This window comes from Nicotiana tomentosiformis, chromosome 5, assembly GCF_000390325.3.
Source record: "Nicotiana tomentosiformis chromosome 5, ASM39032v3, whole genome shotgun sequence".
NCBI classification, from domain to species: Eukaryota; Viridiplantae; Streptophyta; class Magnoliopsida; order Solanales; family Solanaceae; genus Nicotiana; species Nicotiana tomentosiformis.
Window position 1 is genome coordinate 92,193,037 of NC_090816.1, and position 72,089 is coordinate 92,265,125.

Sequence of the window (72,089 nt, forward strand, 5' to 3'; positions counted from 1 at the left end):
GAAAAATCGCCTCTCACCGTTTGGTTTTTGAGAAAAATGAGTTTTTGGCTAAAATCCCATTTTTGGATTCTGTTAAGTACTAGGCGACAGTGTTCATCGCGTTCGCGATGATTACTCCCCCCTGGCCTTCGCGTTCGTGAGACAAGGCTCGCGTGCGCGATGAAGCAACGACCCCTCCCCCCCCCCCCAGGTCCCCACATGCTTCACGTTCGCGTTGAGCCAGTCGCGTTCGCGAAGGGTAAGTCCCCCATCACTTCGCATTCGTGACCAGGCCTTCGCATTTGCGAAGGAGAAAACTTCAGCTGCCTAGTTTACTCTTCGCATTCATGAGAGTACCTTCGCGAATGCAAAGAAGGACATGCCAGAACACAGACTCTACAGAAAAACCAGATTTCCAAAGTCTAAAACATCTCGTGGCCTATACGAAACTCACCCGAGTCCTCGGGGCTCCAAACCAAACATGCACACAAGTCTAAAAACATCATACGAACTTGATCGCGCAATCAAATCGCCAAAATAACACCTAGAACTACAAATTTAGCACCAAATCGAATGAAATCCTCAAGAAAACTTTAAAATTACTATTTTCTCAACCGAAGGTCCGAATCACGTCAAATCAAATCCGTTTCTCACCAAATTTCTCACACATGTCTTAAATATCATAATGAACCTGTACCAGGCTCCGGAACCAAAATATGGACCCGGTACTAACAATGCCCAAGATCAATCAATTCTTAAAAATAATTAATTTTCAAACTTTTAATTTTTATCAAAAATTCATAATTTGAGCTAGGGACCTCCGAATTCGATTCCGAGCATACGCCCAGGTCCCATAATTCGATACGGACCCACCAGGATCGTCAAAATACAGATCCGGGCCTGTTTACCAAAAATGTTGACCAAAGTCAACTAAAATCAACTTTTAAGGTAAAAATTCTTATTTTCATTAGTTTTCAACATAAAAGCTTTCCGGAAACCTGCCGGACTACGCACGTAAATCGAGGAGGGTAAAAAAGAGATTTCTAAGGCTTAAGAGCATATATTCGAGTTCTAAAATATAAGATGACCTTTTGGGTCATCACATTCTCCACCTCTAAATCAACCGTTCGTCCTCGAACAGACATAGAAAAGTACATGGGCTGGTGAAAAGGTGGGGATATCTACTCCGCATATCGGACTCGGACTCCCAAGTAGCTGCCTCAATAGGCTGACCTCTCCACTGCACTCGAACTAAAGGGTAACTCTTTGATCTCAACTGGCGAACTTGCCGGGCTAGAATTGCCACCGGCTCCTCCTCGTAAGTCAAATCCTTGTCCAACTGGACAGAGCTAAAATCTAACACATGGAACGGATCGCCGTGATACTTTCGAAGCATGAACACATGGAATACCGGATGAACAGCTGTTAAACTAGGTGACAACGCAAGCCTGTAAGCCACCTCTCCCACTCTCTCTAGAATCTCAAAAGGTCTGATATATACCTAGGGCTCAACTTGCCCTTCTTTCTGAACCTCATTACACCCTTCATGGGTGATACCCGAAGTAACACTCTCTCTCCGACCATGAAAACAACATCACGAACTCTACGGTCGGTATAACTCTTCTGCCTGGACTGAGCTGTGAGAAGTCGATCCTGAATAATCTTGACCTTATCCAAGGCATCCTGTACTAAGTCTGTGCCCAACAACCGAGCCTTTCCCGGCTCGAACCACCCAACTGGCGACCGATACTGCCTACCATATAATGCCTCATAAGGAGCCAGCTGAATGCTCGACTGCTAGCTGTTGTTGTAGGAGAAGGGCAAGAACCGATCCCACGATCCTTTGAAGTCTATAACACAAGCACGGAGCATATCCTCCAAGATCTGAATAGTACGCTCGGATTGCCCGGCCGTCTGAGGATGGAATGTTATGCTCAACTCAACCCGCGTACCCAACCAATGCTGAACTGCCCTCCAAAAGTGCGAGGTAAACTGCGTACCTCAATCAGAAATGATAGACACGGGCACACCGTGAAGACGGACGATCTCACGAATGTAAATCTCTGCCAACCGCTCCGAGGAATAGGTAACTGCCACAGGAATGAAATGCGCTGACTTAGTCAGCCTGTCCACAATAACCCAAACTGCATCGAACTTCCTCTGAGTCCATGGGAGCCCAACAACAAAATCCATAGTGATACGCTCCCACTTCCACTCAGGAATATCTAACCTCTGAAGTAAACCACCAGGTCTCTGATGCTCACACTTTAACTGCTGGCAATTTAGGCACCGAGCTACATAGGCAACTATGTCCTTCTTCATTCGCCTCCACCAATAATACTGCCTCAAGTCCTGATACATCTTGGTGGCGCCCGGATGAATAGAATACCGGGAACTATAGGACTCCTCAAGGATCAACTCACGAAGTCCATCCACATTAGGCACACAAATACGACCATGCATCCTCAAAACTCCATCATCTCCAACAGTAACCTGCTTAGCATCACCATGCCACACTGTGTCTCTAAGGACAAGTAAATGAGGATCGTCATCATGCCGATCTCTAATGCGCTCAAACAAAGAAGATCGAGCAACTGTACAAGCTAGAACACGGCTGGGCTCAGAAATATCTAACCTCATGAACTGGTTGGCCAAGGCCTGAACATCCAATGTAAGCAGTCTCTCACCAACTGGAATGTATGCAAGGCTACCCATACTGACTGACTTTCTACTCAAAGCATCGACCACCACATTGGCCTTCCCGGGATGATATAATATGGTGATATCATAGTCTTTCAATAGCTCCAGCCACCTCTTCTTCCTTAAATTGAATTCCTTCTGCTTGAACAAATACTGCAAGATCCGATGATCAGTGAATACCTCACATGGCACGCCTAAAGGTAGTGCCTCCAAATCTTCAGTGCGTGAACAATGGCTGCCAGCTCTAAATCATGAACAGGGTAATTCTTCTCGTGAACCTTCAGCTGCCATGAAGAATATGCAATAACCTTGCCACCCTACATCAATACCGCACCTAGACCAATACGAAATGCGTCACAATATACTGTATAAGATCCTGAACCTGTGGGTAACACCAATACCGGTGCCGTAGTCAAAGCTGTCTTGAGCTTCTGAAAGCTCACTTTACACTCGTCTGATCACCTGAACGGGGCACCCTTCTGGGTCAATCTGGTCAACGGGGATTCTATGGATGAAAACCCCTCCATAAATCGACGGTAATAGCCCGCCAAACCCAGGAAACTACGGATCTCTGTAGCTGATGTGGGTCTAGGCTAGTTCTGGACTGCCTCAATCTTCTTAGGATCCACCTGAATACCCTCTGCTGATACAACGTGACCCAAGAAAGAAATTGAACTCAACCAAAACTCGCATTTTGAGAACTTAGCATATAACTGGCTGTCCTTCAGAGTCTGAAGAATGATCCGAATGTGCTGCTCATGCTCCTCTCGACTGTGGGAGTAGATCAAGATATCATCAATAAACACAACCACAAAGGAATCCAAGTAGGGTTTGAACACTCGATTCATCAAATCCATGAATGCTGCTGGGGCATTTGTCAGCTCAAATGACATCACTAGAAACTCATAATGCCCATACCGAGTCCGAAAAGCTGTCTTAGGAACATCGGATGCCCTAATCCTCAACTGATGGTAGCCAGATCTCAAATCAATCTTTGAACACACCTTGGCACCCTGAAGCTGATCAAATAAATCATCAATCCTCGGCAATGGATATTTGTTCTTGATGGTGACTTTGTTCAACTGCCGATAATCTATACACATCCTCATCGATCCATCTTTCTTCTTCAGAAACAACACAGGTGCACCCCAGGGCGAGACACTAGTTCTAATGAAGCCCTTATCAAGCAAATCTTACAACTGCTCCTTCAATTCTTTCAACTCTGGCGGGGCCATGCGATATGGCGGAATGGAAATAGGCTGAGTACCCGGAGCCAAATCAATATAGAAATCAATATCCCTGTCGGGTGGCATTCCTGGCAGGTCTGCAGGAAACACCTCTGGAAACTCACGAACAACAGGCACTGAATCTATAGAAGGAACCTCCGCACTAGAATCGCGGACATAAGCCAAATAAGCTAGACACCCCTTCTCGACCATATGTCGAGCCTTCACATAAGATATAACCCTGTTGGCAGAATGGCCAAGATTTCCTCTCCACTCTAATCGAGGAAACCCCTGCAAAGCTAAGGTCACTGTCTTGGCGTGACAATCTAATATAGCATGATAAGGTGATAGCCAATCCATACCCAGTATGACATCAAAATCAACCATGTCGAGAAGTAGAAGATCTACACGAGTCTCAAGACTCCCAATGGTAACCACACACAAACGATAAATATGATCTACAACAATAGCATCTCCCACTGGTGTGGACACATACACAGGAGCACTCAAAGAATCATGGGGCACAACTAAATAGGAAGAAAAATAGGATGACACATAGGAGTAAGTAGATCCTGGATCAAATGGAACTGAAGCATCTCTACTGCAAACTGAAACAGTACCTGTGATAACAGCGTTAGATGACTCAGCCTCATGCCTGGCTGGGAAAGCATAACACTGGGGCTGGGCCCCACCACCCTGAACTATGTCCCTGGAACGGCCTCTAGCTGGCTGTTCTCCACCTCTAACGGCCTGACCTCCACCTCTAACTGCCTGGCCCCTACCTCTGGCTACTGACCCCTGCCTCTGGCTGGCTGAGCAGGTGGTGCAGCAACTAGTGCTGGAACCATGGCACGAGAACTCTGATGTTGTGAGCTGCCCATTTCTCGAGGGCAAAATCTAGCAATGTGCCTTGGATCACCACAAGTATAACATAACCTCGGCTGTTGTGACTGCTAACCATGAAACTGACCCCGTCGACCTGAATAACCACCCTGATAACTCTGGAGTAGAGGTGTACTAATAGGAGCTGGTGGTGCACCATAGGCTAGCTGGTCGGAATAATGTATCTGAGGGCCACGACCACCTGAGGCACCGTGGGATGCCTAGAGCGCTGAATGAAATAGCCTGGGAGGATGGCCTCTACCAAAAGTACTCCTGCCTCTAGATAAGGCATCGCTGAACTCACCGGAATGACGAGGTCTCTTGTCAGACCACTGACCTCCCTGAGTAAGAACCATGTCGACTCGTCTGGCGACATTAGCAGCCGCCTGAAAAGAAATCTCACTCCCAGTCTCCTTAGCCATCTGCAATCTGATAGACTGAGCAAGTTCATCAATAAACCTCCTTACCCTCTCTCTCTCGGTGGGAAGAAGAAGACTAGTATAACGGGCCAAATCCACAAAACGGGTCTCATACTAAGTAACAGTCATACTGCCCTACTGAAGACGCTCAAACTGACGGCGACGCTCCTCTCTCAATGTGATAGGCAGAAACTTCTCTATGAAGAGCTGAGAGAACTGGTTCCAAGTAAGAGCAGGCGACCCAGCTGGTCTGGTCAACAAGTAATCTCTCCACCATTTCTTGGCGGAACCAGTCATCTGAAATGCAGCAAAATCGACCCTATTGGTCTCTACTATACCCATATTTCATAGAACCTCGTGGCAGCTGTCAAGATATTCCTCGGGATCCTCTGAAGGAGCACCACTGAAGTGAACAGGAAAGAGCTTGGTAAACCTTTCCAACCTCCATAAAGACTCAAAAGACAGAGCTGGCCCATCTCCGACCTGTGCCGCAATAACTGGCTGAACTAATTCGATTGGCTGAGCTGCTGGAGCCTGATACTGGGGAGCTATCTGCTCCAGAGCGGGAGTGGTGGGAGTCTGGGCTCTTTCTCTAGCCTGAGAGACTGCTGGTGCCATGGGAAATGCGCCAGTCTGGGCTACACTTTCCATAAGGCCCACCAAATGGACCAAAGTGTCTTGAAGTACTCGGGTGGCAATGAACCCCGCCGGAACCTGAGCTGGTCCGGCAGGAATAGTCTGGGCTGGAACCTCCTCATCAAGCTCTATTTGAGGCTCCACTACTGGGGGCTGCTGCTCGGGGCTTCTGCTCGGGCTCTAGGCTGCGCCTCGACCTCTGCCCTGCGTAGGAGCTGTCACTAGAGGCTCTGGCTGCTGCTCAGCTGAGGAAGCGGTACGTGTTCTCACCATCTGCGAGAGAATAAGAGTAGAAGAGTTCAATCAGTATTGAGAAAGCAAAATTGCACGACAGAGAAGAATAGAAGTGAAACTTGTTCCTAAACTTCATAGCCTCTAGAAGATAAGTACAGACGTCTCTGTACCGATCCTTCAGACTCTGCTAAGCTTGCTCGTGAATCGTGAGACCTAGGCAACCTAGGGCTTTGATACCAACTGTCACGACCCGGAATTTCCCACCGACGGGACCATGATGGAGCCTAACATTTCACTTGCTAGGCAAGCCAATGTTAGAGAATTATTAAACCAATTCCTTATTTCCATTCAGTAATTAACAATAATTAACTAAGATGAAATATAATAAGTGCAGAATATCATAAAAACTGTATTCATTACTACCACCCGGATCTGGAGTCACAAGTCACGAGCATTCTAGAATTTACTACAAGTAATAGTCTGAAAGAAATAAAACTATCTGGATGAAAGAAAACAGTAGGGCATAAAAGATAGACGGGGACTTCAAGGTCTGTGAATGCTGACAGATCTACCTTGAGTCTCTAGATAGCGGACCAATAGCAAAATCTCGATCAACCCGAGCCGGTATCAAAATATGCACAGAAAGTGCAGAGTGCAGCATCAATACAATCGACCCCGTGTACTGGTAAGTGTCGAGCCTAACCTCGACGAAGTAGTGACGAGGCTAAGGCAAGGCACCTACAAATCAACCTGTACAATTTAACAGTATATATGCAAATAACAGAAATGAAGAACTAAACAGGAAATGTCGGAAGGGGAATACAAGATAAAGAACTATAACAGAATGATCACCGGAGCAGTCAATATACCTTGAATCAACAGGAATAGTGAATATAGTAAGGAAAAATGCACGGCATCACCCTTCGTGCGTTAACTCTCATATCATGGCATGACATCACCCTTCGTGCATTAACACTCACAATATGGCACGGTATCACCCTTCGTGCATTAACACTCACAATATGGCATGGCATCACCCTTCGTGCATTAACACTCTCCCTTACCATAATGCAATGCATAAATAACAACAGGGAGATAGAATAACAAGTACAAATCTTACTTCAATATTTGGTTCCATAATATCAATCTCAACTTTGGAATAAAAACTCAATTATCACCAGAAAGTTCGTAAACATGATAAGAATGATAATTTGAACAACACTAGTATAACACGTAGCAATTTGACATAGGAATGAGACAATATAAGAAAAATAGAGAAATATGGAAAACAGGTAAATTGGCGGCACATAAGTACTCGTCACCTCACATATACTCCGCTCACATGAATTTCACTTAGCAAATAATCTAAGGTTCCTAATTCCCTCAAGTTAGGGTTAGACACAACACTTACCTAGCTCCGAAGGCCACTTAATTCTCAATAACAACTTTTCCTTTGGAATTCACTTCCAAACCACTCGTATCTATTCAAAAATAACTCAATAATATCAAATATTGCTAAAGGAATCAATTATATTGCATAAATTAAATTTCCAAATTTTCCTCCAAAAAGTCGAAAAATCGACCCCGGGCCCGCTTGGTCAAAACCCGAGGTTCGGACCAAAATCCATTTACCCATTCATCCCCGAGCCCGAATATATAATTGATTTTGGAATCCGACCTCAAATTGAGGTCTAAATCCCTAAATTCTCGAAATCTCTAGTTTCTATCCTAACCCCTAATTCTACCATGAAAACTCTAGATTTTAGGTTGAAATTTCAAGAAATATAATGGGTAATTGAAAGAAAATGGTTTAGAATCACTTACCAATAATTTTAGGAAGAAATGACTCTGGAAAAATTGCCTCTCACCGTTTGGTTTTTGAGAAAAATGAGTTTTTGGCTAAAATCCCGTTTTTGGATTCCGTTAAGTGCTGGGCGACAGTGTTCATCGCGTTCGCGAGAGCACTGTCGGGTTCGCGAAGGGTACTGGCTGCCAAGCCTTCGCGTTTTCGAGTCCCAGCTCACATTCGCGATGATTACTCCCCCCTGGCCTTCGCGTTCGCGAGACATGGCTCGCGTTCGCGATTCGTGTAGAAGAACATGACCAACCATCCCCCAGGTCCCCACATGCTTCGCGTTCGCGTTGAGCCAGTCGCGTTCGTGAAGGGTAAGTCCCCCATCACTTCGCGTTCGCGACCAGGCCTTCACGTTCTCGAAGAAGAAAACTTCAGCTGCCCAGTTTACTCTTCGCGTTCGCGAGAGTACCTTCGAGAACGCGAAGAAGGACATGCCAGAACATAGACTCTACAGAAAAACCATATTTTCAAAGTCCAAAACATCCCGTGGCTTATCTGAAACTCACCCGAGCCCTCGGGGCTCCAAATCAAACATGCACACAAGTCTAAAAATATCATACGAACTTTCTTGCACGATCAAATCACCAAAATAACACTTAGAACTACGAATTTAGCACCAAATCGTATGAAATCCTCAAGAACACTTTAAAATTACTATTTTCTCAACCTAAGGTCCGAATCACATCAAATCAACTCTGTTTCTCACCAAATTTCTCAGACAGGTCTTAAATATCATAATGAACCTGTACCGGACTCCGAAACCAAAATACAGACCCGGTACTAACAATGCCCAACATCAATCAATTCTTAAAAATAATTAATTTTCAAACTTTTAATTTTCATCAAAAATTCATAATTTGAGCTAGGAACCTCCAAATTCGATTCTCGGCATACGCCCAGGTCCCATAATTCGATACAGACCCACCGGAACTGTCAAAACACGAATCTGAGCCCGTTTACCAAAAATATTGATCGAAATTAACTAAAATCAACTTTTAAGGCAAAAATTCTTATTTTCATTAGTTTTCAACATAAAAGCTTTCCGGAAACCTGCCCGGACTACGCACGCAAATCAAAGAGGGTAAAAATGAGATTTTTAAGGCTTAAGAGCGCAGATTTGAGTTCTAAAACATAAGATGACCTTTTGGGTCATCACACATGGTCTCGATACTCGGCCCCGATCGTGGCTTCGATCATGGCCCTCAAGCCTTTGTCTTCGATCATGACTCTCGAGCATGGGCCTTCGATCATGACCCTCGAGCTATGCCTTCGATCATGACCCTCGATCATGGCCTCGATCTTGGGTCTCAATCCTGGGCCTGGATCTTGGGCCTCGATCTTGGGCTCGATCATAGCCCAGAATTTCCAGCAGAAAGGAAAAATTGCAGCAGCTGTTTTAAGTCCAACTTTTAATCCGTTAACCATCTGAAACTCACCCGAGGCCCTCGGGACCTCAACCACATATACCAATAAGTCCTAAAATATCATACGAACATATTTGAAACCTCAAATCACATAAAACAATGCTAAAACCACGAATTATGCTCCAATTCAAGCTAAATGAAACTTAAAATTTCCAACGTCTACATTCGATGTTGAAACCTACCAAATCAAGTCCGATTGACTTCAAATTTTGCACACAAGTCATAAATGACATAACGGAGCTATAAAAAATTTAAGAATTAGATTCTGACCCCAATATCAAAAAGTCAACTCCCCGGTCAAACTTCCAAACTTAAATTTCTATTTTAGCCATTTCAAGTCTAATTTAACTACGGACTTCCAAATAAAATTTCGAATACGCTCCTAAGTCCAAAATCACTATACGGAGCTGTTGGAATCATCAAAATTCTATTCTGTGGTCGTTTTCTCAAAATATTGACCGAAGTCAAACTTGGTCTTTTAAAACCAACTTAAGGAACCAAGTGTTCTGATTTAAAGCCAAACACTTCCAAATCCCGAACCAACCATCCCTGCAAGTCATAAATAATTAAAAGCATATACGAAAAGTTTTATTTTAGGGAACGGGGTTCTAAAAGTCAAAATGACCGGTTGTGTCATTGCATTCTCCACCTCTTAAACAAACGTTTGTCCTCGAACGGGTTTAGAATTGTACCTGGAGTGCTAAATAAGTGTGGATATCTGCTCTGCATGTTTTCCTCGGCCTCCCAAGTCGCTTCTTCGACTGGTTGGCCCTCCACTGGACTTTTACTGCACAAATCCTCTTGGACCTCAAATGGCGAACCTGTTTATCAACAATGGAAACTAGCTCCTCTTCATAACCCAAGCTATTATCTAGTTGAACTGTGCTGAAGTCTAATACATGTGATAGGTCGGCATGATACTTCCAGAGTATAGATACATGGAAAACTGGATGAACTCCCGATAGGTTGGGTGGCAATGCAAGCTCATAAGTAACCTCCGCAACTCGTCTCAATACCTCAAATGGGCCTATAAACCTTGGGCTCAATTTTTCCTTTTTCCCAAATCTCATGATTCCCTTCATCGGTGAAACTTTCAAGAGAACTTTTTCACCTACCATAAATGATAAATCACGCGCTTTCTGATCCGCGTAACCCTTCTGTCTGGATTGTATTGCACGAAGTCGCTCCTGAATCAACTTTACCTTTTTCAAGGCATCCTTCACCAAATCAGTACCATATAACTTAGCCACAATGGGCTCAAACCATCCAATGGGCGAGTGCATGATAAGAAGCAAAATAAACAAAGAATAATAAAAAAAATACTATTACATGCCAAAATAATATAAAAAGGTAAAAAATAAATTATTACATCTCAATTAACAATGAATAAAATAAATTGATAGATAAATAAGCAAGAAAAAAACTTCGAATTAGGTGTTTGTTCAAGCAAACAAATTAACAGGACATGTTAGATGTAATAGTCTCAAGAAAAGAATTGAAAACAAAATAAAAATCAAGTTAAGAATAAACTTGGCATGGTCAGTAAAGAAAGCTTCTTTCTCACATAATTACTGGGGGATCAAAGATGATGGTGGAATGCTTTCATTCCTTTACTTCCACTTCGCCTCATTCAGGCTTTTATTTACCCTACTCACAGACTCAAAACTTGAAGTTAGTTTTTCTTGGATGTTATTCTTATATTTACCTCGCAACAATAAAACTGATGCGGTTATATTATTTTTTTTATTAATTGCAATGGTTCAAGTGGCTGGATTGCAACTGTTGAATTGAACGGATTGCAACAGGTAAACTGAATTGAATAAAAAATTGTGACTTTTGGATTTCTAAACATTGAATTGAATTTTGAATAGAATGGGAAAAATGAGAGAAAAAGATTTAAAAAAATGAGGAAAAAAAAAGAAAAGATAAAGGCAATCCTTGGTCTATAAAGCTTGCCACATCACCAGGCCAAGGTCCCTCGATTATATATATATATATATATATATATATATATATATATATATATATTATTAGCGAGAGAGATACAAATCTATCGTAACAATCAAAACCATCACATTGGACTTCAAAGATACTTTCTCCATTTCTAAAAATGCTTATGTTACCCTATTGTAAATTTGAAAAATTTACAATAGCCTCATTTATGAGAAATTACTGATATTTTGAGATAATTGCTCCTTCATGCACCTTTTAGTGTTCCAAATTAATGAGTCTTTAGAAAATAATATTTTATTAATATTTATTTTTCTTCTTTAACTTAGCAATGTATGTAAAATTTAATTAATAGGGAATATAATTAATTCTCTAGTTAGTAAATAGGGCAAAAGTAAAAGAATGAGAGAAGAATTAAATACATTTCTTGGCATATGGAATGTGTCTTCTTCTCTTTCAGCACGTCATTTCGTATTATTATAGAAATCTCATATCACCGGGATGACTGCAATGTATGTAAAATTCAATTAATAGGGAATGTGTTTAATTCTCTAATTAGGACAAAAGGGAAAAGGGAAAAGAATGAGAGAGAAATAAATATGTTTCTTGGCATATGGGAGGTGCCAACGATCTTCTCTTTCAGCAGTCAGTTCATGTTATTCTAGAGATCTAATATTACTGGGACGACTGCAGATAAGAAACAAAATAAACAAAGAATAATAAAAAATTACTATTACATGCCAAAATAATATAAAAAGGTAGAAAATAATTTTTTACATCTCAATTAACAATGAATAAAATAAATTGATAGATAAATAAGTAAGAAAGAAACTTCGAATTAGGTGTTTGCTCAAGCAAACAAATTAACAGGACATGTTTGATGTAATAGTCTCAAGAAAAGAATTAGAAACAAAATAAAAATCAAGTTAAGAATAAACTTGAAACTTGACATGGTCAGTAAAGAAAGCTTCTTTCTCACATAATTACTGAGGGATCAAAGATGATGGTGGAATGTCTTCCTTCCTTTACTTCCACTTCGCCTCGTTCAGGCTTTTATTTACCCTACTCATAGACTCAAAGCTTGGAGTTAGTTTTTCTTGGATGTTATTCTTATATTTGTCTCACAACAATAGAACTGATGCAGTTATATTATTTTTCTTATTAATTGGAACGGCTCATGTTGCTGGATTGCAACTGTTGAATTGAACGGATTGCAAAAGGTAAACTGAATTGAATGCAAAGTTGTGACTTTTGGATTTCTAAACATTAAATTGAATTTTGAATAAAATGGGAAAAATGAGAGAAAAAGATAAAAATGAAAAAAAAAAAGATAAAGGCAATCTTTGGTCTATAAAGCTTGCCACATCACCGGGCCAAGGTCCCTCAATTATATATGTATAGATAGATAGATTATTAGCGAGAGATACAAATCTATCGTAACAATCACAACCGTCACAGTGGACTTCAAGGATACTTTCTCCATTTCTAAAAATGCTTATGTTACCCCTTTGTAAATTTAAAAAATTTACAATAGCCTCATTTATGAGAAATTGCTGATATTTTAAGATAATTGCTCCTTCGTGCACCTTTTAGTATTCCAAATTAATGAGTCTTTAGACAATAATATTCTATTAATATTTATCTTTCTTCTTTAACTTAGTAATGTATGTAAAATTTAATTAATAGGGAATATAATTAATTCTCTAGTTAGGAAAAAGGGCAAAAGTAAAAGAATGAGAGAAGAACTAAATACATTTCTTGGCATATGGGAGGTGCCTTCTTCTCTTTCAACACGTCAGTTTGTATTATTGTAGAAATCTAATATCACCGGGATAACTGCAATGTATATAAAATTCAATTAATAGGGAATGTGTTTAATTCTCTAATTAGGACAAAAGGGAAAAGGTAAAAGAATGAGAGAGAAATAAATACATTTCTTGGCATATGGGAGGTGCCAACGATCTTCTCTTTCAGCCGTCAGTTCGTGTTATTCTAGAGATCTAATATTACTGGGACGACTGCAGATAAGAAACAAAATAAACAAAGAATAATAAAAAATTACTATTACATGCCAAAATAATATAAAAAGGTAAAAAATTAATTAATACATCTCAATTAACAATGAATAAAATAAATTGATAGATAAATAAGCAAGAAAGAAACTTCGAATTAGGTTTTTGCTCAAGCAAACAAATTAACAGGACATGTAAGATGTGATAGTCTCAAGAAAAGAATTGGAATCAAAATAAAAATCAAGTTAAGAATAAACTTGACATGGTCAATAAAGAAAGCTTCTTTCTCACATAATTACTGGGGGATCAAAGATGATGGTGGAATGCCTTCATTCCTTTACTTCCACTCCGCCTCGTTCAGGCTTTTATTTACCCTACTCACAGACTCAAAGCTTGGAGTTATTTTTTCCTGGATATTATTCTTATATTTGCCTCACAACAACACAACTGATGCGATTATATTATTTTCTAATTAATTGCAATTGTTGAATTGAACGGATTGCTATATGTAAATTGAATTGAATGGATGTAACGACCCGGCCGGTCGTTTTGAGTATTACAACTCCGTTTTATCATTTACTGCTTAATTTATACTTTACAGTTATTTTATGACTTACCGGGTTAATTGGTTCGGGTCTGGTCAGGTTTTGGAATGAATTGGAACACTTAGTTCCAAGGCTTAAAGTTTAAGTTGGAAAAGTCGATCGAATGTTGACTTATGTGTAAACGACCTTGAATTTGAATTCTAATAATTCCAATAGCTTCGTATGATAATTTTGGATTTAGGAGCGTGTCCGAAAAATTATTTAGAGGTCCGTAGTAGAATTAGACTTGAAATGGCAAAAGTTGAATTTTTGAAAAGTTTGACTGGGGGTTCACTTTTTGATATCGGGGTCGAAATTCAATCTTGAAAATTTTCATAGCTCCGTTATATCGTTTATGACTTGTGTGCAAAATTTGAGGTCGATCGGATGTGATTTGATTGGTTCCTACGTCGTTTGTAGAAATTAAAAGTTTCAAAGTTCATTAGGCTTGAATCTATGTGTGATTCGTGTTTGTAGTATTGTTGGATGTGATTTATAGACTCGACTAAGTTCGTATGATGTTTTAGGACTCTTTGGTATATTTAGTTGAGGCCCCGGGGGCCTCGGTTGAGTTTCGGATGGTTAATTAATCAAATTCGGACTTAAAAAAAAATCTGAAGTTTCTGCCTTCTGCTGCAATCGTACCTGCGGAACTTGGTTCGCAGGTGTGACCACGCAGAAGCACAATGGATATCGCAGAAGCGGAGGTGGGCTGGTGACTGTTGAGCACAGATGAGGAAGGCATCTCGCAGGTGACTTTCGAAAGGGTTATAATGGATTCAAAACGTATAGGTGTCAATTGAAAATTTTTCGAAATTTGTATATCGCCAAAATCGGTTATTTGCACTGGATGGTGCAGGGCTTGCGGTAATTCTATATGACTATGGATTCCACATTCCAGTATAAGAAGGGTAAAAGAACAATTTTAAAATTCACACAAGGTATTTTCAGAGTGAGTGTTACAGTTGTGGTATTTTTGGAGGTGTTTAAGAAAAATACAGTTGCTTAAGGGCATTGTGGTTCTATGCTAGGGTTCGTGGAGTGAGTTGTGGTTAAAGATCGTGGCATTTTAGCAAGGAGAAGTATCAATCTGAAGACAAATTCGGAAGGGACTCGGAGAAATAAGACAGCTTGGTAGTAGGTTGGATCGGTATGGTAACGGATATGATCGGTTCTTTGGGTGCTTATGATATGGGGGTTTTCTACAGATGCTTTGTGGCACTACTCTTGGGTTTGGCGACCTGCGTGGCTTGGTTGAGTTAGAGAGATTTAAATCTGATAGCTTGATTATGTGCAAATGGATTCCAAGGCATTTTCGAGGAGTTCTACCACGGTTTGAGATGGGTATTTTCCTACTGGCTTGAGGAGCATGTTGAGTATTGTGATTTTCTACCGGATGGGATCAAATGGAAGGCTTCTGACTGATCGGATATGTATTCTACTGGTGACTCAAAGTTAATAATGAGATTCTCGTGCTTGTCATATGATGGCATAGTAGATGCGATGTATTGTGCGGGATTAAGATTTACATGTACAAGGTGGCAATTTATTCTTGAAGGGAAGGTCACGAATTCTGGATAGAATGGTCAGTTTCAAATATGTAGATTTATGTTATAATTGCTCGGTAATCCCCGAGAAGGGTGTATATTTCAGTTGGCGCATTGTGTTTTGACTTACGGATGTTCATTGGTACTGCGGTACTCACCTGGTTGATAGACTGCTGATATTTAAATTATTTCTATGTGGCGCAGAAGAAGTATAAAAGTATTCCTCATGTGATGATCGTTCATGAAAGATGTGTTAGTCATTCGAGTATTGGAGTTGGGATTAGTTATGGTGGTACCTTTGTCGAGAACTATCTGGACTACACTTGAGGCTATAAGGAGGCTAATTCTTTGAATAAATTGGGTAGTTACTATTTCTGCGTTAACTACTGATTTGAGTTGTGATAGCGCACTTTGCACATGCCTACTCTATGGCATGCTATTTATACCAAACCAGGAGCATGTGAATCTTATTTCATTTATCATGGACATGTGTACTTATTTGATTGCTCATGTATGATATGCTTGGACCGAAGGCCTGTGACCATGCCAGGTGGATTATATTATTGGCACGTGAGTTGTCTGTGCGGGTCCAAATATTGATACTATAGCACGTGAGTTGTCCGTGCGAGTGATGTTAATGTGAGCTCTAGAAGAGCTGGTTACTGTTATTAAATTTGTGTGTCTTGGTTCTACTATATATAATGAGCTTATAGCATTACAGTTGTGGTGGTGCTTGTTGAACTTACAATACGGTTCTCTACTTTGAAACATCTTCTATTTTGGGTACAAGGTTGCGCAGTTGTGGATTGAGTTGTATGAGTGTGGCATGTCAATGGGATAATTGTGTTTAATAAAATAAGGCCATTGGACCTAGAATGGGTACTATCAGGTGTGATTACGGTATATTGGGAGGATAATATTGAAAGTCGACTTAGAAAGTGATTATTTTTCTGGTTGGGACGGGAAAGCTCCATGACTTGTCGATCTGATAAGATGTTATGAGACTTAGCATGTTTCTTTTATTATCAATAGTGTACGAAGGTGTTGGGATGAGGTTTTGTTCGATACGGGGTTTAATGCTAGTACTTGGTTGGTTCGGAGTAGTTACTGTGATTAGGAATGGTGCTACGAGCGGGCAAGTTGTGTAATATGCTGGGTGATTATATCCGTGATTATAGTTATAGCTCGATGCAGCTTGTTCAGACTCATACAGTGTGTAAATATAAGATTCGTGTATTGAAAAGAAATTTTGGAGTTTGGGAATTGAATTCCAAGGTTTTTGGGTTAAGGTTAAATTTAGAATTTTCAGTTGTATTGTGTTGCCAAGCCTATGTGGAATAGTGTGACATGGGATCACCCTCGGGTATGTGCGTGGTAGATGGAATAGTGATGTGATGGCTTGGAAATAGCTCTTGGCACATTCGAGGACGAGCGTATGTTTAAGTGAGGGAGAATGTAACGACCCGGGCGGTTATTTTGAGTATTACAACCTCGTTTCCCTATTTACTACTCAATTTATGCTTTACAGTCATTTTATGACTTACCGGGTTAATTGGTTCGGGTCTGGTGAGTTTTGGAATGAATTGAAACACTTAGTTCCAAGGCTTAAAGCTTAAGTTGGAAAAGTTGACCGGATATTGACTTATGTGTAAACGACCTCGGATTTGAATTATAATGATTCCAATAGCTATGTATAGTAATTTTGGACTTAGGAGCGTATCCAAAAAATTATTTGGAGGTCCGTAGTGGAATTAGGCTTGAAATGGCGAAAGTCGAATTTTTGGGAAGTTTGACCGGAGGGTTGACTTTTTGATATCGGGGTCGAAATCCAATCCTGAAAATTTTCATAGCTCTGTTATGTCGTTTATGACTTGTGTGCAAAATTTGAGGTCAATCGGACGTGATTTGATAGGTTCCGACATCGTTCGTAGAAATTGAAAGTTTCAAAGTTCATTAAGCTTGAATCTATGTGTGATTCGTATTTTTAGTGTTGTTGGATATGATTTGAAGGCGCGACTAAATTCGTATGATATTTTAGGACTTGTTGGTATATTTGGTTGAGGTCCCGGGGGCCTCGGGTGAGTTTCGGATGGTTAACGGATCAAATTCGGACTTAGAAGAAAAAAAATATGAAGTTTTTGCCTTCTGGTGCAATCGCACTTGCGAAACTTGGCTCGCAGGTGCGACCACACAGAAGCGCAATGGACATCGCAGAAGCGGAGGTGGGCTAGTGACTGTAGAGCGCAGATGCGGACACGCACCTGCGCATGCGGGGATCGCAAAAGCGATATTTTTCGCAGGAGCGGTTGCGCAGAAGTGGTTCAAATTTCCGCAGGTGCGAAACTCCTGGTCAGAATGTTAAAAACAGAGGAGTCCGAGATTTTGTCATTTTTGACATTTCCAAAAGCGGGTGAGGCGATTTTTGAGCGATAAATCACGAAAAAATTTGAGGTAAGTCCCTTGTGATCCTTTCTACTCCACAATATTGAATTATCATCGAATAATCCGACTAGATTACATGTTTTTGAGGTGTAAATTGGGGATTTGAAAATAAGATTTGAAGATTTGGAGGTCGAGTTGAGGTCGGATTTTGGTAAAATTAGTATGGTTAGACTCGTGGTTGAATGAGCTTTCGAATTTTGTAACTTTTATCGGGTTTCGATACGTGGACCCCACAGGCGATTTTTTAGGTACATTTTAGATTTTTATGAAAAAATAGTATTTTTTATGAAATTAATTTCAATAAATTTTATTGATTGAAACGAATTATTATGACTAGATTCGAGGCATTTGGAGGCCGATTTGCGAGGCAAAGATATTGCAGAGTAAAGAATTACACAATTTGAGGTAAGTAACACTTCTAAACTTGATTCTGAGGGTATGAATCCCTGAATTGCATATTGTATGATTCATTGGGAGATGACGCACATGCTAGGTGACGGGCGTGTGAGCGTACATCGTAGGAATTGTGACTTAATTGATTCCATGGAGTAGCATAATTAAATAAATATCATTATCCGCACATCCTCCACGTGTTAGAGAAATTGAGCTGAGACTCATGTTAAAGATCATGATTTGGCTACGCGCTGATATATTTTGGGACCCACATGTGTCGTTTTGTTGTTGAATTATTTGTTTAAAAATTATAATATTGTACTCAGTCACATCTATCACTTGCATATCATATCTCAGTCTCTGTTGTCATTCATTGATACTTCATATCATCATGTCAGGTTGATTTTTCATGTCATTGAGAGCCCGAGAGACTGGAGATTCTGAATGATAGTTATGCTTATTTATTTATGCCTGGATCTGGCTATTATAGCGATTGGGCTGAAGGAGCCCTTCCGAAATCTGCACCTCCACAGTGAGTGTAGTTGATATATATATATATATCTGGGATGGATCTTCCATGGGCATGGATCTTGCCATAGATATATATATTGAGGGATAGATCTTCCCTGGACATGGATCTTGCCCGAAGCATTTATATTGAGGGATGGATTTTCCCTGGACATGGATCTTGCCGAAAGTATTTATATTGAGGGATGAATTTTTTCTGGACATGGATCTTGTCTGAATCATTGATATTTGGAGATGGATCCTCCCCTGGGCTGGATTGGCTTTATACAGTAATAAATCATTGACAGTCAGTTGATGGATATACATATATATTTGGGATGGATTCTCCCTGGGCTGGATTGGCCATATACAGTACTGAGTGATTGATTATTTTAGATCGTGTGTACACAGAGTTTTCACTAAGGTGCATCACATACAGTATGTACATTGGCATGTAGATACAAAGATGTCATATTCTTCACATTGTTCAGATTTGATCTATTTTATTTGTAGTGAGAGTAACTGTTGAACTTGAAAGCATGCCTACATTTTTATATTGTTATTTCTATACTGGACTGTACCTGCTGAGCTCGTCACTACTTTCAGCCCAAAGGTTAGTCTTGTTACTTATTGAGTTGGTTGTACTCATACTACACTCTGCACCTCGTGTGCAGATCCAGGTGCTCCCGGATACGGCGGTTGCTAGATTTCAAAATTTATTATGTGGAGATTATCAAGGTAGTTGCTTGGCGTCCGCAGACTTTGACTCCCTTCCTTTTAAGTTATTGTACTGTTCTATATTTTCAGACAGTAATTTTTATCAGTCAGATCTTGTATTCGTTTAGATGCTCATGTACTCAGTGACACCGGGTTTTGGGAGTATTTATATATGTATTGTGAGTTTTCTTCCGCTGAATTTAGATATTATATTTTCAAACTTAAAAGATATGGTGGTTTATTGAGATTGTCGGCTTGCCTAATATTGAGATAGGCGCCACGACATGTGAGATTCCGGGTCGTGACAATGGAAAGTTGTGACTTTTGGATTTCTAAACATTGAATTGAATTTTGAATAGAATGGGAAAATGAGAGAAAAAGATAAAAAATGAGAAAAAAGATAAAGGCAATCCTTGGTCTATAAAGCTTGCCACATCACCGGGCCAAGGTCCCTCAATTATATATATATATATATATATATATATATATATATATATATATATATATATATATTTTCTACCACTTACCTTGTTATTTATAATATTGCAAGTTTATTCTTTATATTGTTGGTGCACGACGACAAAAATAATACAATATATCCAAATATTGTATACATCATTAGACCATGATATTTGATTTGCCAAAAATACATCATTATGGTATTCTTTTTCATATATATAGCGCAACCCAATTTTTATTTGTTACTTTCTTTTTTGAAATGAAAATACCTAACTAATCTAAATAATAAGAACTTCCCCCTTGATAGTGGTATATGTTGTATATGTAAATCCAAGATGTGAAAATATACGGAATTCCTTTATGAATCTATGAAAAGTATAAAAAAGAAAGAAAAACACAAAGAAAAGAATATGCTAGGCATAAATCGATATGCTGAAATTGAAATAAAAAATAAATAAGAAGAGGAGCCAATTAGATACAAATAATAAATCGTAATATAAATAAAAAATAAAGTTCAGGTTCGAATTCCATAGAATAGATAACATGGATGAGATTGTCTATAATGATAGACAAATGAAAGACTTTCTCAAGATTCTAATTCATCCACTTATTCACTCGATCTTAGTGAACAATTGAATTGGTTCAATTTTATGGTGCCAACGAATAAGAGAAGATCGAAGAGAATGAAACGCACGTAGTGTAACTTATAGCGGTTCCTTCTTTTCCTTGAAAACGTCCGAAATAACCTGCTACAAAACTATCGAACAAGGGTAAAAATACGATAAGTAGATATATAATTTCGAGTGTGATCAGAAAATGACAGAGCGGCATGTGATTGAGTGATAGATTGATATTTTTTTTTGATAACCGTGGTGTCCGTGCTAGCTTGCGCGTACCTCGACTAATTCCACGAGATACCTGCCACCTCTCACCAGCAACGGGTACCAGGTAACTCTATCTACCAAGACTTTAATAGATGGGAAGAAATCACCTAGTATTTGCCTCCTTCATTGACCAATAGGCCACACCCTTGGATGCAAGAGTGATAGATTGATATTATACAATACAATATAATATGAAACGATATATAACAACCATCCAAATAAATTGTAAATGACGACAAAAAGTAGATCACTCATAATTCATGAGCAAATTTGAATCAATATATCACATTAAACATTAAAAAAAAAGAACTAATCTGTATTAAAATTCCTAAATTACTAATTTTTGCATTGTAATTTCTGCACATAATCTATCATACATCAAAGGACTCCTAATTTTTGTAAAGAAATTCGTTTTCCGAATTGTTGAAAATTTCAATTGGGCTAATTAGAGTGTTTTTCTTGTCAACCGAAGTCTTTTTTTAAAAAACCATCAAATTTCCTCGTTCCAGTGGAGGGACCAATCACTTTCAGAAATCATGCATATCCATTTAATTAATCTGTTCTCGTCAAAATGGCCGGTTCTTAATCCTGCAATTGTCGGTCTGACTCAGATTTTTTTTTGTGTGTTTACACTGCTTTTTTCCCCAATGGAAATGCCATTATTACCTGCTACATTTCCATCCCGTTGACGGAGAAAATGTTGCAGAAGCAATGCAACCATATAAAGACATGCCATTTTATTATCTGCTTGAAATTGCAACGACCCATTTTCAGATTTCAGTTTTTTTAATTGACAAATGTGGTCTTCACATCCAAAGAAACAAAACCATATTGCTTCTAAAGGTAAATGTTAAAATTCCCTATTTTTCGTTTTTTTTTTTTAAATTTATGTTGAAGTGATCATCTTATGTCGTCTAAAAGCTTCTTTATTTACTTAATTATAGGACCTCGCCTATTTGCTCTAATATCATATTGAAGTGTGTAATTATATTTTAATGTCTCATCTAAAAGCTTAATTTTAGAGATAGCACCTTATTTACTTAATTATAGGACTAAGCTACGTGCTGTGATCGATCATTTCATCTAAAAGATTAAGCTATTAGATAAATCATACTAATTATGTTCTTTTCAGAATTAAAAGTTGTATTTCTATTTACGTCAGGTGATGATGATCTATATAGAGAATTATGGAAGGCCTTTGCTGGTCAATCCATGGATGTTCCTAGAGTTGGAGAACAAGTGTACTACTTTCCTGGACTTCACATTAAGCAGGTAAACTTTCTTGGTGTTTTTTCAAGTAATAGGTTCTTGGAAAAAAAAATTGGTTTTTGTGATTTTCCACAGGTTTGTTCACAATATTCAGAAAATGTTTTCTTTTTACCATTTTCATTTGTTGTTTTTGGGTAGCTGGAGCAATCATTGATTCAGGAACTGAACCAAGGAACACCAATTTTAGACCCATACTTAAAGATCCTTTGCCATGCTGTTCATGTTCGGTTTCTGGTACGCTTGATCATTTGCAGCATTTATTTTTCCTGAAAATTTATAGACTTGTTTCATCATTAAGCATTTTGGATTATGGTTGCCTAGGATGTAGAGAAAAGTCAATGATTGATTAATGAAAGTGTGTAATGGCTTTTTTGGCATATTTAGTATCGCAATTGCCCCCAGGTTTTTGTTCTGTTATATTCTGCAAAGAGGTGTAAAATTTGTTTGAAAATATGTCATTGCCTACACATGCGAAGAAAGTAAACGGATCTGAGTTAGACAATATTAATAGTTAGTTGAAGTTTTTTGGACATAATATACATTGGTTCAGTCTTGAACATAAATGATGTCTGCCATGTGAGTATTGGTTCACAATGGGCTCAAAATCTTAACTTTTGTATATAATATATACTAGTATAAATATTTCAGCTAGCTTCAGATTTTCTTCTACAGGTGTTTTTTGACTGGTCCATTAGCATTAGGAATGTGAATAGACCAAGTCTAGAATTGCATTTCTAGTGATAGACAGACATGTTTTCCTGTTTCGCTGATTTATGGGCAGCTTCCAATCTTGTATTTCTGTTTCGCTGTGAATATTGGAGGATCTTGATTATGCAAATCAGTGACTATGATATTTAGGAATAGACTTTCTGCTATTATATATACTGGGATTGTGTGTACATTGTCCTAGGTTGGAGTCCTCCCACCTCCTGACAGTTTCAGGTGAGGAGGCCTTAGGGTGGGGTATTAAACACTGATGTCTGCTCAGTTTGCAAGAAAGAAACATCAGGCTGTTATTGATCGATTTCTAATAGAAAAACAACACAGTTCCAACTTGGAGATAAGCCTTGGATGAGGATTTTCCGTCATATTTTTGGTAGAAGGCTGACTCACAGTACCAGCTAGTTTAGTTTTGATTCCTTATTTTTTATAGGAGATGTTCATCTGTTATTGATATGGGAATGAGTTAAACATCAGTTGGAGGGGTTTTTACAGTGTTTCCTTTAGCATGCATCATGGATTGATAAGGGAGCAAAGCGGTTCGTAAAGATTTATGTTCTTAATGTTCAGTTTTAGATGGAAGAAGATATGGGGCTTATTTATTTTGTGAAAATTGTTTTACTTTGTAGGTTGAGAACATCTCGGAAGAAATTTATGCAGAAATTAATTTGTTGCCAAAACAGGATGTAAGATAATTTTCAACTTTTCTTTTCTCTTTCTAACAAGAAGAAATCCCATTTTAGCAAGATCCCCATGCTTGTTATTTTAAACGGTATACCTTACTTGAAACTTAATATTCAGTCCATCGCTATATTCTGCAGCAAACGGAGCCAGTAAATCCTGATTTTTATCATTCTAAGATTCCAAGGCCCCAAATCCACTCATTCTGCAAGGTTTTAACTGCCTCGGATACAAAAAGTAACTGGGGTTTGTCTATTCCTCAAAAAGATGCTGTGAAATGCTTTCCTCCCCTGGTAGTGTTGCTTGTCTAATAGTTTTTAATTGAAGAATTTCCTATTTATATTCCTCTAGAATCTTAATTAGTACTTGGCATTAATTTCTTTAGACTGTTATCCTTGTTCGATCAGGATATGTCTCGAGATAAACCTATCCAGGAATTAGTAGTGAAAGACCTTTCTGGCAAAGAATGGCGCTTTAAGCATGTCTTTGGAGGTAATACCTTTTCCCAACAGTACCATAGTAGGTTTTTGGACAGGCCTTTCTCGGTTTTGTTCCAATGTGTGGAATATTATGGCAGGGCTAATCAGGCTCAGAAGTTGGATACTGTCTTATTTTTTCTAAGCTTATCAAGTTAAAAGTTGCAAGAGCATCCAAAATTTTAAGTTGTTAAAAAGGGAAAAACTTATTTGCTGCATTGTAACCATCAACTTTTGTGTGCCATTCTGCTTCGATGAAAGTGTATATAAGATGTTTTATTCTTCTTTTGACATTTATTACCCTCTAGTCCCATGAAAAATAATGGGGTTATAATATAGGGGTCATTGGTGTCAATTTATTTTTAATTTTTTTCAGAATAAATTCTATACTTACAAAGAGAATAAATAGTACCATAAACCACACATCTTGAAAAATGAAATATGAAAATATTTATTGAACTAATGGTCGAAGAAAAAGTTATTTGACTGCACAAAGTAATTAAGTGCTAATTTTGTCACAAACAATTGTTTGGGAGAATTAAATATTTGACTGGTTACGTGAAAGATTTTTCCCTTCTCTACTTTTAAGATAATGTCTTCTCTGCATAAAATTGAATAGGCCACCCTCGGAGGCATCTACTCACTAATGGCTGGAGTGCATTTGTTAATAGCAAAAAATTGGTTTCTGGAGATTTAGTCGTCTTCTTAAGGTATATTTGTTCCAGGTCTCTATGTTGTGCTGCATTTTCTATGTTAGTGTCTGTATACTGCCATGTGTATTTAAGTTAGTTTCATTTTCCCAGAAGGGAAGAGAATGGAGATGTACATGTTGGGTTTAGACATCTACTTTGTCAGAAGAGCTCAGTTGAAGCGCCAATAGCTTCCAGCTTAGATATCAAAGGAGTGCTTGCAGTTGCTTCTGATGCTCTTGCATCCCAGAGACCCTTTTCTGTCTACTGCAAACCCCAGTAAGTAGCTCAATCTATTGATGAACTAGAAATTACATTTGCAGTGTGATTTCTTCACTTGAGGAATTGGAACAGAATTTAAGAAAATCTAGTTAGTAGGCTCCGGGAACGTCTGCATAAGTGTTCTCCGCTATAAGAATGACGCAGTAAACCACCAAGTCACTGTGTTTAATCATCATGTGTAGATGATATGGCTTAAGACACCTTTACCTTTCTTTTTTGTGCTTAAACCTTACAGAACAAGTCAATTTATTATAAGCTTGAACAAATACCTGGAAGCTATTAACCTCGGGCTTGGAGTTAGCATGACATTTAAGATGCCATCTGAAATTGCAAATTCTCACGGGAGGTATGGAATATTCAGGATTTACTTAACCAAAAACCTTTCTTGACTGATCTTCCATAATTTTTAGTTTTGTGCTTTCCTAGTTTTACATGTATGGCGAATGAAAAGGACCAGATGCAAATAAATCAATATTCACAAAATGCAAATGTATTCCTTAACGAAGATGAGGAGCACATGGAAGATGCGGAGGCCATTGTCTACTCTCCTCCACGACATAGTACGACACCTTCGGAAATAGGGGAGAAGAGACATAGTGATCACACTATATACATTTCTCCTGTGGAAGGCAATGTAGAGTCAACTTATGAAGGTGGCACAAGAAAACATAATGAGGTATCAAATCCTGTGGAAATAGAAAGCATCCGAGGTACAGAGGAACATAAAGAGATCACGACAAGTTCTTGGAATTTCAACCCAATTCAAGAACAGGAACTGGAGGACGCAGAGATAATCAAGGATATCCTTCCAATAGTTTCACAGAATCTCCCTCTTGATTATACAGTCCCATCAAACACGGACAATGATCAATTCCTACCCATTATGCAAGGTACACCTTTTTATGTTGTGTCAAATGTTTGTTTTATGGCAGCATCCAAAGGTGTGGCCTAGTGGTCTCAGGTTCAATCCAGCGGTGACAAAACGTTAGGTGATTTCTTCCCATCTATCCAAGCTTTGGTGGATAGAGTTGTCTGGTACCTATTGCTGGTGGGAGGTAGAAGGTATCCGGTGGAATTAGTCGATGTGCGCAAGCTGGACACCACGGTTATCAAAAAAAGATATTTATTTTATGGCATAATCACGAGAATTTGGAACAATCTGAATGATTCAGCATGCTATTCGTTTGAACTTATGAACTAGGTGTATGCTTATTGTCACTTCCATGATGTTTCTTTCGAGTTTCATCAGTCGTTGACAAACTTTTCATTGTAGATTCTGAGGAGTGGCAAAACTTTCAAGGAACAGATTTTCCTCTGCATGTGCAACCTCCTTCTGGAAACTCCTCAAAATCTATGCATCCCACATCTATTTCAAGTCATATTCCTTGTGATGGACCTAGTCATGCTGATGAGAAAGTCCATTGGGAGGGTTATCATGTGGCTCGACATTATATCCCAATACTGAGCAGGATTATCTCGCAATACCCTAGCACGCTTTCAAGTTTCAAGGCAACAAGTCCCATTTTCCAATCAATGTGCCTGGAGATTTTGGCCGAGTTAGTTTACTTGCTCGGACAGTTCACCACGGCGAACATGGACATCAAATATCTTAGTGAAGCTAAACGATACCTTCGGGACTTGAAACTGAGTGGTATCGAGATAGGCTGGCTTGAAAAACGTCTAGCAAAGGTTGAAGACATATTTACCATGAAAAGAATAAGCATACGGAGACAAGAACTCGTCCTTGGAATTGAAGACACCACGGCAACACTTAGGCTGATGAATGAAGAGCTTGGGTCATTAGATATGGAGCTTCAGAAACTGTCATCCAATATTAACCTAAAAACCCCTGCTGAAGAACGTCCCATATTGGATGGTCTGTTGTGAATTTTCTTGGTAAGCAATACAATGGCATTGTGCAAACCTATTGGAAAGCTCAAGTTTATTTCTTTGAGCTAAAGTTTTGTTTAGGGGGTGACTCCTTACTTACTTTCCTAACAGTTTCATAATAATTTACTTATCTTTTTAGCACTATGTGAAAGTACGGCCTGTGATCTGTTTTTATTTCTGGCCGATACTGTTGCTCTTTAAATACGGTTACTACTTACTAATGTTTGTTGTTTTTTCTTTTCTTTTGAAACAAAAAACAAGTAGCATAATACATTTTTGTAACATTCTAACTCAACCTGTGGCCTAGAGGCCAATTTCGGAAGTAAGGTGAATTTTGTAGGAATTGATTTTAAAATTCCAACGAATTGATAGTTATATAGATATATTTCCAGATTTATTAAGTAATTGGAATAGTCAACTCATACCTATTTAGTTATTAAACACTGATAATTAGTATGGAATTAATTAATTTCAAGTCTAGGAAAAGAGTATTGCCAAACCCAAATCCTTTTCTGTTTGTTCTCGTTTCTATTATTTGTACCTTACCAGTTCGCTTTAGCTCCTTTCCTACTTATAAATTCTTTTCCCTATCTTTTTGGGATGTAGTATGTATGTTCTTTTCGAATCTTTTCTTTATTTTAAAAAAAACATTAAATACGACCGATAACTTATATTAGAACTGATTAACGTGCAAATATGAATACCGAAAACAAAAAATCGTTTTCTTCTACTTTCATGACAAAGACAATAACTTAGGTTATATTGATATTTTTATTCCGTTGATTGGACAAATAAAAAGGTAAAGTAATTAGTTGACCATTCAGGAATCTAAAATGGTAAAGAAATTATTCGAATGTCATCGTCACTTATCCTAACCGAGATAGAATTACATTATACCACAGGCATGACTCAAAGATTTGATACAATGCTTATTATGCCGGTCTACTATTTATTATGGTTAAGTCATACAAAATACACTTTTATGAAAAGAAAAAAAAAGTTATCTTATTGCACCCTATCCTTCACTAGGAATTTACTGCTTAAGTGATGAATACTCGTTACCTTCAACTCTAAAGTTGCGACTTTGAGTCGTCAAGGGAGCAAAGTGTAAAGCTCCTCGGGACAATTGGAGCTTGGAGGGAATTGTTTTAAGGCTCACTTTGGTCTTTAGCCAAAATGTGATTTTCTTAAAGTTAATATGTCAAAATATTCTCGAAGTTGGCCGACAATTTGTTTTTCTTTTCTTGTTTTTCAGATTAGTTAGTCAACATGAAGGTCTACGAGTGGCAATATGAAAGATAGATAAAAAGATGATCTTTTTGTTTAAGGCGAGCAATAAAATATTGAGACAGAAGTTTCTAAGTTATTAACACAAACCTTTGTAGAATTCAACACTGAAAAGAAAAGGGCATACACCTTCTCTCTCCCTTCCTTTCCACTCGTACACACACACACAGACACACGCCCTCAACCGCACACGCACACACGGGCGGGCAGGCAGGCAGGCAGGCAATGTTGGGACTCAATAGGTGTTAATCGGGCGGGCTGGTCCGGGCTGGACACCAAAAAAAACAACCAGTCCAGTTATTGTTCCGGACAGGTTAGTGGGTTGGGGTTCCGGGCTTATAGTGGGCTAGAATTTTCCGGGTTTTTGTGGGGCTGTCCGGGTTCGGGCTTAACGGGTCCGGACCGGGCTGGGTTACTTATTATTATATTTTTTTTAGTATATTTTATTTTTCTCATTCAATGCTATTGATACTTAAGTATTTGCAAACTTTTTAAGGTTTAGAATTAAACTTTAAACTTTTTAAAGTTTTAAATTTGAAATTTGAATTTTAAAATTTTAAAATTAAAATTTGAAAGTAAGTGGCTACAAAAAATTATTTAATAAGACCAATAGGCAACATGTAAGGATCAAATTCCGAAGGTTTTAGTTTTATATTTTCATTGAATAATAAATAATACTTCAAATTAATTTGCAAGTTCTATTTTGATTTTTAAAATTTTTGAACTTGCAAATTAAAAGTTTACAACAATTATAAAAAATAAGAAAGAGTACATCGCTTACACACTAGAATTTTCAAACCATTATATCTCCAATTTCTTGGTCCTCCACTTCATCTACCTCTTCACGCCCTTGGTTTCGTCGTTCTGATCTTATCCAATCTCTAAAGCATACTAGAATTTTCAAAGCATTGCTTCCCAATGAATGACGGGTATCTCCTAGTTGCTGCCTTGCTTGGCTAAATGCGCTCTCTGATGCGACTGTTGAAATTGGCACATTTAGTACGCCTCGAGCCATGGCCGAAAGAACATGAAATTGATTTGAGTTTCTCCTCCACCAACCCAGTGGTAGAAATTCATTTGTACGGGGCTCTAGTGACTTTTGTAAGTAGAATTGAAATTCATCAATATTCCTGTTGCTGGTTTGTTGATGCTCTCCTAGTGTAGACCAAATTAAATAATCTTCAACACCATCATTATCCTCCAAAGCACCGGATGCAGATGTTGAAACTGAACTTGAAGGAATATTTGCATCTACAGCAGCAGAAGCATCAATAATGTTAGCATAATAATTATATAAAGTTTGTAAATGTTTGTGTAATCAGAAATACAAGTTTCAATATCAGGGGTTTCAGTTGGTGAAATGTCCATATAAACATATAAAACAGTGATTAATTGGTGACAAGTGGCCATTTTGATATAAGGGTTTAAAATAGCACCAATTAGGTAAATAAGAAGAATTGGGTAGAAATATTTTTTAAATTTATCTAGCATAGATTCAACAATAGAAGTATATTCTTCTTTTTTCTCAAATTATGGAGTAAAAGAGAAATTTCAGCAATATGAACTAAATCATTTGCAATAGTAGGATAATAAGCTCTAGAAAACTCAAGTGTATCCACATAAAATTTTTGTAAAATTTTTACAACATCTTCAATGACATCCCAAGTTCTAGATGTTAACAAACTGTTAGGATCGGTACAATGAGAATTAGCAATTTCAGTTATAGGCATTTTATATTTATAACAACATTTTAAGAATAAGTAAGTATAATTTCACCTAGTAACTATTTCTTCAAGCATGAGTCTTGGTTTTAGTCCATATTGTACATATTTTTCCTTAAATGCATTTAATCTAGCACTTCTATTATTTCCTTGAATTACACCAATAGTTCTTCTAACTAAAGTGATCTCATCTCTAAATAATTCAAGGTCACTCTTCACAATTAAATTATAAATATGACATGCACACCTAATATGAAATATTTCATGAAGTGGTGGGTGTAGATACAATTTTAATATTGTAATAGCAGCATTATTGTTAGAAGCATTATCAAATGACATACACAATTTTTTCTGCAAGATTGTAAAATATAGCAACTTCATGGATAATATTACTTATAAATACACCAGTATGACTTTGATCTTCATCATATTTAAAAGCAATAATACATTTTTGCATATAAAAATTATCATTTATCCAATGGCATATAACAGTCAAATAATCATTTTTATTTACAGCACGACCAATATCAGAAGTAACAGAAACTCTACAAGAAAGACTGGCGAACAAATAACGGATATATGTTTGATATTGTCCAAAAAGCCTAAAGATATCAGCTCTACAAGTACTTCTAGGAATACCTTTAAACAAAAGGTTATAAATTATTTGAATATAAGTAACAAGATATGGTGAAGTAGCAAAACTAAAAGGTAAACAACCTAAAACAATCACTTTAACTAATTCTTCCCGATCTTTCATTATAGCGTATTTACCCATTAAACCGCCACTACCCGGGTTAAGTTTTTGTTGCCCACCTTCCTCATCAGCACCCCATGCAATAAGGTGGTTATCTATCATGTGCCTACTAAGTTGACCCGTTCCCCCTGCCTAACCTCCGGTCTCATGTTTATAAACTTTCTTACAAATTTAACATCTTACATAATTTTTATCTTCTTCTAGTCTTTCAAAAAAAATTCCAACACTTACTTCTTAATCTTTGATTCCTCTTAATAGGGAGGGGAGGCCTACCTGTATTACCACGACCTTTACCCCTAATAATTTGAGTTGACTAGCATTACTAGGTGTAATGGTGGTGTTTCAAGATTTATCAGGTGATTGAATATCATTGAAATTATCATCTAAATTATCATATATACCATAATTTTCTTGAAGTCGCTCATAATCTACATTTAAATTTTCAGGTGAACTTTCAGAAATATGTGTAAAGCTACTAGAAGAACCATCACCACCTCTTACTTAACTCTCCCCAAACCGTCACCACCCCCTAGCGTACCGGATTGACCCGGGCTGTGATTGGGCTGGCCCGGTCCTATTAACAGGCTTAGTTGGGAGTGGGTGAACAAAGTCCCACATGAAAAATAGAAACGAAAAATAAGCTACTTATAAAGAGTTGGATACTCTAAATGGTGTGAGACCTTTTGGGTAAAACCGTGCGGGCTTGACCCAAATCGGATAATATCACACCATATTAAGAGTATCATTGGATAATTTTAGCCCAACAACTGGTTTTATTGGGCGATTCACTATCTTTACCCATAACTTCAATGGCCGATTCACTATCTTTACCCATAGCTTCAATGGCCGATTCACTACCTTTACCCATAACTTCAAAGGCACATACACAACCTCTCCTTGGTTTTCGGTGACCGTAAATACTCGCATCATGTGGGTGGCATACAGTATCTCCAAATTAGCCCATAAACGATAATGGGTCATGTGAAACTTAGTTCAAGGGGGAGATTGTTGGGAGTGTGTGAACAAAGTCCCACGTGGAAAGTAGAAAAGAAAAATAAGTTACTTATAAGGAGTTGGATACTCGTGTGATGCCTTTTAGAAAAACTGTGCGGGCTTGATCCCAAGCAGACAATATCACATCATATTAAGAGTATCTTTGGGCCGTTTTAGCCCACCTGACATTACGTTCATAGCGTGGGACAAAAACATTTATTAGTTGGGTGATTTTATATTGTAAAAATAGCATGGGCTAGCCAATTTTCGGACTGGTAATTTAAAAATAGCCACCGTTTGCAAAATCATTGAAAAATATCCACTATTTTACTGCAACACGGACCTGTCCAACATAATATACTGGAGATTGGTGCACCTGTGTATGAACTTCCAGCATATTATGCTGGAACTCCAACACGCGAAAAGTTCCAGCATAATATATTGGAGATTGGAGCACCTGTGTATGAACTTTCAACATATTATGCTGGACCGGTATATTATACTGGAACTTCGGTATATTATGCTGGAATATTTTTCAGATTTTGAACAGTGTTTTCGTTCAGATTTATCTTTACATGAAAAATGACTAAATTTCAATTATTTTTAAAGTTGTAACTATTTTTCAATTACCAATTATAAATCTGGTTATTTTTGAATTTCTGACTTTTATATTGTGACAACAAAGATACAATATGGCTTCACTAAGTAATTTCATTAGTTAGAGTGATCATTTAAGAATTTTATTTTCCCTCCGGACTTGGGCCCTCCCAATCTCTTGTATCTTTTCCTGTTTTATCTCGTGGTTAAGCAAATGATTTTACTTAGCTTATTTTATCTCAAATGACACCTCAACGACATCTATGTGGATAGAGAAGTCATGAAAAAACACTGAACAGTGCCTTTCCTTTCTGAAGTGGCAGTAATAAGTTCTTCCTCGATCCGTCGATCGTATGGATTCTTTTTTCGGCCGCGTGGTAAAATGATTAGATTAGCACCAAAAAAGAGTCAAAGATAGACATTAAATTAAACAATCTGACTTTGTGTGCTCTTCCGTGGGCGGTGTTCTCTTCCTTTTTGTGTGTGTGTGTGTGTGTTCCTGTGGGGCACCTTGCAAATACTGAGAATTGTTTTTTAGATGTCACAAACAGAAGCAGCCAAAACGCTGCAGCTTATAAATCTGCTATGGCAATTGAAAAATCCGAGCTTTCTACTAAACTTGTGCTGCAGAAGTCCAAGAACTTACACAAAGAGAAACCGGATTTCTTGATTTGATTGAACGCTATGGATGGTGGAATCGGATCATCACATCATCAGCAGCAAGACCATGTCTTAGTCGAAGGTAAAGTCCCATTTTTATCATTCCTTTTTTTTTTGTTCCTTTTAATTTGTAAACCATCTTTTTCTTGTCCATGATACTTTCTTATTTGGGTCCCTTTAATTTTTTCTGTTTCCTTTTTGTTGTGTAGCTTTAGTTCAAACCGTTAATTGTATTTAACAATTCATTTAATATGTATAAATAATTCTCTTTAGGTGACTATATGTATAGAGAGTTATGGAAAGCATGTGCAGATCCCATGATGGATCTTCCTAAACTTGGGGAGAGAGTTTACTATTTCCCTATGACTCACATGGAGCTGGTAACTTCTCTTCTTAATGTCTTCCTATTATTATTTGCTTAAGTTTAAGATGTTATTCTTTACGATGGTTGAATTATCTTTATTTCCTCCTTTAATTTCCTCGTCGTGTTTACTTTGAATATACAGTTGAAGGAATCAGCTGATCAGATTGTACCATCGTTCGACCTCCCTACAGATATCCTCTGTAGGGTCATTAACATTCAGCTCAAGGTATGTTGATCATTACCCATTTCTTTTTTTTTCCTCAAGAGTAAATCTGCCTTGTGAGCCTATGCGGTATAATCATCTCTCAATTGTACAAATAGGAGTTGGTTTCCTATCTTTTATAGTAGCTGTCTGACACATCCCCCATGCCTACTTAAGCGATCAAAGTTCTTGCGTAAATGTATTGGAAAAAAAGTGGGATATATTTGCTGGTTAATTCATCTCGACTTTGAAAGAAGAGACTCTTTCATTGAACAACTAAAAAACTTATGATCTCATGATTTATGTTTTATGAAACCATGAATGACCTGTCCTTGATAGAAACTAAGGGTCCACCAAACTGTACAGAGAACCGGATTCTCTATAAGTTCCCACAGAACACACGCACACTGCAGTAGGTAAATGAGACAAACAAGTTTTACGTGGAAAACTCCCTGCTCACGGGATTAAAAACCACGACCTACCCTTGTAGGATTTCAACTTCACTACTGAGCAAACTTTAGATTACAACCTATTGTAACCTAGGAATTAACATCTTAATCCCTCACTAACTTGTAACAACTCTATTACAAGCCACTTTGTAATAACTCTATTACAAAGACTTTACAACTCGACTAACTCGAGCCAAGAAACAAACGCAAGGGTTTATGATTTACAAAGATTTCCTACACAATGCTTCTAACAAAGCTAAGCAGGAATTACAAGTAAAGAGCTTTAACAAAGGTGTAACACAACTAAGGACATGTAATGACTCAATACATGAAACTGGTCCTTCGTTATGTTGTTCTTTGTTCTTGATGCCCTTGAGAATCACTTGCAAGATTGGCATAGACTTGAGAGAAATTGCTTGATCGATTCTTGAATGTGCAAGTAATTTGTTTTATCTTCCTTGATGTTAATAATGCATTTGTGACATCACTAGGATGATGTAAGCAAGGTAGGTAAAAGACACTCCCCATAAAGTTGACTGCTGCACTGTTTCTTCACTGTAGCGTGTGCAGGCAGCAACTTTACAGTTGGGGCAGTTGACTTGTGCAGTATCCTCGGGAAACGGTAGCTATATGTTCCCTCTGTTGTTCCTTTGACTCTGAAGAGTTGAACCATATTCCAAGCTGGAACCTTTTAATCTTAAGGTCTTGAGAATGTGTAACAGGTTCCTTATCTGGTTCTTGACAGTAAATTTGTTAGATCATCAAAACATAACAGGGATATACGTATAGCCTATCAATTTTCCCCTTTTTGATAATGACAAACTTACAATTCAAGTTCCCCCTAAGAACCATCATTTCCTGAATTCCCCCTGAATCTGAATCTGTTACCCACCTAACCTGTTCCCCCTGAATTATTTTTTCCCCTTTTGGCATCATAAAAAGATTAGTAACAGGTTTATAGCAGAAAAAAGTCTAGCTTGAGTTAACTCATGCCACTTGTGTGCACACAACATGACTAAAAACATAGCATAAAGAGCAAGACATACACATCAAAAGGATGAAACTTCTATTAATTTTTGGAAATTAAGCAGGGAGCAGTTCCATTGTTACCAACACATCCACAAAATAAAAACAGCAAAAACAGAAGTACCAGTCATAAACATCATCAGAACTAAAACAAAGGACAGACACTAGGATTTGATACTGGAAAGGGAACACGTTCTAGGGAGCACTGGAAGGGGAAGGCTTAGATAAAGAGGCAAGTTTTTTAAGAAGGATGTCCATTCAAGCATTAGCTGACATCTGCTCATTGAGCAGTTTCTCCTTCAGGTCCTTAACCTGTTTCCTGAGGTCGACATTTTCTTTGGTCAGACGGGCAACCTTTGTGCTGTGAGAGCTGCGGGAACCAGGTGCCTCCTGAAGCTGACTTAGCTGACCCTCAAGAATTGCATTCCTTTCCTTCAGCTTCCTTATCTCATTAGTGGCACTGTTTTGGGCGTTGATCAACTGGGAGATAGTAGAAGTGCTGCCAACCCCTCCAACCTTATCAATGCACTCACATTCCTCGAGGATGGTCTTGGAGAAGGATTGCTTGCGAGTACCCACTTTAGCTTTTCCCAAAGGGACTTTGAAGAACTCAAAAACCTTAGTGAGGTAAGGCAGCCCATGATTACCATCCTTGAACTCTGCCACCTTCTGCATGTGTTCTATCATAATGCAAGGCAGGTTGATAGTTGTGTATCCATCCAGTGCTTCCATGAGAACCGGGTCTGCTCGCTAGCATCACCCTTCCTTTTTACTGATGTGCGAGCACTCTTTCCTTTCTCAGCAGATTTCCCAGATACCCATTTCGCAGACGTTTTTTCAACTGATTCTTCTGTCACTTGTTCCCCAGATTCCTCAACTACCTTTTCACAAGATTTTTCATCCTCAACCTTGCTCAAGTCCCTTTCACTCACATATGACTCCCTTCTGGACTTTTGAACAGTAAATTTCTTTGAGGACTTACGAACCAAGGAACCAGGTTCCTCTTCTACCTCATCATCAACATCAACGACTAGTACATGAGGCACTACCTTCTCATTTACAACCTTTCCATCTTTCACCAATCTCCTCTTCTTCTTTTCCTTTTTGTTTTTCCTTAAAACTGACTCAAATTCTTCCTTCTTCTGCAACCTAATGATAGGTCTCTTAGAAGTTGACTCTTGGGGAGTTGCCTGACTGCTCCTAGCCCTGATGAAGCTCGCTAGAGCCATATTGTCATAGTCATCTTCACTCCATTCGTTTTCCTCCTCAGACAGAGATCGCATCTCGGGAGGAACAATGGCCAATGACTCAGCATAGAAATAAGGAGAGGGAGCGGGATCAGTACTGACCTGGGGTTCTTTAGAAGAACATGGAGTTTCATCCCAAGTAGGAGCATAGTGCTCCTCTTGTGTGGAGGGATCAGGTCCCTCAGGAAGTTCCCAGTATTACTGTCTGGTGCCAGATTTTTGACAGGCACCAGTTCCCTTCCCTCGACCTCTGTACCATTATCTTCCCCCTGAAACTCAGACACACCCTCATAACCTCCAATAAGACTTCCCTCAGAAGCGAATGAAAACATATTTTCTATAGCTTCCTGTTCTTGTAACTCCAAAGTAACTTCAGAAGGCATAAGAGGATCATTACCTATAGGATCCAAGCCTGGGGCTGCCATTGTCAATTCATCACTGGTATGATCCACACCTTGTTCTTTAGCAGAACTTTTTTCCACTGGTAGACTAGAATTTTTTTGATTTTCTTCTCCATCCACTGTGTCTTCGTCAACCATCTTTTCCGACGAGGCAAAAGTAGAGGTCACAACTACAAATTTCCCGGGAGTCGATGTTTTGCGAATCCGATGAGAACCAGAACTCGACTGGGTTGAACAGGAAGCAGAGGGTGGTTGTGACTCTAGCTTAGGGTTTGGACTAGTCGGAACAGGGAGTGTGGGCTCTATCACTGGTGTTTCAACGGTTGAGGACACAGTTGAGACGATGCTTGGAACATTTTCTGTTTCCTGATTGTCAGACATGGTGAAGTGTAGTTAGTTGAAGAAGAGAGTTTGAAGAAGGGAAAAAGGGAATTTTGGATTCGTGATATGAACAGTTCTGAAAGCGACTGTGAATGGATTTATTTGAGAGGAGTTAGAGACCGGTTGGGTATCAATTTTGGGTAGTCGGGTCGCTTCATAAAGTGTGAGACATTTTGATTCAAGAAGCAAAAAGAAACTGACAATATAATGACGTGGCACCGTTTCAGCCGTTTAAAAAATTGTGCATGAGAGTACAGAGGAACTACTAACCTGTGTTAAAGGAACCAGGTTCCCTGACAGAGTTTGAAAATGTAAGCCTCATCCTTTGACCAACGTGCAATGCATTAGTTACTTGTCTGCTCTGTAATCGTCATGCGTGTCTACCTATAACGGTATAGAGGTGAGTTAGACTGCGCTAGAAAACACTTTTTAGCTATTTTACCTGTACATTTCTTTCGTAGCCAATCATCGAGGAACCAGGTCCCTAGTTAGATTTCATCAACCCTAGTGCCAGGCGATTCTTTTCAAAGTGCTCTCTACTTAGTGCTTTGGTGAAGATATCTGCAATTTGATCTTCTGTGCTGCAAAACTTCAGGCAGGCGAGCCCTTTCTCAACATTGTTTCTGAGGAAGTGATGTCGCACATCAATATGCTTTGTTCTCTTATGTTGAACTGGATTTTTTGCCATGTTGAGAGCACTAGAGTTGTCACATAGTTAGGGCACACAATCAGAAAACACACCGAAATCTTCTAGTTGCTGCTTGATCCACAACAATTGAGCACAGCAAGAGGCATCTGCCACATACTCAGCTTCAGCAGTTGAAAGGGTCATTGAGTTTTGTTTTCTTGTGACCCATGAGATTAGACACGAACCCAGAAAATGTGCCATATTAGAAGTGCTTTTCCTATCCACCAGATAACCAGCATAGTCAGCATCAACATACCCTATTAAGTCAAAGTTATCTCCTGAGGGATAGTAGAGAACCAGGTCCTGTGTTCCTTTGAGATACCTCAGAATTCTCTTTGCATCCTTCGGATGAGACTCCTTTGGATTGGATTGAAACCTAGCACAGAGCCCCACACTGAAAACAATGTCTGGTCTACTTGCTGTGAGATACAGAAGTGACCCAATAATTCCTCTATACATAATCTCGTTTTACAGGAGAACCAGGTTCATACATATCTAGGCGAGTGGCAGTGGCAATAAGTGTATCAATGATCTTTGAACTCTCAATCTCAAATCTTTTTAGAAGCTCTTTGATGTACTTTTGCTGACTTATCATTGTGCCCCTAAGAGTTTGCTTGAACTGTAGACCCAAGAAAAAATTCAATTCCCCCATCATACTCATTTCAAACTCACTTCCCATGAGTCTTGCAAATTCCTCACACAAAGAGTCATTTGTTGCTCCGAAGATAATGTCATCAATATAGACTTGCACTATGAGCATGTTCCTCCCCCGTTTCTTCAGAAATAGAGTGTTGTCAATTTTCCCTCTTGTAGAGCCATTTTCTAGAAGAAACTTGGACAACCTTTCATATCATGCACGAGTAGCCTGCTTCAGTCCATATAATGCCTTGTCAAGTTTAAACACACGCTCAGGATGCTCATGGCACTCGAAACTAGGCGGTTGCTTGACGAAAACTTCTTCTTTCAGAAAGCCATTCAGAAATGCACTGTTGACATCCATTTGAAACAATTTGAATTCCATATGAGATGCAAAGGCAATAAGGATTCCGATGACCTCCGTTCGAGTAACTGGAGCAAAAGTTTCAGCATAGTCAATTCCTTCTTCTTGATTGTACCCTTGAACTACTAACCTTCCCTTATTTCTTGTGGTGTTTCCAAACTCATCAAGTTTGTTTCTAAATACCCACCTGGTTCTTATGACAGTTCTGTCAGCATGTCGAGGAACCAGGTGCCATACATTCTTTCTCTCAAATTGATGAGGTTCATCTTGCATAGCAGTAATCCAGTCAGTATCCTTCAATGCTTCCTTGATATTTTTGAGAACAAAACATTTGCAGCCAAATGTCCTCAAATGTGTTAGCTTGGGCTTCCTTTCGTTCAGCAGTTCATACGAGGTTTTGTTCAGGAAGGACCTGATCTTGCACCTGTTCACCAAGTAGCACGCAGTGTTGACTGCTTCTGCCCAGAAATTCTTCGCAATGCCACTCTCAATCAACATTGTTCTTGCCATGTCTTCAAGAGTCCTATTCTTCCTACTCCTTGAATGTATCCCTTTTAGCCATTGCCAAAGGACACACTCCATTCTTGCAGGGCTTTGAGTGAAAGGAAATCATTGATACTTCCAGTCATGTGCTTAGAACAACCACTATCCATGTACCATTTTTGGCTGCTTCCTTTCACTGCTCCCTGCACAAGAGAATCAAGGGTCAGACTTAGGAACCCAAACAAGTTTGGGTCCCTTGTAATGAGGAAAAGGGCGAATTAGACTTCTTCTTGTCCAGGCAGGCAATATACGTTTTTAATGGAGGGACCAGGTTCCTTAGCAGTGGTTACCTTTTAAACAAAAACTTTATTTTTCTGTTGGGACTGAAATCTAGCTTTACAGGTTTCTTTAAAATGCCCAGTGTTACCACAGTGAGTGCAGAGCCAATTGTCAAGTACAGTAGCGTACTTGCTATGACTCTATGAGAGTTGTAGGGAGTTTTTTTCCCTTTGGAACCCGATTCCCTGCATGTTTCCCTCATTGTTTGTGTACATGGCAGTGATAGCATCAGAGGACCAGGTCTACTTGAGTGATTTTTCAAGATCACTCTTTACTTTACCTAGTTCTTCCTGAAGTTGTTTGTTCTTCTCAAGTTCAGCACACAGACTAGATTTCACCGATTTTATCTCATCTTCAAGCCTAAGGTGTGCCTCACTTGCAACTTCCTTTCCCTTTTGAGTGTTCATAAGCCTACTTTACCTTCTTAGTTCCTCAATTGTTTCCTTTAGGTCTACAACTACTACCAATAGGTCATCTCTCTCATGCTCTATGTTTGCAATTCTCTCCGTCAAAATATCCTTTTCCCTTTTTAAACTCTCAATGGTCTCTCTTAGATCAACCGCAACCACCACTAGATCATCTCTATCGTGTTCTATTTCTCCTAGTTCTGTGGTTAGCGCATTTTTATCATTAATGAGACTGTGATAAGCATAAATTAAAACATTAGCCAAAGATATAAGCTTCTTTTGAGAATAGGATTTCAGATTTCTTTGAACATCCAAAAAGTTTACCTCATCTTCATCGTCATATTCCTCATCCTCATCTGATTTAGCCATTAGAGCAAATATGGAAACATATTCAGCTGCTTCACTTTCTACTACCATCATGGAGCTGTCACCTTGATCATCATCATCTCCAGATTCGCTGGAGGAGTCTCCCCATGCAGCAAGAGCTTGTTTCACAACATTGTCAGCTGTATCTTTTCTCTTGAACCTTTTGTCAGGAACCTGGTTCCTTTTGACTGCTTTGTCTGTGTTGTGTTTGTACTGATCTTGCTTAAGAAGGGGGCAATCCTTGATGAAATGTCCTGGTTTCCCACACTTATGACATAGATCGCTGCCCCTTTTGGAATACCTCCATTTCTGCGAACCATTTTCTGAAATCTCTTTGTCAGGTAAGCCATGCCGGCATCCTCACCACTTGAGTCATTTTTGTCTGTCTTGAGGACCAGGTTCTTCTCCCTTTTGGGCTCTCTTCTCTCATTGTCCTTCTTCTTCTTCTTCTTCATTTCATAAGTTTTCAGATTACCAATGAGTTCATTAATGGTCAGCTTCTGCAAATCCTTTGCCTCTATGATGGCGTTTACCTTGCTTTCCCAGGAACTAGGTAATTGTCACGACTCAAAAACCTAATCTGTCGTGATGGCGCCTATCGTGGAACTAGGCAAGCCGACTCATTCCAAAACAAACCGATATTTTCATTTCAAGGATAATTTCAAGGCTATATAGCATAAAAACCCTCGTAAATGAGTTCAAATCAAACACAAAAATGCGGAAAAGAAAAGCCCGACATCAGGGTCTCACTAGTCATGAGCATCTACTACAATCTGTCTAACAATATCAAGACTAACATAGTCTGGAAAATAGCTAATACAACTAAAGGAAGATAGGAGGGAGAAGAGCAGGACTGCGATCGCCAGGCAGCTACCTTGCTATCCCCGAGAAAGATCTGCAACCAGAATAATCAACAACGGCTACTGTATCCAGGTACACCTGGATCTGCACACAAGGTGCAGGGAGTAACGTGAGTACGCCAACTCAGTAAGTAACAACAATAAATAAAGACTGAGCAGTAGTGACGAGCAATAAAGCATAAAAAGTTCATATCATGAAATCTCAATAAAATACCACATGCTTTAAAAATCAGGATTTGAATCAAAACATCTCGTTTAAACCCAGTTCCAGTAAAATCATTTAAAGATATTTTTCAACAGTTTTCAAACAGAGGCTAAATGAAAAGGTGAGAAAAATGATGAAATCATAAACAACAGCCCCTCGGGCATACCTCACAATCACTCGTATACAGCCTCTCGGTCAAACCTCATAGTCACTCATGCCTCTCGGGCATACCTCACAATCACTCATGCCACTCGGGCATACCTCACAATCACTCATGCCTCCCATTCACTTGGCACTCGCACTCAGTAGGTACCTGCGCTCACTGGGGATGTGTGCATACTCCGGAGGGGCTCCTTCAGCCCAAGCGCTATATCAAGCCAAATCATGGCATAAATCACTCAGGCCCTCGGCCTATATCGAACATGCTGCGGCGTGTATCCCGATCCCATAAATATCCTCACAAATCAGGCCCTCGGCCTCACTCAGTCATAAACCTCTCAAGCCACTCGGGCATTTCAGTAAAAACAGGGTACTCAGCCCAAAACAACATTTATATGCATCAAAATAGAGTAAGGAAAATTGAGTTATGCAGTAAACATGTATAACCATGACTGAGTATAAACTTTCAATCGAAAATAGTGAGGGGATAGTAAGAAAAGGCCCCTAAGGGTCCAAACAACATCGGCACAAGGCCCAAACATGGCATTCAACCCAATTTACAGAACTCTTTCTAAAGCATATAAGTATCATGTAATTTCAACAAAATATGCAACTTTACAGTTGCTACGGGACGGACCAAGTCACAATCTCCAACAGTGCACGCCCACACGCCCGTCACCTAGCATGTGCGTCACCTCAAAATAGTAGAATGATACGAAATTCGGGGTTTCATACCCTCAGGACTAGATTTACAATCGTTACTTACCTCAAACCGTGTAATTCTTTATTCCGCTATGCCCTTGCCACGAGAATTTGACTCCGAAAGCCTCGTATCTAGCCACAATTAATTCGATTCAGTCAATACCAATTATTGTAATTAATTCCAAAAGGAAATACTAATTTTTCCAATAAAATCCGAAATTAACTCAAAAATCGCCTGTGAGGCCCACGTCTCGGAACCCGACAAAAGTTACAAAGCATGAACGCTCATCCAACCACGAGTCCAACCGTACAAATTTGACCAAATTCCGATATCAACTCGACCCTCAAATCTTTAATTAAAGTCTACGAAGATTTCTACCATTTTCAACCCAATCTTTACCCATTTGAACTTAATAATCTTTCCACAACCTTATTGGTATGTATACATAATACTCTTACACCCAAGAATCATACTATTATTCACCCATCTTTACTTTAAACCCGAAATTGAAGAATTAGGGAAAGAAATTCTTACCTCTTTGAAGCCCTAGCAAGATCCTTGTGAAATCTTCAAACCTTGAACAAGAATTGATGGATAAATGACTAAGTCTTCGCTTTCTCTCTCTAAAATGCTCACCTCTCTCTAAAATGTCAGATTTTGGCTCAAAAATGAGCTCAAGGGCTATAAATCGAAGTTGGGTCAGGTCAAAATTTAAAAAGAATGGAAGCTCCGACGCAGTTATGCGATCGCATAACAGGTATGCGGTCCGCATACCGGACGCATAATTTGGCCTCCAAAGCTGAGCGTTACTGACCCGGTATGCGGTCATTATGCGGCCCGCATACTTGTTCTGCGGTTGCATAATGCACCGCAAAACAGGTCTGCGGTCGCATAGTGCACCGCAGATTTTCCTCAAATCTTGCCCCTTTCCTGATCCACTTTGCGACCATTATGCGGTCCGCAGAGTGATTCTGCGACCGCATAGTGGTCGCAGAAATGACCCTTTTTCCGACAAAATTTTTCTTTACACATCGGTGCATTGTTCAACCCAAAAAGTCCGAGTCGCGACTCGCAAGCTCGCCGTGAGAAATTTCTATAATCTTTGTACTAATTGATCTACCTCGGCACCACCAAACCTTAATTTCCTTAGCAAAATTTCTCCGGGGTCGTTACACATAAGTCAACATTCGGTCAACCTTTTCAACTTAGATTCTAAACCTTGCAACTAAGTGCTCCAAATCATTTCAAAACCTCACCGGACCCAAATCAATTACCCCGGCAAGCCAAATAACAACTGTAATTCACAATTTGAGCAGTAAATGGAGGAACGGGATTGCAATAGTCAAAATGACCGGCCGGGTCGTTACAGTAATAAAGTATTTTCCTGACAAGTTTGTTCCTGGGAATGATTTCTCCCAGTGAGTGAAGCTCATTGATGATGGAGGTGAACCGAGTATGCATGTCTTGGATGGACTCATCATCTTTCATCCTGAAAAGCTCGTATTCTATGGTAAGCATGTCGATCATTGATTGCTTAACTTGGGTTGTCCCTTCATGAGCTGTTTGGAGAGCTTCCCAGATCTCCTTAGCAGATTGGCATGCTTAAATCCTGTTGTATTCATCAGGACCAATACCACAGACAAGAATTTTCTTTGCTCGAAAGTTCTTCTCTATAGCCTTGCGATCAACATCATTGAATTCTTTTCTTGTTTTGGAAACTGTTATTGCTGGGTCACCACTATGATGAAGTCGTGTATCCTTGTCTTCCACCATCCATAGTATTGGCCATTGAATTTTGGTGGCCTGTAGGTAGATTGACCTTCTTCAAAGTTTGATGGAACAACCATGATGATCCTTTGTAGGTGTTAGCCTGATAGAAAGAACCTGCTCTCATACCAAATGATAGAAACTAAGGGTTCACCAAACTGTATAGAGAACCAGGTTCTCTATAAGTTCCCACAGAACACACGCACACTGCAGTAGGTAAATGAGACAAAGAAGTTTTACGTGGAAAACTCCCAACTCACGGGATTAAAAACCACGACCTACCCTTGTAGGATTTCAACTTCACTACTGAGTAAACTTTAGATTACAACCTATTGTAACCTGGGAATTAACCTCTTAATCCCTCACTAACTTGTAATAACTCTATTACAAGCCACTTTGTAATAACTCTATTACAAAGACTTTATAACTCGACTAACTCTAGCCAAGACACAAACACAAGGGTTTATGATTTACAAAGATTTCCTACACAATGCTTCTAACAAAGCTAAGTAGGAATTACAAGTAAAGAATTTCAACAAAGGTGCAACACAACTAAGGATATGTAATGACTCAATACATGAAACTGGTCCTTCGTTATGTTGTTTTTTGTTCTTGATGCCCTTGAGAATCACTTGCAAGATTGGCACAGACTTGAGAGAAATTTCTTGATCGATTCTTGAATGTGCAAGTAATTTGTTTTATCTTCCTTGATGTTAATAATGCATTTGCGACATCACTAGGATGATGTAAGCAAGGTAGGTAAAAGACACTCCCCATAAAGTTGACTGTTGCACTGTTTCTGCACTGTAGCATGTGCAGGCAACAACTTTACAGCTGGGGCAGTTGACTTGTGCAGTATCCTCGGGAAACGGTAGCTATCTGTTCCCTCTGTTGTTCCTTTGACTCTGAAGAGTTGAACCATATCCCAAGCTGGAACCTTTTGATCTTAAGGTCTTGAGAATGTGTAACAGGTTCCTTATCTGGTTCTTGACAGTAAGTTTGTTAGATCATCAAAACATAACAGGGATATACGTATAGCTTATCAGTCCTGCTCCATTAGGACAAAAAAGATAATACATCCTTGGGTTTGCCAAATTGCTTTTTCTTTTCCTTTCGCTTATGGAATGTGGGCGCAACTGATTATGGCAACTACTTTTTCCTTTTTAGGTGGAACCTGATACTGATGAGGTTTATGCACACATTACTTTACTCCCAGAAGAAAATGTGAGAACTTGGTTATATTACCTTTTAAGAGAATTTATACGAAGATGAAAGTTAGTCTCACTGTTAGGTCGCAACTACTTGCAGCAAAGTGACCAAACAACTCCTGATGCTTGGTCTCCTCAGCCTTTTAATTTGCAATTTCAGTCATTCTGCAAGGTTTTGACTGCTTCTGATACCAATAGTAACTGGGGACTCACTGTGCGACGAGAAGATGCCATAAAATGTTTTCCTCCCCTGGTAATGTTTATCTTCAAAGAACTTTGTGCTTTAGATTATTTAGTTTCTTTTAGTTGATTTTCTTGCACTGCGTGGTTCTTTAATTAGGACATTACCAAGCAGAAACCAATCCAGGAATTGATAGTAAAAGACCTTAATGGCTCCGAATGGCGATTTTGTCATGTATTTCGAGGTAATATTTCTTCTGCACCTTACTTTAGACCAAGGTTCACGGAGTTGAAGGCAAACTGGAACACTTAGTGTACTGTTACCACACGAGTTTCTGTATGAGGCTCTATTTTTCTTCCTTTTTTGATTTATAACCAAACACTAGAGTTACATAAACAAGTTGACACTTTGCATTGTGATTTTCTGTACGCAACAAATTCATTTCTAATAACATCTCAGGCCAACCTCGAAGACATTTGCTTACAAAAGGTTGGAGTAAATTTGTTGCTAGTAAGAAATTAGTTACTGGGGATTCAGTTATCTTCTTAAGGTAATTGTTTAGTGTATATGTCTCCTAATCAATTGTTATGTGTTACGATTTTTCCTCTATGAATAAAGCACACCAATCCAGCCAAATCTCTCATATTAACCTTATAAATCTGTTATATCCTGCTTCAAGGGGAGGAAATGGTGAACTTTGTGTTGGGGTTAGACGTCAAGCTCATGGAAGACACAACATTGGTTCATCACCAGTTTCAAGTCAAACCGTTCAAGGAGTGCTTGCAGTGGTGTCCCATGCTTTTGCCACGGGAAGTCTCTTTTCTGTCTATTATCAGCCACGGTATAACATACTTGTCAATTTGTCAAATGGAGATACCTTATTACTGAATGCCTATTCTTAGATTTGCTTGTTTGTAATATTTCCAGGAAAAGCAGATTCATTTTAAGCTTGAACAAATATCTTGAACCAAATAGAGCGAAACCATCAAACCAAAATTCAGCTCAGATTGCTTCCAATGGTCTATGCACTAACCAGGCCTCCGTCGATGACCTTGATTGTGATGTATTCAGTGACATCTTCTTAGCTGCACACCCCCTCTTTCTGGAGAATACACCAGAGCCAAATGGGAATTGTGTAGGAGTTGCTTCTACCGTCCAAAGTATGCAAAATGCCTTTGTAATCTACTCCATTATTATTATTTTTTAAATAATCCAAGTTGTGTTGATATACTACTCCTCTTGTCTTAGATTTTGAGGGGTGGCCGGAATCCCAGAGGGAGAGTTTCACTACCTATCCACAGCAGCCTATACCAGAACCTTCTGTGTCGACTTCAACCTTGCAGCCAACTGACACCTTACAAGTGATGTGCACTTATTCTACCCCAAGGCAGCTTCCAACTGAGGGACCTGGTTGTGGTAACGAGCAAGTCTCATGGGCAGGTTACCAAGTGGCCCAACGATATGTTCCTATACTCAGTAGAGTCATTATGCGTTACCCCAGTACTATCTCTGGCTTCAAAGCAATAACTGGTGCGCTGCAGTCAGTGTACTTGGAGATGTTGGCCAAGTTAGTAGATTTGCTTGAGAAATCCAGAATAGGAAGCATGGACAATAGGAACCAGTTCCAGGTCATTAAGCAATATCTTGTGGACTTGAAGTTTATTGGTATCGATATTAGCTGGATTGAAACCCGTTTAGCACAAATTGATGGTGTCTTGAAAATGGAGAAGTTAATTCAGCACCAACATGCGCTTGCCCACAGAATTGATGAAACACAGCTCACCCTTGGGCTACTAAACCAGGAGCTTGGTTCAGTGAGGAAGGAACTCGAGGAGTTGACGCCCAAAGTTGGGCCGACCCCTCCTTCAAAAGATTGTTCTATTCTTGAGGGTCTACTCTAGGTTTAGTTGTTCTGTTTTTCTTTTACTGTTTGGCATACAAAGTCTGAATATAATGTGGCTAACATTGATATGAGGAGCTTGTTCCAGAGCACCAGCTGAGCTTAACTGCTCACACAGTAGAAATGTACTATAACTTCATTTTCTAATGATTGGAGGTTGCATCCCTAAATAAGGAGATGATATACTTGGGAAGTCTTTGGAATTTCAACAATCAGTGTATTAATGAAAATGTTGTTTTAGTTTAAGCTTTTATTTATCTCTGAACACTTGGGTTTTTTTGATCTTCATATTTTACGATGAAATACAACTTATTAGATAATACAAAGTTAAAAGTGAAATCTAGTCTGGTCCAGCCTTCCATGAACCAACACAATCGTTAGGCAGGTTGAGCTTGGACTGGTTCCAATACCTGTGGGGGGGGGGGGGGGTTGGTTGGCTTTGGAACAAGTTATGCAGGGATTACTTAGTAGGAATTAACTAGTTATGCAGAGATTGTAATGCAATGGTTATTTTTTTGTTAAATGTTTGGTTTGTGACATTAAAATTGTTATATGTATAATCTGTTTGGTTCTAAATTGTATAAAAATTTCCTTACAATTATGCCCTGGGCATTGTTGATAACATTGTGCTCTCTCTCTCTCTAAAGCTTTTTAATCCAATGCTTTGATGAATGAGTGAAATTTTAGCTGGGTTGTCAAAGGTAATGAAATCATCTACCGGGGCCGGCTGAAATTGAAGCAAGAAAGCGTACATATCCTACAGCAGGAATAAAAGCTCTTTTCTTGTGAAATTTTCGATTAAACCACTGGCTTTAGTTTTCTATTTAGCAAGCTAAAATTCGTTGTTTTGGCCAGAGGAAAATGATGAATACAGGAACAAGTTGTTAGTTTTGCTTCAGGCTGTCGAGTATATTTTTGAAGAGTTAGAGAAGAAGAATAGGCATTAATTTCTTTTCAAGTATTTTATCCTATCTATAGTTATATTGAATTACGATATAAGTCATTACATCTATTAACTAATCCGGAGTTAAAAAGCCTACCAAACATAGAATAAAGTTATATTAAATACTATACATGGATTATTTTCCCAATACCTCATACCAAACGATATAGAGATTAATTGTTTGGTTTGGTTTAGAGATAAGTAATGCAAACATTAGTTATGCGGGTATTAGTAATAATAAGTATTGTAGTGTATAAATTAGTAGATTTTAATTATGCAAGGATTATTTCTTATTAAATATTTAGTTTGATATATTATAATTAATATATTAGTAATATGTATAATTTAAAATTATTTTTTACTTTTAAAACAAAATAAAAGTATTGTTACCTTTTTTTTTCTTTCTGTAAATAAAAAATACAAGAGAAAATAGTAACTGGATAAAAGGCCCTAATTTCCAATGTACCACCAAACATCAACTTAGCTCCAGATTCTAGTTACCCAAGGGTAAAAATTGTAATATTGCAGGTTCTTAGTCTATAGAAAACCTCTTGACTCATGTTAAATACAACAACAACAACAACCCAGTATAATCTCATTAGTGGGGTCTGGGGAGGGTAGTTTGTACGCAGACTTTACCCCTACCCTGGGGTAGAGAGGCTGTTTCCGATAGACCCTCGGCTCCCTCCCTCCAAGAACTCCCCACCTTGCTCTTGGGGTGACTCGAACTCACAATCTTTTGGTTGGAAGTGGAGGGTGCTTACCACTAAAGCAACCCACTCTTGTCGACTCATGTACAATCGACTTTGCAATAATGGTAGGGCACTTCTGCTTCTGCATTAACAATATTAGCACAATCCTATAGTTTTCGACCTTGAAGTTCTTTCCATTGAAGTATGTCATAGCCAAAGCTACCTCTACATTCCAACATATTGCTTTTCTCTAAATACCCTGCCAAAATAATATTTTTTTTCCCTCAGATTGTCGCAGCTACTGCATATTGAAAAGGCAAGCGTGCAATGCTCTCATCTTGTTGATTACAAAGTGGACATGTCTAAATCAAATTCATGCCTTAATAAGACAGTCTATCCCTTGTATATAATCTTTTATGAGCAGTTAGCCTAAGCATAAATATCCATTTTGGCAATCCAAGGTTATTGCAAAACTGGCCTCTTCTAAGGAACCTTTATATAATCACTCTTGATGAAAATTTGTTACTATTATGAGAGTTAGTTTGGTCATTTTAGAATTTCAGTGCAAGTATTACTATCCGTATTTTTATTCTAAATTTTATACTTGCACTGAAATTCTATAGACTTAAGATGATTCAACATAGAGATTATTATGTCGCGTATAACACTAAAAATGGACCCTTTTATAGGAGTTGGTTGGTTTGATTTTCAGGAGATACAATTTTTACCCAACAATATTTTATAAAATATTTGGTTGGATTTTAGGATACTAGTTTTAGTATGCGTGCGTTGCAGTGTCAATGGATCTTCAAAACCCGATTAAACCAATCGAATCGATTATTAGGTTTCTTTCAATAAAATCGTAGGTTTATATAATTTATAACTGTATTGAATAATAGGGTCGTAAGTGACCAAGTAATTAACACCCAAAAGTCCCAACTTTTAAATATGTTCTGCTACTCTTATTGAAACTAAATTATTTCTAACATCTTGAGTAGCAAGCCACAAGATATTGAATATCTTTCCTCTCGTATGATTTAAATTTCTCTTATTGGATGCAGGGGTGGCTCAATAAATATGGAGGCCTAAAGCAAAATCTCAATGAGAGGCCTTTTTTTTATATAAACGGAAAAATTCATATATAATTTCATTTAAATTCTGTATTTCTAGTTTTTCATATGCAAAGTTATTAATATTTTTATCTAATCCATTTAATTTCTCCTGAGATATACACGTTGTGGGACTGTATTAAGGTTTTAACCTTTATTGAGTTATGAATTAATAATCGAATCCTTTCTCAATTTATGGTCTAGAGAGTGATTCCCAAAAAGATATTTTTTCTCAATTTATGATTAACAATTTAATGTACTTTTTTACTATGAAAATTTGTATTTTCTCATTTAAAACACTAAATATTATTCTAAAAATAAATTAATATATAATCTGTTAGAAAAATTTGGGGTCCCAAAAATTATGAGGCCCAAATAAACTCTAATCTTGAGTCCCAACTTGATTAGTATCTTTCCACTCGTGTAACTTATATTCTCTTATTTTTTGCTTAATTTATTTTATACTACCATAGAATAGTGGGATGAATTTTTATTATGGACATCTTGATTCATCACTTTTTTAAATAGTAAAAATATCTAGAGAGTTTTGCCAAAGTCTTATGCAAGTACACATTTATCGCATCCTAACTTGTACTAGCGATTGTTACATGACGTTCTAAAAAATAAATACCAAAAAATTAAACCGAACCGTACCGATACCGAAGAGAAACTGAGATGATTGGGTCAGTTCCGAAAAGATCAGTTTTGGTTATATAAAGTGAAAAATCAAAAAATAGGTATGGTACAAATTTTATAAAATAACCGGCCGAACCGAACCATTGACACCCCTAGTTGCACGCGTGTATAGTGTCTATCAATTAAAAATATATATATTGACATTAAAATAAAATATAATATTTGTTTAAATGATGAAAATAATTTTTCTCACACTAACATAGTAATTGTATTCAATATCTTCTGAATGTGCATAGATGATGAATTTAGTTGAATTTGTTGTATATTATTTTGTAAGTATACATATTTTATAAAACCTAAGTCTACCCGGACATAATTAGGAATTCTAGCATACGCACGGACACTCGTCACCTCATACGTGCGTAGCTCTCACAACATGTAGCATGTAAGAATATAACACCTACGGGGTAAATTCTCCCTCACAGGGTTAGACATGAGACTTACCTTGCTCCGAAATTCCATAACCGGCTCCAACACTACTCTAACACCTCAAACCGATGCTCGTCGCTCCAAAACTAGTCAAACAATGTGCAAACTAATAAAAATATACTCTAATACTCATAATAAATTAATTTATAATAATTCCCAACTCCGCTCGAAAATTCAATTAAATCAAACCCCAGGCCCACGTGCCCGAAACCCGATAAAAGTCACAAAATCCGACAACTCATTCAATTATAAGTCCAACCATACTAGTTTCACTCAAATCCGACTCCGAATCGACGTTCAAAACACAAAAATTTACTCTATGAAACTTTAGACAAAAAACCTCAATTTCTCTTTTTAAATCATCAACCAAATGTCAAAAACGAGGATAGATTCATGAAATATAATCAAAGCCGAGTAGAGAACACTTACCCCAATCCATATGGCAAAAATCGCTTCAATCCGAGCTCCATAACTACAAATATGATAAAATGGCTGAAACCCCCAAAATATAGCATATGCCCAGGTGTTTACCCTTCGCGATCGCGGAAAGTGCTTCGCGATTGCAAAGCACAACTTTTCTTAGCTCAAAATTGCCCTTTGCGATCGCGAAGAACAAGCTGCCAAACTCCTCCAGACAGCCTCTAGTATAATGGTCATAACATTTTTACAAAACTCCAAATGACAAATGGTTTTACTTTATGAAAACTAGACACCAAAGGCTACAACTTTTATTTTTGGAGCATCTCCAAATTCCTTATATATTGCAAGATATGAGCTTCCAAAGTCAGCCCTGTGCAACAGAAATTTCTTCTTCGCAAATGCGAATCTGTCTTCGCGAACGCGATTCACAGACCTCTTCCTCCTATTTTTCTCTTCGCGAACGCGATCCAATGTCCTCGATCGCGATGCACACTGCTGTAGCCAAAAACCAGCAATTAAAAATGGCCTAGAAATTGTCCGAAACCATCCCGAAACTCATCCGAGCACCTCGGAACCCCGTCCGAACATACCAACAAGTCCCAATACCTTATACAAACTTATCCAAAGTCTCAAAATGCCACAAATAACATAAAAATCATGAATCGACGATAAAAATCTTTCTTTCAACTTTCAAACTTCCAAACTTCGATGAACGAGTCCGAATCATATCAAAATATTCCGGAATGATGCCAAATTTTACGCACAAGTTACAAATCACGATACAAACCTATTCCAAGGCTCGGAAACCCAAACGGACATCGATATCACCAAAGTCCACCTCAAACTAAACTTAGGAAATTCTAAAACCTTCAAAATGCCAACTTTCCACAACAAGCGTTGAAATGCTCCCGGGCGACCCGATCCTCCCCTCGAACATACGCCCAAGTCCAAAATCATCATACGAACCTATTGGAAGCTTCAAATACGGATTTCGAGGCCGTTTACTCAAACGTCAAACCTTGTATGTATTGTTTTTAACTATTTCATGCCTTCATTTAATCCATGTTATTAATTATTAAATGCTTTAATTGTTTCTTACCTTTACTTATTAAATTCATACCTTTTTCCGTGACATGCCTTAATTGCTAATTATTTACAAGTATCTGTGTCCTTATGTATTGACTGTCTTTACTTTCTTTTTGACCTTGTGTGTTATTAGATACCTACTTTTATCCACTTTATTTCTTAATTATGTAAAAAAATTTATTGTGTTTTATTTGAATTACGCGTAGTTGGTTGTAGATGTTTATTTATATTATTATTTTGTGGGATCGGGTTGCACGCCACAACAGTTATTGGTATTATTGTGTGGGATCCGGGTTGCACGCCGCAACAAATATTAGTATTACTATTTTTGATCGGGTTGCACGCTGCAATGATATTTATATTTATATTTATATTTATATTTATATTTATATTTGTGGATCGGGTTGCGCGCCACAACGAAAAGGACTTGGTATATATATATATATATATCGGGTTACGCGATGCAATGGAGAAGACTTGTTATTTATATATAATTGTGGATCAGGTTGTGCACCGCAACAGAGACGACATATTTTACTGTGTTTAACTGTTATTACTGTATCCATGTTCAATTGAGAAGCTGAGCATAGATGTTATTCTGGGGCCCTCTGTTATATGTTTTCAGTTCCGGTTTTATGTTACATTCTTGGCTTTCTCTATATATGCTATTATTTCATTTATTTTTGCATAGGGTATAGTGAGTGCCTTGTTATAGCTTCGTCACTACTTCGTCGAGGTTAAGCTCGACACTTATGGGTAAATAGGGTCGGTTGTACTCTAGCTACACTTTTGCACTTCTTGTACAAATTCTAGTTTTGGTCCAAGTAGCAGCTAGTGGAGGCTCTCTCGGATTAGCTTATCATAGAGACTTGAAGTAAAGCTGCACCGTGATCGCAATCCCTGAAGTCCTCTTCCTTATCTAGTTTTACTTTTTATTTTTTTCAAACAGATATATTTTCATTCATACTTTGGTTGTAGTACCTCTAGTATGCTCATGTACTTGTGACACCAGATTCCAAGATTTGGATTAGTCAGCGTTTGGGGTTATTGTATCTATTTTGAATTTCTACATCTTTATTTCTTATTAAATTGCTTTCATATTGGTTTTAAAATAATTAGTTGTGTACTAATATTGGCTTGCCTAGAAAGTGAACGTTAGGTGCCATCACGACCCTATAGTTGAGATTTCAGATCGTGACAAGTTGGTATCAGAACACTAGGTTTCCTAGGTCTCACAAGTCATGAGAAAGATTATTAGAGTGTGGAGGATCGGTACGGAGGCATCTGTACTTATCTTTCATAGGCTATAAGGCTTAGGAATTTTCACTTCTTTCTTTCTCTATCGTGAGATTTAATTCTATCATTGAGTTTGAATAATTCTATTCTTGTTCTCTTACAGATGATGAGGACACGCAAAACATCCACAGCGGACTAGGAGTCGTAGCCCCAGGTTGCAACCACTACCAGGGGTAGGGGCCAGGGCCGAGGTATGGGCCAAAGCACAGGCAGAGCTCAACTTAGAGTGCGCGCAGAAGCACCTATTGCAGAGCCTCAGTTCAAGAAGGGGGAGGATATCCCTATTCAAATTGCACCAGTTGGACCAGCTCAGGTCCCGTAGGGGTTCATAGCCACTTCTCGTACTTCAGGACGCTCTAGTCTGCCTGGTGGGCCTTATGGAGAGTGTGGCCCAGTCCGCAATATTTCCTATGGCACCAGCTATCTCTTAGGCTGGGGGAGGAGCCCACACTCCTGCCACTCACACACCATAGCAGATGGCTCATGGATATCAGACTCATGTGGTCCGAGCAGTTGGAGTAGTTCAGCTTGTGATTGCTACTCAGCCCATGGAAAGGCCCGCTATGTCGTCTGAGGGACTGAAGAGGTTGGACAAGTTCACTAATTTATTTCCTATTCGCTTTGGTGGCACACCTTCTGAGTACTCATAGATTTCATACATCGTTGTCATGAAGTACTGCGTAACATATGGTATAATGGAGTCTAATGGAGTTGACTTCACTGTATTTCAGATGCATGGCTACGCCAAGAGGTGGTGGCAGGAGTGTGTTCGAGGCAGACCATCAGGTTCACCTCCACTCACTTGGGATCAGTTATCACATATATTTTTAGAGAAGTTTATTCCTTTTACTCTGAGAGAGGAGTATCGCAGCCAGTTTGAGCACCTCCAGTAAGGTAGCATGACTATTACCCAGTACGAGACCGTATTCGTGTTTTTATCTCATCATGAAATTTTCTTAATCCCTACTGAGAGGGAGAGAGTGAGGATATTTATTAATGGCCTTACTTTTGGTACCAGGCTACAGATGGACAAAGAGATTGAGGATGATATTTCTTTCAACCGGGTTGTAGAGATTGCTAGATGTATGAGAGGGTTCGTTGTCAGGGTAGAGAGGTAGCATCTGAGAAGAGGCCTCGTCATTTCGGTGGTTTCAGTGGTGCCTCATCTGGAGGTCGGGGTTCTTTTGGTAGAGTCCATCCTATCAGGTCGGTCCAGTCAACATTTCAGGCATCACATGGTGCTTCCGACAGTCGTGGTTCTTATGGGTTTCATCTTGAGCATCTAACTTACAGTGCACCTCCAGCTCCAATCAGTGTACCGCGATTCAGAGTTATCACAGTGGTTATTCGGGTTGTCAAGGTCAGTCCCAGATTCAACATCCACAACAACCAAAATAGTGATTTGAGTGTAGAGGAATGGGTCATATCAAGAGGTACTGTTCCAGACTTCAGATTAGTGTGCCTCAACAGGGTTTTCGTGCCATGGTTCTGGCATCGGTTGCTCAGCCGCCCGCTTAGCCAGCTAGAGGCGGGGTAAGGTAGCCCGAGGTGGTGGTCAGGTCATTAGAGGTGGATGCCAGTTAGGGAGAGGTTGTCAGAGAGGTGGAGGTCAGGCTGCTGGGGTCAGCCTCATTTTTATGCATTTCCAGCTAGACCTGAGGTAGAGTCATCTGATGCGGTCATCACAGGTATTGTTTCAGTTTGCCATAGAGATGCCTTAATTTTATTAGATCCGGGTTCCACCTATTCATATGTGTCCTCCTATTTTGCCCCATATTTGGATATGTCTCGTGATTCTTTGAGTGCTCTTATTTATGTGTCTACACCCGTGGGAGATTCTATTATGGCAGATCGTGTTTGTCGCTCGTGTATGGTTCCTATCAGGGGTTATGAGACTAGGGGGTATCTTATTTTACTCAGGATGGTGGACTTTAATGTTATTTTGGGCATGGACTAGTTGTCACCATATTACATTATTCAAGATTATCATGCTAAGACTGTGATGTTGGTGATGCCAGGGTTTCCACTGTTAGACTGAAGAGGTTCATTGGGTTATGTTCCCAGCAAAGTGATGTCTTATCTGAAGGCACGACGGATGGTCGAGAATGGGTGTTTGACATATTTAGCCTTTGTGAGGGATGCTGGTGCTGATACTCCTACCTTTGAGTTAGTTCCGGTAGTGAGATACTTTCTAGATGTGTTCCAGTAGATCTAACGGGCATGCCGCCTGATCGGCACATCGATTTTGGTATTGACTTGGTGTCGGGCACTCAACCCATCTCTATTGCACTGTATCGCATGGCACTAGTAGAGTTGAAGAAATTAAAGGAATAACTTCATGAGTTACTTTATAAGGGTTTCATCAGACCAAGTGTTTTGCCTTGGGGTGCTCTAGTTCTATTTGTGAAGAAGAAGGACGACACTATGAGGATGTGCATTGACTAAGGAAGTTGAACAAAGTTATAGCCAAGAACAAGTACCCACTACCACGTATTGATGATTTGTTTCACCAGATTCAGGGTGCTAAGGTGTTCTCGAAGATTGACATGGGATCGGGATATCATCAGTTGATGATCCGGGATTCAAACATTTCGAAGACGGCTTTCAGGACCCGTTATGGTCACTATGAATTTTTGGTAATGTCTTTCGGACTGACCAATGCCCTAGCAGCCTTTATACACTCGATAAATAGTGTGTTCCAGTCATATCTTGATTCTTTTATCATCGTGTTCATTGACGAACATATTGGTGTATTTTTGCAGTCGGGAGGATCATGAGTAGTACTTGAGGATCGTGCTCCAGACTTTGAGGGAGAAAAAGTTATATGCTAAATTCTCAAGTGTGAGTTTTGGCTTGATTTAGTGGCATTCTTGGGTCACATTGTGTCTATTGAGGGGATCAACGTAGATCCGAAGAAAATTGAGGTAGTTCAAAGTTGGCCTAGATTGTCTTCAACTATAGAGATTCGGAGCTTCTTGGATTTGGCAGGTTATTATCACCATTTTGTGGAGGATTTTTCATCCATTGCAGCTCCTTTGACTAGATTGACCCAGAAGGGTGCTCCTTTCAGATGGTCAGACGAGTGTAAGGTGAGCTTTCAGAATTGGGCTTGGTGTTTCCTACTAGTTTGGGATTTTACAACGTGAATTATGATGCATCGCGTATTGGGCTTGGTGCAGTGTTGATGCAGGATGGTAGGGTGATTACCTACGCATCTCTTCAGTTGAAGGTTCATGAGAAGAATTACCATGTGCATGATTTAGAGTTGGCAGTCATTATTCACGCACTGAAGATTTGGAGGCACTATCTATACGACGTTCCATGTAAGGTCTATACCGACCATCAGAGTCTCCAACACCTGTTCTAGCAGAAAGACCTTAATTTGCGGCAGCGGATATGGTTAGAGTTGATGAAATACTATGATATCACCATATTATATCATTCGGGAAAGGTCAATATAGTGGCCGGTGCATTGAGTAGGAAAACGGAGAGCATGGGCAGTTTGGCATGTTTACTGGTAACAAAGAGGCTACTAGCTATGGATGTTAAGGCTTTGGCCAATTGGTTTGTGATATTGGATATTTCAGAGCCTAGACGGGTTCTTGCTTGTGTTGTGGCACAGTAATTGTTGTTGGGGCGTATCAAGGCTCGCCAGTTTGATGATCCTCTTGTTGGTGTTGAAGGACACAGTACAGTGGGTTGGTGCTAAGGAGGTTGTAATTGGTGATGATGGTGTTATGCGATTTTAAGGATGGATTTGTGTTCCAAATATTGATGGGTTGAGAGATTTGATCCTTGAGGAGACTCATTGTTTGCTCTATTCCATTCACCCAGGTGTCACGAAGATGTACTGTGACTTAAAACAACGCTATTGGTGGCACAGAATGAAGAAAGATATTGTTACTTATGTCTCTCGGTGTTTGAATTGTCAACATGTGAAGTATGAGCATCATAAACCTGGAAGGTTGATTCATATCATCACTATGGATTTTGTGATAGGCTTGTCATGACCTTGAAGAAATATGACACAATCTGGGTTATTGTGGACCGGTTGACTAAGTCCACGCACTTTATTCCGGCGATGACTTCCTATTCTTTAGAGCGGTTGGCTCAGATTTACATTCGGAAGATTATCCGCCTGCATGGAATGCCCATATTCATTATATCTGACCGAGGCACGTAATTCACATCATATTTTTGGAGAGCCGTGCAGCTTGAATTAGGCATATAGGTCGAGATGAGTACTGCATTTTTGTAATAACCCGGCCGGTCATTTCGGGAGTTATAGCCTCGTTTTCCCCATTTCTGTTTCCTTTATGCTCTTAAGCTATACTATGATATACCGGGTTAGAACCTTAAGTTGGAAAAGTCAAACGGATGTTGACCTATGTGTAATCTCAGATTTGTATTTTGATGGTTCCGTTTGCTCCGTTAGGTGATTTTGGACTTAGGAGTGCGTCCGGAATGTGATTTGGAGGTCCGTGGTAGAATTAGGCTTGAATTGGCGAAATTGGAAATTTGGTGATATTGGTCGGCAGTGGAAAATTTGATATCGAGGTCGGAATGAAATTCCAGAAGTTGGAGTAGGTTCGTAGTGTCATTTGTGATGTGTGTGCAAAATTTGAGGTCATTCAGACGTGGTTTGGTTGGTTTCGGCATTGGTTGCCGAATTTGGAAATTTAGAAGTTCTTAAGCTTGAATCCGAGGGTAATTTGATGATTTGATGTTGTTTTGAGTGATTCGAAGTTTCGACTAAGTTGGTATGTTGATATACGACTTGTTGGTATTTTTGGTTGAGGTCCCGAGGGCCTCGGGGTGATTTCGGGTGGTTAACGGATTTGTCCAAGTTGGAAAATGCAGTTGAAGCTGCTGCTACTGTTATTTTTCGCACTTGCGGAAGAAAGAGTCGCATGTGTGAGGCCGCTGGTGTGAGTGGGGATTTCGTAGGTGCAGGCAATGCTAGGCTAGGTAGGTTGTGCAGGTGTGAGTTGAAGGTCGCATTTGCGAGCCCGCAGGTGCGAAACCTGGGGCGCAGATGCGGAAATGGGGATGCTGGGCAGGCTTCGCAGAAGCGGAGTATGAGCACGCAGGTGCGCTTGCGCAGGCGCGAGCATATACTGCGCAGATACAAAAAAATGTGAGCGCGAAGGATTTGGCTGCACCTGCGAGCCCGCATGTGCGAGGCCTGGAGCGCAGGCGAGGAAGCTGGGGAATTAAGTGGAGTTTGTAGATGCGACGCCTTGACCGCAGGTGCGGTACCGCATGTGCGAAAACCTAGGCAAAAACCATAAATAGAACACTTCGCGAATTTGGTTCATTTCCACCATTTTCAAGTCGGTTTGTAGAGATTTTGGAGTGATTTTTGAAGGGTGATTCAAGGGCTATCAGTGAGGTAAGTTGCTTGAGTCCTAATACTTGTATATATGGTGATTTTCCGTTGTTTAGTCATTGTAATTAGTGAAAATAAGGGGTTAGGGCTTGGGATATTTGGAGAAGTAATTTAAGGATTTGAAGGACCAAACGATGTCGCATTTTGATGAATTTGGTATGGTTAGAATCGTGAGTGAATGGGCTTTCTAGTTTTGTAAATTTTGTCGAATTTCAAGAGGTGGGCCCGGGGGCTGGGTTTGAGCCAATTTTGGGTTTTGGTCTAATTTTGTAGTTTTTCTTGTGGAATTCATTCCATTAGCGTATATTGATGGTATTGTACTGATTGTGAATAGATTTGGAGAATTTGGAGGCCGCGTCTAGAGGCAAGAGCATTGCAGGGTAGAGATTTGACAAGTTTGAGGTAAGTAACGATTGTAAACCTAGTCCTGAGGGTACGAAACCCCAGATTTTGTATCATTCTACTATTTTTAGTGACGCACATGCTAGGTGATGGGCGTGTGGGTGTCCACTGTTGGGGATTGTGACTTGGCCCGTCCCGTAGCAACTGTAAAGTCGCATACTTTGTTGAAACTATATGATACTTATATGTTTTAGAAAGCATTTCTGTAAATTGGGCTGAATGCCATGTTTGGGTCTTGTGCCAGTGTTGTTTGGACCCTTAGGGGCCTTTTCTTACTATCCTCTCACTGTTTTTTATTGAAATCTATACTCAGTCATATTTATACTTGTTTACCACATAACTCAATTTTAAGACTCTATTTTGATGCATATAAATATTTTGGGCCGAATGCTATGTTTTACTGAAATACCCGAGTGACTTGAGAGGTTTATGACTGAGTGAGGTCGAGGGTCTGAATTGTGAGGATATTTATGGGATCGGGCTGCACGTTGCAGCATGTTGCATATTTATGGGATCACGCTGCACGCCGCAGCATGTTTGATATAGGCCGAGGGCCTGATTGTGAGGATGAGTGTGGATCGGGGCTGCCCGCCTGCAACATACTTTATTATTATAGCACGTGAGTTATCCTTGCAACACGTCAGTTGTCCGTGCATATTATAGCGATTGGGGTAAAGGAAGCCCTCCGGAGTCTGTACACACCCCTAGTGAGCGCAGGTACCTACTGAGTGCGAGTGCCGAGTATCGAGTGCTGAGTGACTGGGAGGCATGAGTGATTGTGACGTATGCCCGAGTGGAAAGAGTGATTGTGAGGTATGCCCGAGTGGCATGAGTTACTGTGAAGTTTGCCCGAGGGGCTGTATATGAGTGATGTTTTGCCCGAGGGGTTGTTTATGATTTCATCATTTTTGCTCACCTTTGCATTGAGCCTTTGTTTGAAAGCTATTGAAAAATATCTTTAAATTATATTTTTTACTGGAACTGGGTTTAAACGAGATGTTTTGATTCAAATCCTGATTTTAAAAGCATGTAGTATTTTACTAAGTTTTCTTGATATGAACGTTATATGCTTTATTGATTGTCACTACTGCTCAGTCTTTATTTATTGTTGTTACTTACTGAGTTTGCATACTCACATTACTCCTTGTACCTTGTGTGCAGATTCAGGTGTAGCTGTACACTGTAGTGGTTATTGATTGTTCTGATTGCAGATTTTTCCGGGGATAACAAGATAGCTGCCTGGCGATCGCAACCCTACTTTTCTCCCTCTTATCTTTCTCTAGTTGTATGTAGCTATTTTTCAGGATGAGTTAGCCTTGATATTGTTAAACACATTGTAGTAGATGTTCATGACTAGTGACACCCCGATATCGAGCTTTTCTTTTCCGCATTTTTATTTTGATTGAAACTCCTTTACGAAGGTTTTTGTGTTAAATAACATTGAAATTATCTTTGAGATGAAAATATCAGTTTGTTTTGGAAATGAGTCGGCTTGCCCAGTTCCACAACAGGCGCCATCACGATAGGGGTTAGTTTGGGTCGTGACAGATTGGTATCAGAGCCTAGGTTACATAGGTCTCACGAGTCATGAACGACTTTGGTAGAGTCTTGCGGATCGGTACAGAGACGTCTGTAGTTATCTTTGAGAGGCTGCAGAACCCTTAGGAACATTTCACTTTCTTGTATTCTATCGTGCAAAATTGATTCAGCTTGAAACATAACTCTTTGAATTCCTTGCACCCATTTGTATGCGCACATGAGCGCTCAGTATCAGTTGTGCATCGCCGACTTGTGATTCTATGAACGAGGTTCGAGATGTGTATTATGTGTTTTGGTGATGGGCTATTCTGGAGGACTTAAGGTCAGGTTTAAACCGTAGTTTTGGCTCGGTAGCTTCAGTTGTAACCTGTACATTTGGACTCATATGTCTGGTAATGCCCCTACGAGTGGAATTCGTGGCTCGATGAGCAGTGGAATGGCTTTGTGATGAGTATGATGTAACTGCGGGATGTGTTAAGACGATTTGAATGTTACGAGAAGTGTTCCCTTGAAATGTAAAGAAAAGACATTGGGCGCTTGATTTTCGTTTTGATGTGATGTACGGTCTCGAGTGTGAATGTTTTGAAGGATCTTTCACGTTGTTAAATTTTGGGGCAAATTAAATTCTCATGTCTTGTCAATGAGTTTGGACTCAAGAAGAGTAAGTGATTATGTAATAATTGTCATTGCGAATGGGTATTTTTGATGTTGATGGCTTGAGAAAGATGATCTTCGAAGAGACTTAGAGTCGTTAACATTTTATTGGTTCAGGTGCGATAGAGATACATTTCGATTTGATGCAGCAGTTGGGTAGCAAAGTATGAGGGAATACATGACGGGAAGTGTTTCACTGTGGTTGAAGTACTAGCAGGTCAAGTAGGAGAAGTAGAGGTTGAGAAGTTTCTTAAAGGAGACGATTTAACCGAAGTAAGAGTGGCAGATTAGCATATGAATTCACTAGTAGGGTAGTCGTGCGCCTTAAGAAAGTGTAGAATGGTTTGGAATCGTGTTAGTATGTGAATTGGCCTAAAGACTCTATTTGGAGTGATAGTTAGTGTACAAAGGAAAATTGAATATGGCAGAAATGAGTGTGTTTGAAATGAATAGAGGCGTGAAGATCTGATTATCGTGTCAGGTGCGATATGACTTGAGTTCGGAAGGTATTGTTGACGTAAAGTTGATGTCAATAGGAAAAGTGCAGACTTATACAAATGATGGGCGAGCATGAACTCAGGAGAATTTACGAATTTAGTGGTCGTTGCACTCAGTGCAGCGTCATTGGAAGATGTCGGTAATGAATTCTACATGTGGGTTATCTCCTATGTGCAGCTAGTGGTGGCGTGATGTTGATGAAGCTTTTGCGAGGAATATTACTTGCTACCCGGTAGGAGGTCGCGTGTGTGATTTTGGCTGGAGATTCAGAATGTTCATGAAAGGCTAAATAAAAGACTACGAGAAGTCGGGCAGGTTAACGATGCGAGACCTTGGTAATTGAGAAGGAGAAATCCTTACGGGTTCTAATTTTATATAATTGCAGCTCAAGGCTAAGTGGGGGAGTCTGCTATCGACGAGTTGATTGCACGGTTATGGGTCGTATTAGTTTCGGTTCGGGGTATACCGGTGAATCAGTTATGACTTGCAAAGGTCAAGATCGAGAATGACTCGGGTAAAGGAATTTCTGGACACAAGTTGTATTACACTCTATGGTTATAGGAGGACCATAAAATAATTGAGTGTTTATTCACAGAGAATGTAGTGTACATGGAGCGGGAATTTGCTAGGTTACGTAGGAGTGTGGGTTACTCTTTATTCCCTTGGGTGTTGGTGTGCTAATGGGGCACATGCCGTTTCGGTCCGTTTGGTCGGTTAATTCGAGATTTGAGTAGAGTGGATGATTCTCGAGGATGGTTCCAATGGATTCAAGATTTATAAATATGGCTAGAAAACTGTGAATGCATTGAACGGTGTTGAGACTCGTGGCATCTTATATCATTGTGAATTATGCATTTCAGTATCAAGAAGGTGAAGGAAACAGTTTTAGGTTCACATAAAGTCTCTTCGGAGTAAGGATTTTGTTTTGGTTGTGGAACCTTTGGGATACATAAAAAGGGAATTTGGCTGCTTATAAGCCTTAGGGCGGCGTGATTCTATGCTAAAGTTCGTGGGGTAAGTTTTAGTTAAGGATAATAGTGTTCTAACAAGTAAAAAGTAGCAATTTGAAGGCAATTTAGAAAGAACTTGGAGAAATAGGACAACTTGGTAGTAGGTTGGGTTAGCACAGTAATGGGTATGATCGGTTCTTTGGGTACTTATGATGTGGCTAGTATCTACAGGTGTTTCGTGGCAATGCTCTCAAATTTGGCAACCTGTGTGGCTTGGTGGAGTTAGAGGAATTTAGTTTAGATAGCTTGGTTATGTGCAAATGGATTTTAAAGTGTTCATGATGGGTTCTACCATGGTTTGAATTGGATATTTTCTACCGATGTATAGAATGTGTTGTGTGTTATGATTTCCTCCTAGAAAGAAGCAAGAAAGAGGTTTTTGACTAATAAGGTATGTAATTTGCTAGTGACTCAGAGTTGATAATGGAATTTTTATGCTTGTCACATGATGGCATAATAGATGTGGTGTGTTGTGCGGGAATAGGATTTACCTGTACAAGGTCACAGTTCAGTTTTGAAGGGAAGGACATAAATTCTTAGGTAGCATGAACGGTTTTCGATGACCAGGTAAATGATATTACTATCTGGTATAACTTGATGAGAGTGTACATTTTAGAAGGGGCAGCGTGTTCTGATTTATGGGTACTTCGCTGGTATTGCGGCACTCTCCTGGTTGATCGACTGTTGATATTCAAATTTTTGCCAGGTGGCACGGAAGAATTTTTTTAAAAAGTATTTCTCGTAGGATGATTGTATATGAGAGAGGTGTTAGGCATTCGGCCAGTGAAGGTGGAATCAAATATGGTGATTCATGTGTTATATGGAATTGGAGATTGGGAGTTCTCAGGAGCAGATTGTTTCATGGTTGTGAACTGTGAAGTTGTGGCCGGAGCTAGACAGATGATAGAAGGTGTTATGATTCCGTCATTGTGGACTTTCAGAGGTTGTTTATCTATTGGTGGCTGACCATAGTCGATTTGGGGCCCATTGATAGGCCCAATTAGGATGTGTATTCTACACCGAGCTAGATTGATTGGCTCCATACTGCTATTGTTGAAGGATGTGCCATTCGGTTGATGTGAAGCTTATTCGTGTTCTGAAATGATCTGTGAGTTACTCTTCTATGCTACGAGGAGTTGTGATTCATTGGTTATATGCGCATATGGTGCGGTTCTATTGTGGCCTTAAAGCGGAATTTGAGCGAGAATAGTATTGTATATTGCTTGGTTGATGACATATTGATTATGCTCTTTTGGGTTTTATGTGGCATGGTATCGTTTGCTTCTCTATGGTTATGGTAATGCACTTTGGGTACTTGATGTCGAATTGCGCATGGTTATTGATTTTAGCAGGGTGGCTTGAGGTGTTTCATATGGACCAGTATTTGGTTAGGGTCGGGAATTGCAACAGAGTTATGTGGAAATATGATCCCTTGTGTAAGATTCGTGTGTTATGGTTCTGTGGTGTGTGATGGGTTCTTAGCATTGCGTCGGGGTGGTACTCGTCGAGCTTGCAGAACGGTTCTCCTGTTTGGTTCATTGTTACGATTGGGTACATTTGGAATGTTGCTATCTGGTGCACGGATTACACGGGTTGTGGCTTTAGATTGTATTGATCTGTCATGTCACTAGAGTGGTCGTGTTGGTTGAGACGAGGTCCTTGGGCCTAGAATGGATGCTATCATATTTGATTGTGGTATAATTTGGAGGATAATATCGGAAGTCGGCTTTGAAATTGGCTATAGTTCTTATAGAAGGAACGGGAGCTCCATGACCTATCGGTCTAATGAATGGTTATGAATTCGATATGGTTCTTTCATTATCGGCAGTGTACAAAAGTTTTAGAATGAGGTTTTGTCTGATATGAGGTTTATTACCAGCATTGAGTTGATTTGAGTCGATACTGTGATTTGAAATCATTACTTCAAGCATTCGAGCTATGCGGTATTTGAATTTGAGTATTTGAGTTATGGTTACGGATTTTGGTACAGCTTGTTTAGACTTATACGGTATGTAGATGTGAACTTCTGATCTTATAAAAAATTTTGGATGTCGGAAATTTGAATCGAAGGCTTGTGGGCTAGGTTGAATTGAGGAAGTTCGGTTATGCTGTGCTATCGGACCTGTATGGGATAGGGTGACGTGGGATCACCCCCGGGTATGTGCATGGGAAAGTTACACAGCCATTTCTTTCCTTTTGGAATAACTTTCGTACGTTCGAGGACGAACGTATGTTTAAGTGTTGGAGGATGTAACGGCCCGGCCAGTCGTTTTGGGAGTTATAGCCCCGTTCCCCCATTTCTATTTCCTTTATGATCTTAAGCTATATTATGATATACCGGGTTAGTTGGTTCGGGCCCGGAGTGATTTCGAAGTGAAATAAGACACTTAGTCTCTTATTTAGAACCTTAAATTGGAAAAGTCAACCAGATGTTGACCTATGTGTAAACGATCTCGGATTTGAATTCTGATGGTTCCGTTAGCTCCGTTAGGTGATTTTGGACTTAGGAGTGCTTTCGGAATGTGATTTGGAGGTCCGTGGTAGAATTAGGCTTGAATTGGCGAAATTGGAAATTTGGCGATTTCGGCTGACAGTGGAAAATTTGATATCGGGGTCGGAATAGAATTCCGGAAGTTGGAGTAGGTTCGTAGTGTCATTTGTGATGTGTGTGCACAATTTTAGGTCATTCGGACGTGGTTTGGTTGGTTTCGGCATTGGTTGCCAAATTTGGAAATTTAGAAGTTCTTAGGCTTGAATCCGAGGGTAATTTGATGATTTGATGTTTTTTTGAGTTATTCGAAGGTTCGACTAAGTTGGTATGTTGATATATGACTTGTTGGTATTTTTGTTTGAGGTCCCGAGGGCCTCGGTGTGATTCCGGGTAGTTAACGGATTTGTCGAAGTTGGAAAATGCAGCTAAAGCTGCTGCTACTGCTATTTTCGCACCTGTGGAAGAAAGAGTCACAGGTGCGAGGCCGCTGGTGCACGTGGGGTGTTCGCAGGTGCGGGCAATGCTGGGCTAGGTAGGTTGCGCAGGTGCAAGTTGGAGGTCGCATCTGCGAGCCCGCAGGTGCGAAACCTGGGGCGCAGATGCTGAAAGGGGGATGCTAGGCAGGCTTTGCAGAAGCGGAGTATGAGCGCACAGGTGCGCTTGCGCAGGCGCGAGAATTTGCTGCGCAGATGCGGAAAAATGTGAGGCCAAGGCTAGAGCGCAGGCGCGAAGGATTTGGCCGCACCTGCAAGCCCGCATGTGCGAGGCCTAGAGCGCAGGTGTGGAAGCTGGAAAATTAAGTGGATTTCGCCGATGCGGTCTCGCAGGCGCGGAAAAAGAGCCCGCAGGTGCGAAAACCTGGGCAAAAACCATAAATAGAACACTTCGCGAATTTTGTTAATTTCCACCATTTTCAAGTCGGTTTGTGGAGCTTTTGGAGTGATTTTTGAAGGGTGATTAAAGGGCTATCAGTGAGGTAAGTTGCTTGAGCCCTAATACTTGTATATATGGTTATTTTCCGTTGTTTAGTCATTGTAATTAGTAAAAATGAGGGGTAAGGCTTGGGATTTTTGGAGAAGTAATTTAAGGATTTGAAGGACCAAACGATGTCGGATTTTGATGAATTTGGTATGGTTAGACTCGTGAGTGAATGGGATTTCTAGTTTTGTAAATTTTGTCGGATTTCGAGACGTGGGACCGGGGGCCGGGGGCCGGGTTTGAACCAATTTCGGGTTTTAGTGATGCACATGATAGGTGGCATATAAATGTTTTGGGTCAAATGCCCTGTATTACTGAAATGCCCGAATGGCTTGAGAGGTTTATGACTGAGTGAGGCCGAGGGCCTGATTTGTGAGGATATTTATGGGATCGGGCTGCACGCCGCAACATGTTGCATATTTATGGGATCGGGCTGCACGCCGCAGCATGTTTGATATCGATCGAGGGCCTGATTGTGAGGAGAGTATGGATCGGGGCTGCCTGCCTGCAACATACTTTATTATTATAGCACGTGAGTTGTCCGTGTAGCACGTGAGTTGTCCGTGCAGATTATAGCACTTGGGCTGAAGGAGGCCCTCTAGAGTCTGTACACACCCCCAGTAAGCGCAGGTACCTACTGAGTGCGAGTGCTGAGTACCGAATGCCGAGTGCTGAGTGACTGGGAGGCATGAGTGATTGTGAGGTATGCCCGAGTGGCAAGAGTGATTATGAGGTATGCCCGAGTGGCACGAGTGACTGTGAGGTTTGCCCGAGAGGCTGTATATGAGTGATGTTTTGCCCGAGGGGCTGTTTATGATTTCATCATTTTTGCTCACCTTTGCATTAAGCCTTTGTTTGAAAGTTGTTGAAAAATATCTTTAAATGATATTTTTTACTGGAACTGAGTTTAAACGAGATGTTTTGATTCAAATCCTGATTTTAAAAGCATGTGGTATTTTACTGATATTTCCTGATATGAACGTTATATGCTTTATTGCTCGTTACTATTGCTCAGTCTTTATTTATTGTTGTTACTTACTGAGTTGGCATACTCACGTTACTCCCTACACCTTGTGTGCAGATTCAGGTGTAGCTAGACACGGTAGCGGTTATTGATTATTCTGATTGCACATTTTCCCGGGGATAGCAAGGTAGCTGCCTGGTGATCGTAGCCCTGCTCTTCTCCCTCTTATCTTCCTCTAGTTATATTTAGCTATTTTCCAGGCTGAGTTAGCCTTGATATTGTTAGATAGATTGTAGTAGATGCTCATGACTAGTGACACCCCGATATCAGGCTTTTCTTTTCCGCACTTTTATTTTGATTGGAACTCCTTTATGAAGGTTTTTGTGTTAAATAACATTGAAATTATCTTTAAGATGAAAATATTGGTTTGTTTTGGAAATGAGTCGGCTTGCCTAGTTTCATGATAGGTGCCATCATGACAGGGGTTAGTTTGGGTCGTGACAGTTTCATCCTCAGACGGACGGACAGTCCGAGCTCACTATTCAGATCTTGGAGGACATGTTTCGTTCCTGTGTTATGGATTTTGGAGGTTCATGGGATCAGTTTCTGCAGCTCGTGGAATTCACCTACAATAATAGCTACCAGTCGAGCATCCATATAGCTCCGTATGAGTCCTTATATTAGAAGTGATGGTGTTCGTTGATTGGTTGGTTTGTACCCAGAGAGACTAGATTATCGGGCACTGATTGGTTTGTGATTCTATGGAGAATGTTCAGGTGATTCAGGAGCGACTTCGTGCAGATTGGTCCAGACAGAAGAGTTATGCAGACTGGAAGATTCTAGATGTAGATTACATGGTAGGTGAGAAGGTTCTTCTCCGAGTGTCGCCTATGAAGGGTGTGATGTGGTTTGGGAAGAAGGGAAAGTTGAGCACAAGATTTATTAGGTTGTTTGAGATCATGGGGGGAGTTTGGGAGGTTGCTTACAGGCTTGGAAGTACTAGAGGACATGTCATATGTTCTAGACTTCAGCATGGTTTAGCTTGATGAAAATTTGGCATATGAGGAAGAGCCAATGGCTATTCTAGATCGGCAGGTTCGTAAGTTAAGATCTAAGAATTTCCTTTTGTGAAAGTGCAATAGAGAGGTCAGCCAATTGATGAGGCTACATGGGAGTCCGATATACAGAGTAGATACCCACACCTTTTTACCAGTCCATGTACTTTTCTATGTCCGTTCGAGGACGAACGTTTCTGTTAGAGGAGGAGAATATAATGACCCGATAGGTCGTTTTGAGTACTAGCCCTTATTTTCGAGTTCCAAGATCTCTCATAATTCATTTGATGTTATATGACTTGCCTGCATGGTCCGGATCGTTTTTCGGAAAGTTTTACGTGAACTTTTAAAGAAAATATGATTTTTGGATTTAAAAATAACTTGAGTTAACCACGGTCAACGTCTTAGTAAACGACCCTGGATCGGTGTTTTGACGATTCTGGTGGGTCCGTATGATTTTTTAAACTTGTACTCATGTTTGGTTGGGGTTTCGAGTGACTCAAGCGAGTTTCGGCTCATTTTGTGAAAGATTGTGAAAATGAGTTTTCAAGTTGAAATCTTGAGTTTTGATGATCGATTCTTGTTATTTGATGTTATTTTGATGATTTGAGGTAGGTATAAAGTTTATATGATGTTATTACACTTTTGTGCATGTTCGGTTTAGAGCCCAAGGGGCTCGGGTGAATTTCGGATTGGTTTTGGACCGTTTTTTAACTTGTCTGAACTGCTTGTTTTTGCTTCTGGTATCCAGTGCTTTGCGATCGCGAAGGGGAAAAGATTTGGGCTGGGCTGGGATGGTACACTACGCGAACGCGAGAGGCAGATCACGAACGCTAGGGTCGGGGTGGTGGGTGGTGGGGGGATTGCCCTTTGCGAACGCGAATGTCCTCACACGAACGCGTAGCTTTGGTTGGCTGGGGGTAGGAATGAGGAATCCTTCATCGCGAACGCGACCAACAGGTCATGAACGTGGAGGCTTAGCTGGGGATGCCTTCGCGAACGCAGGATGGACATCGCGATCGCGAAGGCCAATTGGTCAGTGTTCTTCGAGAACACCTGACACCCAGCAATTTAAAAGGTGAAAGTCGGGAATTATGCATTCAACACCATTTTTGAAAGTTAGAGCTCAGACTAGAGAGGATTTTGAGGAGATTTTCATCCCAACTTCATTGGTTAGTAAAGTTTAACTAGTTTTGATGTATTCCCATAATCACCCATTGATTTTAACCTTAACCTATGAATTTCATGGTAGAAATTAGGGATTTTGGGTAGAAATTAAGGATTTTATAAAATTGAGATTTAGACCTAAAGTTGAGGTCGAATTACGAAACACATCACATACCCGGGCTCGGGTGAATGGATAATCGAGTTTTTGTCTAAATCACGGGTTTTGACTAAGCGGGCTCAGGATTGTCTTTTATTGATTTTTTTTCAATTTCATTAAAGATTGAATCTGCTCGTGGGTAGTTTCTAAAGCTTATTTTGAATTATTTGTACTATATTTAGCTAGATTTGATTGGTTTGGAGGATAATTCTAAAGGTAAAGTCGTGGTTAAGCATTGATTTGGCTGCAGGAAGAGGTAAGTGTCGTGGTTAACCTTGACTTGAGGGAATTAGGACTTGCTTTGATTATATGCTTTTTGATTTATGTGTGGGGATGTCGTATAAGCAAGGTGACGAGTGTATATACGTAGTCACGGGTTAAGCATGCAGGTTGGGATATGTATTTATTGTTTTCAAATATTTCATGCCTTCATTTAATCCATGATATTACTTGTTGCATGCTTTAATTGTTACTTGCCTTTACTTGTCAAATTCATGCCTTTATCCGTCACATGCCTCAATTGCTAATTGTTTCTATGTATCCGTGTCTTTATTTATTGACTGTCTTTACTTGCTTTTTGACCTTGTGTGTTATCAGATAGCTACTTTTATCCACATTATGTCTAAATTATGCAATTCTTTTATTGTGTTTTATTTGAGTTACACCCTAGTTGGTTGTAGATGTTCATTTATATTATTATTTTGTAGGATCGGGTTGCACGCTGCAAAGGTTATTGGTATTACTGTGTGGGATTGAGTATCACACTACAACGGATATAGGTATTATTGTTTGGGATTGGGTTGCACACTGCAAAGGTGTGTGTGTGTGTATGTATGTCATGAGCCCAAATCCCCTCCGTAGGATGTCATGGCGACACCTAGTCTCTAAGACTAGGCAAGCCTAACAACATGCAAAAACATCAAATAAAAACTTAAAATTTCAAAACTTCAACAATTTCATCAATAGACTATAAGCTCAATACGTACAATTTCCCAAAATCTGGTGAGATATAAGTCACAAGCTCTAGATACAATGCTGAACAATCTTATACATCACTGCTATCAAAACATAAAGAAATTAGGGAAACATGGTAGAATGGGACTTCGAGGCCTGCAGACATGGGCAGATGTACCTTGAAGTCTCCAAAGCAGCAACACAACGCACTAATATCGAGGCTGATAGGATGTACCTGAATCTACACAAAAACATGTGTAGAAGATTAGTATGAGTACACCACAACGGTACCCAGTAAGCACCAACCTAACCTCGGTAGAGTAGTGACGAGGTCAGGTCAAGGCCCTACTAGAGATAATAAGAAATAAGAGAAATAATATATTGACATAAAGTAACAACAAAAAATCAAGAAAAGCTAATTCAACACGAAAGGAAAATAGAATTTTTACATGTTAAGGAAACAACTACCAACAATACAGCAAATGAGGAAGATCAACAGGGGCACTCCCGAGATACTGCCTCGTAGTCCCAAATCCTAAAATAGCTCACTTTCCTTATATTACCGCGAGGGCCTTTACATTTAGTTTTGAAAATTATTTTCCCGAAATAGCACCCCGCGTTTTAGCCCACCTTATTACACCACATGGCTTATAGTAGTTCACCTACTAGCCATGCGTATCAAGCCCACCTTATCTCACCGCATGCGTTTCAACACCCAGACCTTATACCACCGCATGCATATCAATAATCATAACGGCACGGCAGAAACCTCGTGCATCAATAACAACCGCACAGCAGAAACCTTGTGCAACAATAACAACAGCACGAACGAAACCTCGTGCAAACAACCAAACAATCACCTCAATAATAACACAAAATCCAAGACACAACAACTAAGTAAATGATATTTCACAACTTACACCTTGCCTCAAAAGAACCACGACCTTGCAATTCA

General features: G+C 39.5%; 2 protein-coding genes across 3 annotated transcripts; both read left to right on the forward strand.

The window, feature by feature from the left end:
- Nucleotides 1-21,315: 21,315 nt before the first annotated feature.
- Nucleotides 21,316-26,998, forward strand: LOC104116082 (uncharacterized). Of its 2 annotated transcripts, none has more exons than XM_009626874.4 (11): nucleotides 21,316-21,693; nucleotides 22,013-22,122; nucleotides 22,258-22,353; nucleotides 23,469-23,525; nucleotides 23,661-23,813; nucleotides 23,928-24,012; nucleotides 24,616-24,706; nucleotides 24,803-24,964; nucleotides 25,203-25,313; nucleotides 25,394-25,857; nucleotides 26,241-26,998. In XM_009626874.4, the coding sequence occupies exons 1-11, from the start codon at nucleotides 21,648-21,650 to the stop codon at nucleotides 26,852-26,854; spliced, it is 1,989 nt and encodes a 662-aa protein (XP_009625169.1). In that variant the 5' UTR covers nucleotides 21,316-21,647; the 3' UTR covers nucleotides 26,855-26,998. The 2 variants fall into 2 exon arrangements, with proteins under 2 accessions (XP_009625169.1, XP_009625168.1); XM_009626873.4 differs by having other exon boundaries at nucleotides 21,320-21,693; nucleotides 24,800-24,964.
- Nucleotides 26,999-32,374: 5,376 nt separating this feature from the next.
- LOC104086359 (auxin response factor 1-like) lies at nucleotides 32,375-47,456 on the forward strand. The gene is made up of 10 exons (XM_070175097.1): nucleotides 32,375-32,951; nucleotides 33,143-33,249; nucleotides 33,376-33,459; nucleotides 45,084-45,140; nucleotides 45,225-45,377; nucleotides 45,465-45,549; nucleotides 45,765-45,855; nucleotides 45,985-46,146; nucleotides 46,233-46,465; nucleotides 46,554-47,456. Exons 1-10 carry the CDS (start codon nucleotides 32,894-32,896, stop codon nucleotides 47,204-47,206), a joined length of 1,683 nt encoding a protein of 560 aa, XP_070031198.1. The 5' UTR covers nucleotides 32,375-32,893; the 3' UTR covers nucleotides 47,207-47,456.
- The last annotated feature ends 24,633 nt before the right edge of the window (nucleotides 47,457-72,089 follow it).

Coding starts and splice junctions, on each gene's coding strand:
- LOC104086359 (XM_070175097.1), top strand. CDS start 32,894: ATGGATGGTGGAATCGGATCATCACATCATCAGCAGCAAGACCATGTC. Junction 45,378..45,464: donor TAAAATGTTTTCCTCCCCTG/GTAATGTTTATC, acceptor TTCTTTAATTAG/GACATTACCAAGCAGAAACC. Junction 46,466..46,553: donor AGTTGCTTCTACCGTCCAAA/GTATGCAAAATG, acceptor CTCTTGTCTTAG/ATTTTGAGGGGTGGCCGGAA.
- LOC104116082 (XM_009626873.4), top strand. CDS start 21,648: ATGTGGTCTTCACATCCAAAGAAACAAAACCATATTGCTTCTAAAG. Junction 24,707..24,799: donor GATTTAGTCGTCTTCTTAAG/GTATATTTGTTC, acceptor TCATTTTCCCAG/AAGGGAAGAGAATGGAGATG. Junction 24,965..25,202: donor TCTGTCTACTGCAAACCCCA/GTAAGTAGCTCA, acceptor TAAACCTTACAG/AACAAGTCAATTTATTATAA.